Source organism: Pelophylax lessonae, assembly GCF_965119305.1.
Source record: "Pelophylax lessonae genome assembly, chromosome: 1".
Classification (NCBI taxonomy): Eukaryota; Metazoa; Chordata; class Amphibia; order Anura; family Ranidae; genus Pelophylax; species Pelophylax lessonae.
Window position 1 is genome coordinate 229,846,481 of NC_138768.1, and position 72,089 is coordinate 229,918,569.

Here is a 72,089-nt window from a genome sequence, read left to right on the forward strand (position 1 = left end):
GAAATTGTGTATTTTACCCTTTATTTGGTTGTGTAATGTACATCCAATAAGTATAGTTTTGTTACTGATGCTCATCAGATAGAACCTATAAGTTACCTTTTTGTAAAAATGATTATTGTAAAATACATTTTTAAAGAATGTGGAAATTCTGAAAATATAGAGTAGGTCTACTGTTTTTCTAGCCATGGGAATAATACAAAGAAAACTATGTTAGTTATGTGAAACTTCATGATGTGGTGATTTTTACTACATAGTTGCATAAGCCCAAACACATACAGGGACTCATTAAACGTGGGTGTTAAGTAAGAATTTACTTTTTAAAATAAATATTGAATTTAAATAACAATTGAAAAAAAAAATTAAGCTGAAATTGGTAACCGCTTATATTATCACCCACCTCACTTTTCTACATATACAAAAAATGTGACTTTATTTATGACCATATATTAACCACTTCAATAGGGGGCACTGTACACCCCCTTTCTGCCCAGGCCAATTTTCAGCTTTCAGTGCTGTAGCATTTTAAATGACAATTGCGCAGTCATGCAACACTGTACCCATATGACATTTTTATAATTTTTCCCCCACAAATAGAGCGTTCTTTTGGTGGTCTTTGATCACCACTGGGTTTTTTTTTTTGCTAAACAAATTAAAAAAAAAAAAAATTTGAAAAAAAAAAATCTTTCTTCCTTTTTCCTTTCTGTTATAAATTTTTTTGCATTGATGGGCACTGATGAGGCGGCACTGATGATGAAACACTAATATGCAGCACTGATAGGCGGCACTGATATGCAGCACTGATGAGGAGGCACTGATGGGCAATGATAGGTGGCACTGATAGGCAGCACTGATGAGGAGGCACTGACAGGCATTGCTGATGGGCACTGACAGGCATTACTTATGGGCACTTATTGGCATCCCTGGTAGGCACGGACTGGCACTCTAGGTGGGCACTTGTGGGAATCCTTGTGGGCACAACTGATGGGTTTGCACTGATAATCAATGTGCTAAAAATCAGCGCACAACCCTTCCTGTCAGGAGAGCCGCTTATCGGCTTTCCTCTACTCCCACTGTGTCAGCATGAATAGAGGAAAAGCCGATAACCAGCACTTCCTGGTTACAATGTAATCAGCTGTGATTGGACTCTTTACCGAGATCAGAGATGCGGAGTGTCAGAGTGACACACTGCATTACCATTCGATGTGCTGCGCGCCCCTGGGAGGGTGCGCAAGAGGCTTATCCTGCTGCACATCATTGGACCCTCAGTCAGGATAATATGGTTAAACTGCCATAAAAAGTGAGCATTTAACCACTTAAGCCCCGGAAGATTTTACCCCCATTCCGACCAGGGGGTATTTTGCGATTCGGCACTGCGTGACTTTAACGGACAATTGCGCGGTCGTGCGACGCTGTACCTAAACGAATTTGGCGTCCTTTTTTTCCCACAAACAGAGCTTTCTTTTGGTGGTATTTGATCACCTGTGCGATTTTTTGATCACGCGCTATAAACAAAAAAAGAGCGTCAATTTTGCAAAAATAGCAATATTTTTCACATTTTTTTATATGAAATTCCCCAAAAAAAAAATTTAAAAATCAAAATTTTTTTACTTTTTCGGCCAATTTGTTTTATGCTACCTATGTTTGGTAAAAAAAATCGCAAAAAGCGTATTTTGATTGGTTTGCGCAAAAGTTATCGCGTTTACTAACAAAGGGAAAGATTTCTGTCATTTTTGTTGTTTTTTTTTTTAACGTGTAATGGCGGCGATCTGCGATTTTTTTTGCGGTACTGCGACATTGGGGCGGACAGATCGGACCCTTGACTGACATTTTTGACACTTTTGGGGTTACCAGTGACATTTCTACAGTAATCAGTGCTATATATATGCACTGTTACTGTAAAAATACACTGGTAGTGAAGGGGTTAACTTTATTTGGGAGGGAGGGGCTGTGTGTATCCCTAGGGGCGTGCTTTCTACTGTGATTGGCTGGGGCTTGAGCTGTATGGACACTGATCAACGGATCTACATACTAGATCCGAGTGATCAGTATCCTAACAGCAAGGAGAATGACAGGTGGCTTGTTTACACAAGCTGCCTGACATTCTCCCTCTCCCCCGCCGATCGCCGAGTGACCGGCGGACATCGGGTCCGCCGGTCACACGCGCGGGGGGGTCCGTGACCACGCGGGAGCGCGCCTCCGGGGGCGTGCGCTCGCTCCCTAGACCCTCACAAGCTAGTGACGTAGCCCTACGTCACTTTGCCTGTGAGGGGCTGACTGCCGACGTAGATCGGCGTTAGGCAGTCGGCAAGTGGTTAAAGTATACGTATGGAAACCCTCACCCTGTAAACAACCCATTCAGTTTAAAATAGAAACGAAAGTCATAACATTTGTGTGTGTGTGTGTATATATATATATATACAGTATATATACATATATATTATAAATTCCCTTTTCCCCTTTTTTTTAATAAGTGATCACATTCTCTGTTTCCAGCTGCATAAGGAGCTGAGAGAGCTAGAGGAGGAGAAACAACAGTACACTAATCTTCCAAGTGAATGGTGTGCGGGGGGGGGGGTGTCAGCAGCAATGATCTAATCTGATCATTGTAGGAGAGCAGGCTGAGTTCTCCACACAGCTATAGAACTGACCATGCTGTGCTCTCATGCCTAACAAGGTCAGTTTTTAATGGGAAAGCAGAGGGACTGGCAGGAACAGCAGGGATTTCACACAAAGGAAGCAATACAAAGAGAACAGGATACTTTCTTATACATGTACACTGGACAGCAGGCACATATCAGGAATATGAAATGTTGGGTTTACATTCTCTTTAAAAAGAAAATCTGAATCTCCACTGTTAAAATGTTATCATAATACAGCTTTTTATCTCAAAGATAAGTTTGCCTTGTTATTTATTTGTTTCTCAGAGCAAAGTACTGGCCACACAGGCAACATTGCCCTATCCGTTTACACAGATATATAATTATATCTGTATGGTGGGGGTGGTCTTTAATTTCCACAAGTAACCTGCCCCATGAGACTTCAAAATAAAAAGTATGAAATAGTGGTTTTCAAAAAATATGTAAACCCAACATTTCATATTCCTGATGTGTGGCTGCTGTACCATGTACTTGTATAAAAAAGTATCCTGTTCTCTTTGTATTGCTTCCCTTGTGTGAAATCCCTGCTGTTGCTGTCAGTCCCTCTGCTTTCCTAATAAAAACTGACCACACTAAGCAGGAGAGCACAGCACGGTCATATCTATAGCTGTGCTGGGAATTCAGCCTGCTCTCCTCCAATGATCCGACTTGTCCTTACACACCCCTTTGCACAGCCATTCATTCACTGGAAAGCTCAGTGTGCTACTGCTTCTCCTCACCCCAGCTCCTATGCAGCTGAGAACAGAGGGAATGTAATCACTTATTAAAAAAAAAAAAAAAAAAAGGGGGGGGGGGACAAGTATTTATATTTTTTAAACCTATACACAAAATGTTTTGCCTTTAATTTCTATTTTAAACTGAATAGGGGTTGTTAAAGGTGAGAGTTTACAATCACTTTATTGCATATACTGTATGTCAGCAGCAAAATAAATTACAATCCAATACGTTATAAAGTACATTTCAGACCAGCTTTCCTGAACCTAAACACATGAATTGTATTTTTGTTTGTTTATGCTAGTAAGGTTGTAGTTGGCTCAGGGCAATACTTAAGCCCCGTACACACGAGTCGAAATTCGGCCTGGAATTTTCGTCCGGCGACCGATCTGCCGATTTTCGGCTTGTTAGTATGATGCTTCCGACAACCGACTCCAACTTTTCGGCCGAAAAAAAAATCTGGTGTGCAGGCTATAAAATTTTTGTCCGCCGTCAAAACACGGCCGATTTTTGCGCAGTCAGTATAGATTTTGACAGGGAAAAATCTTATGAGCAGGTCTGGGCATGCTCAGAGAAGAAAGAACACAAAGAAAGCAAACCAACACATGACATCACTTCTGAAGTAGAATTCTGTTGGTTGACAAAATTCGTGTGCAGTCTAGGCACATTCCAACCAACAAAACACAACTCTGGACAAAAGATGGACGATCGGTCGGCGGAAATTGGTTGCGTGTGTACGAGGCTTTAGATGAGGTGTGCGATATAGCTTTTAGTTGGATGTACTATCAGGGATGGTAATAGCTTTCTTCTTTTTGCCAAAAGCTGCCTAGAATGCTAGAAAATTATCTGTGTATGGTCGGCAAAAGTTTCAGCTCAGTGTTGGCTGGAAGCTCCTACAGAGCCTGTCTATCTCCTGCCTTGGCCTTAACTGAGCTTTTATAACAGACTGATTTAACTGTCAGATTACTAACGTGCAGTCGGGATTATATTATAGAAAAACAAAGGTTTCAATAACCTCCTTAGGGCTCTTTCACACGGGCGTTCCGTATGTCCGTTTTTCATCCCATCCGTTTGCGGATGAAAAACGGACATAATGTATCTCTATGTAAATACGCATGTCATCGGATGATCATCCTCTGACATCCGTTTTTTGTCAGTTCAGTTCAGTTCAGTTTTTTTGAACGGAGGAGAACCCTATTTTTTCTTCCTTTCAAAAAACGGAACGGAAGCAAAAACGGATGTCAGTGGTGTCATCCGCAGACATACGTATTTACATAGACATGCATTATGTCAGTTTTTCATCCGCAAACGGATGGGATGAAAAACGGACATACGGACCGGATGACACAAGTGTCATCCGTGTCCGTTACAAAAAAAAAAAAGGACCTGATCGGGCAAAAAAAAAGGAACGCCCGTGTGAAAGAGCCCTTAGCCATGCCCCCAACCTTTATTTATGCTAGGAATTCTATAAAAGATACAGTTAGCATTTTTTCCTCCCTATGCTGAGTCCAAGAAATGATCGGTGGTTGTGTGGTCGCACACCATAGTGGAACTGACCATGCGATTAAAAAAAGTGCTACAACAGCTCCCAGTTGGTCACGGTGTACAACGTGGATGAAACATGTCACCAGTACACTGACAAGCTTGTTTCAAAGCGCAAAGTTCTTGTATGATCACCTAGAAAAGCTATAATGCAATATTTTTACTTACTTTTAATAAAGATCTATTGTGAAAAAAAAAAAAAGCGAGGTTTATGGGACTATGCAGAGACCCTTTCTCTGTGGTGATGATCGGGGTAAACACAAAGAAGGCCAGACTTCAGGATGACAGAACAGAGGGTAAATAAATAAATAATAAAATAAATAAATAATAAATAAATAATAAATAAATAAATAATAATAATAAATAGGAATAAATAAGAATAAATGAAAATCTGTTTGTCAATCCTGCATCTCCAGGTTCAGCACTGTAGAATAGAAATAGTGTAAAAAAAAATAAATAAAGTACGGTAAATTAAAAAAAAAAAGCAAAAGAAAGAATTTTAAGGACCCCACCCCATTTGCGTGTGCTTATGCACATACCTAGGATGGTCATAGGTAAACAGTGATCAAGTAACACAGTCACTGTGCACACCAGAGTAAGAGGAATATATCTAGGGCTCCCATTCACGGTTCACCATAAACTGATGAGCTGTAAAGGTTTTTTTTTAAAGCATCCCCTCTGGATAATTTTGTGTATTGTAATTTTTGCGATTTTACAGACACATGCAATTTTGTGACTTGACATATGTATTGTATCTATTTAGTCAACACAGATGCGTCTTTTAAACTGTACAAAAATAATTATATTGCATTTGTGTGTTTTCAGACCTAAAATGTGCATTTTAATATGCAATGCATTATATTGCAACTTTGCATGTTTTCCAGAAGGAAGCCATAACACTAAGAAGAATACCTGCTCTGGGATAGAGGGTCGGCAAGCCCAGATCGCAGGTTCCCAATGCCATCCCCAAGCATCAGTGTGAATGGAGTCGGCAATAGAGGAAGCATGCAGCTGCAGTATAAAGCAGAGCCGATGCTTCCTGTATAGCGCTGGCTACTGTCACAGGCAGAGTAATACCAAACGCACTCCGCCTCCTGAGATGGCAGCCGCCAGGGATACCCTCCAGCAGAACAGTACCCACTAGCAGTACAAGTCAGCAGAACAGTACCCACCAGCAGTACCAGTCAGCAGTACAGTACCCACCAGCTGTACATACTAGCAGTACAGTACCCACTTACCCGCCAGCAGTACTTGCCAGCAGTACCCACTAGCACTACATGCCAGCAGTACCCACCAGCAGTACCGGCTCTGAAGGACAGCCAGCAGCAGCCACTAGCCATAGCTGGCCTGGGGGACAGCCAGCAGCAGCCAGCCATATTCGCCCTGGGGGACAGCCAGCAGCAGCCACCAGCCGTACCCGCCCTGGGGGACAGCCAGCAGCAGCCACCAGCCATACCCACTCTGGAAGACAGCCAGCAGCAGCTGCCAGCCATACCCACCCTGGAGGACAGCCAGCAACAGCCGCCAGCCATACCCGCCCTAGGGGACAGCCGCCAGCCATACCCGCCCTGGGGGACAGCCAAGAGCAGTCACCAGCCAAACCTACCCTGGGGACAGGCAGCAGCAGCTGCCAGCCAATACCACCCTGGGGGACAGTAAGCAGCAGCCGCCAGCTATACCCACCCTGGGGGACAGCCAGTAGCAGCCGCCAGCCATACCTGCCCTGAGGGACAGCCAGCAGCAGCTGCCAGCCATTCCCACCCTGGTGGACATCCAGGAGCAGCTGCCAGCCATACCTGCCTCTGGAGATAGCCAGCAGCAGCCACCTGCCATCCCTGCCCTGGAGGACAGCAACAACCGCCATCCATAGCTGCCTGAGGGACAACAGCAGTCACTAGCCATACCCGTCTGGGGGACAGCAGTAGCCTTCCAACCACACCTGTCTGGGGGACAGCAGCAGCTTCCAGCCATACCTGCCTTGGGGACAGCAGCAGCCAGCGATACCTGCAGGAATCTTAAGGAAGAAGTGAAGACTGAGGTCAGTTTTTGTTTAAAATCAAACATCAATGGGCTTATCTGTTTTCTACACTGGTCCACTAGCTACACTGGGCTGCTTTCAAACTGATCCAGAGTAGGGATGATCGAACGGTTCGGGTCCACCATCGGTTCGGCCCGAACATTGGGTGTTCGAGGTTCGGCCGAATTTAGAACTTTTTGCCCAAAAAGTTCGGAATTCGGCAACCAGAACCGCCCAAAATGCAATGCTTCAGGAAATGGGCTTTAAAAGCCCGTGATTGGACCAGAACCATTAGCAAAAGCCAATTGAGGGGGCAGGAGAATGCTAGGAATGTGATTGGAGTGACTAGGGGGTCCCTAGACCAATCATTAGTGAATACGCCCCCCAGTATATAAGATCGCCCCCGCCATATTCCCAGCATTGTTATACTGGACATGGAAGAGAGTGGAAGCAGTTCTGTTAATTTTACTTTAAAAGTGTCATTTAGCTATTTATTAGTGTGAGGAAAGGGATATCTAGTGTAGTTAGAGTGCTCCTTTACACTTAAGTTAGCTTCAAAAATTTAGTTTCTGTAGGGAAAGTGTTAAGTGTCAGGGGACCGTAGTGTAGTGTAGGGTTAACTGACAGTGACTGCTATGGCAGGGTGACAAAACCCTTCCATAGCAGGGTGACCGCTATAGAGAAATGATCATTTCTCTGCTTCGGGACAGGTATGTGGCTTCTCACCAGCAAGCATTTTTTAATGCTGCAGGGGCTGCCACTGCCAGTGCTTTTTTGAGGACATGTTTGATGTCAGACATGACATCTAAACATGTGTATAGGGGGTATATATAGACATATATGTCTGAATATATACCCCTAGACATATATAGGTGTGATAGTAGCAGAAATAAATGCTTGCGCTAATGAAATCATTTACAGTAATATATTTCTGCTACTATCACACCTATATATGTCTAGGGGTATATATTCAGACATATATGCCTATATATACACCCTATACACATGTTCAGATGTTTTGCCTGCCTCAAAAGAACCCCAAAAAATGCCAAAAAAACGCTAGTGTCAAAAAAAAAAAAAATGCCCAGGTGTGTTTTTGCTGGCATTTTTTGGGGGGTTTTGGAGGCAGGCAAAACATCAGAACTTGTGCACAGTACCACTATACACAAGTTCAGATGTTTTGCCTGCCTCAAAAGAACCCCAAAAAATGCATAAAAAAAAAAGGCTAGCGTCAAAAAAAAATGCCCAGGTGTGTTTTTGCTGGCATTTTTTGGGGGGTTTTGGAGGCAGGCAAAACATCAGAACTTGTGCACAGTACCACTATACACAAGTTCAGATGTTTTTCCTGACTGCAAAGAACCCAAAAAAATGCCTGCTATTAAACCGGCAAGGTGTTACAGCAGAGAAGCCATATTCCTGTGCTTAAAGTTTTCTAATACAAACAATCTTTTTTTTTTATGGTTCTGGACATGCTACAGAGCTGAAACTTCACAGGTACACCTTTTAGACCCACCAGACACAAAATCACACAAAAAAAAGTTCTTAAAAATTGTCATTTTTGATAAAAAAGCCAATTATTGAAAAATTAAAAAAAAAAAAAAAAAAAAAGAGATTTTTTGATTTTTACTTTGGATTTAGTATCTGGGGGGTCTAAAAAGTGTACATGTGAAGTTTCAGGTCTGTAGCATGTCCAGAACCATAAAAAAAAAAGATCGTTTGTATTAGAAAACTTTAAGCACAGGAATATGGCTTCTCTGCTGTAACACCTTGCCGGTTTAATAGCAGGCATTTTTTTGGGTTCTTTGCAGTCAGGAAAAACATCTGAACTTGTGTATAGTGGTACTGTGCACAAGTTCTGATGTTTTGCCTGCCTCCAAAATTCCCCAAAAAATGCCAGCAAAAACACACCTGGGCATTTTTTTTTTGACGCTAGCGTTTTTTTTGGCATTTTTTGGGGTTCTTTTGAGGCAGGCAAAACATCTGAACTTGTGTATAGTGGTACTGTGCACAAGTTCTGATGTTTTGCCTGCCTCCAAAACCCCCCAAAAAATGCCAGCAAAAACACACCTGGGCATTTTTTTTTTTTGACGCTAGCGTTTTTTTGGCATTTTTTGGGGTTCTTTTGAGGCAGGCAAAACATCTGAACATGTGTATAGGGTGTATATATAGGCATATATGTCTGAATATATACCCCTAGACATATATAGGTGTGATAGTAGCAGAAATATATTACTGTAAATGATTTCATTAGCGCAAGCATTTATTTCTGCTACTATCACACCTATATATGTCTAGGGGTATATATTCAGACATATATGTCTATATATCCCCCCTATACACATGTTCAGATGTTTTGCCTGCCTCAAAAGAACCCCAAAAAATGCCAAAAAAAACGCTAGCGTCAAAAAAAAAAATGCCCAGGTGTGTTTTTGCTGGCTTTTTTATGGGAATTTTGGAGGCAGGCAAAACATCAGAACTTGTGCACAGTACCACTATACACAAGTTCAGATGTTTTTCCTGACTGCAAAGAACCCAAAAAATGCCTGCTATTAAACCGGCAAGGTGTTACAGCAGAGAAGCCATATTCCTGTGCTTAAAGTTTTCTAATACAAACGATCTTTTTTTTTCTGGTTCTGGACATGCTACAGACCTGAAACTTCACATGTACACTTTTTAGACCCCCCAGATACTAAATCCAAAGTAAAAATCAAAACATCTCTTTTTTTTTTTTTTTTTAATTTTTCAATAATTGGCTTTTTTATCAAAAATGACAATTTTTAAGAACTTTTTTTTGTGTGATTTTGTGTCTGGGGGGTCTAAAAGGTGTACCTGTGAAGTTTCAGCTCTGTAGCATGTCCAGAACCAGAAAAAAAGATCATATAGGTGTTAAAGTTAAAGGAGGCTCCCGAACCACATCCCTGTTCTACTGAAAAATTATCTTTTTTTTTTTCATGGTTCTGGACATGCTACAGAGCTGAAACTTCACATGCACACCTTTTAGACCCCCCAGATACTAAATCCAAAAATCTCTCTCTTTTTTTTTTTTTTAATTTTTCAATAATTGGCTTTTTTATCAAAAATGACAATTTTTAAGAACTTTTTTTTGTGTGATTAATAGTTAATGGGGCATGACCCAGAACCCTAGGCACTTTTTAGGGGCATTTATTGGGTTTTAGGGCTTAAAAATTGTGTTTTTTGATTACAGAAGTTCGGGTCCCATTGATTTCAATAGGGTTCTGAAATCCGGGCCGAACTTTAGTGAAGTTCGGGTGTTCTGGTCGAACCGAACTTTTCAAAAGTTCGATCATCCCTAATCCAGAGGTGCAATGTAGTGCACCTGAGGGTTACCTACACTGAGGCATAGACTTCTGTTATTACCTGCAGGTTTGGTGTGCTTTCTAAAAGCGCACAAAAACTCCTGAAAACACTTTTAGAAAGTGCACCACACCAGGAGGATATAATAGAATTCTATGGATGGCAAAGTGCAAGTAACCTGCAGGAAAGCCACAGGTGCACCGTGCTGCACCCATGGTTCAGGTAAATCGCAGCGCATCCTTAGGCCCCTTCAGGGCCGGACTGGGAATAAAATTCAGCCCTGGAAAAAATGTCATACCAGCCCCATAGCAATATTATACCGGCCCACCAGCATAGCGCCATTATTTCCTTGTTCATAAAAGGGAAAACCATGCATTTTAAAGCAAATTTGAAGAGTGTATTATACATAGATAAGATAGATATGAAAGCATATAGTGCTTTATATATAAAAGAGCAAATTCTAGTTAAAAGTGGTAAAAGTGCGGACATGGTAAAGGAGATGTCAGAGGCTGTGCGGACATGGTACAGGACATGTCAGGGGCTGTGTGGACATGGTACAGGACATGTCAGGGGCTGTGTGGACATGGTACAGAACATGTCATAGGCTGTGCGGACATGGTACAGGAGATGTCAGAGGATGTGTGGACATGGTACAGGAGATGTCAGGGGCTGTGCGGACATGGTACAGGAGATGTCAGGGGCTGTGCGGACATGGTACAGGAGATGTCAGGGGCTGTGCGGACATGGTACAGGAGATGTCAGGGGCTGTGCGGACATGGTAAAGGAGATGTCAGGGGCTGTGCGGACATGGTAAAGGACATGTCAGGGGCTGTGCGGACATGGTACAGGACATGTCAGGGGCTGTGCGGACATGGTACAGGACATGTCAGGGGCTGTGTGGACATGGTACAGGACATGTCAGGGGCTGTGTGGACATGGTACAGGAGATGTCAGGGGCTGTGCGGACATGGTACAGGAGATGTCAGGGGCTGTGCGGACATGGTACAGGAGATGTCAGAGGATATGCGGACATGGTGCAGGAGATGTCAGGGGCTGTGCGGACATGGTACAGGAGATGTCAGAGGCTGTGCGGACATGGTACAGGAGATGTCAGGGGCTGTGCGGACATGGTACAGGACATGTCAGGGGCTGTGCAGACATGGTACAGGACATGTCAGGGGCTGTGCGGACATGGTACAGGACATGTCAAAGGGTGTGCGGACATGGTACAGGACATGTCATAGGCTGTGCGGACATGGTACAGGAGATGTCAGAGGATGTGCAGACATGGTACAGGAGATGTCAGGGGCTGTGCGGACATGGTACAGGAGATGTCAGAGGATGTGTGGACATGGTACAGGAGATGTCAGGGGCTGTGCGGACATGGTACAGGAGATGTCAGGGGCTGTGCGGACATGGTACAGGAGATGTCAGGGGCTGTGCGGACATGGTACAGGAGATGTCAGGGGCTGTGCGGACATGGTAAAGGAGGTGTCAGGGGCTGTGCGGACATGGTAAAGGACATGTCAGGGGCTGTGCGGACATGGTACAGGACATGTCAGGGGCTGTGCGTACATGGTACAGGACATGTCAGGGGCTGTGTGGACATGGTACAGGACATGTCAGGGGCTGTGTGGACATGGTACAGGAGATGTCAGGGGCTGTGCGGACATGGTACAGGAGATGTCAGGGGCTGTGCGGACATGGTACAGGAGATGTCAGAGGATATGCGGACATGGTGCAGGAGATGTCAGGGGCTGTGCGGACATGGTACAGGAGATGTCAGAGGATATGCGGACATGGTGCAGGAGATGTCAGGGGCTGTGCGGACATGGTACAGGAGATGTCAGAGGATATGCGGACATGGTGCAGGAGATGTCAGGGGCTGTGCGGACATGGTACAGGAGATGTCAGAGGCTGTGCGGACATGGTACAGGAGATGTCAGGGGCTGTGCGGACATGGTACAGGAGATGTCAGGGGCTGTGCGGATATGGTACAGGAGATGTCAGGGGCTGTGCGGACATGGTACAGGACATGTCAGGGGCTGTGCGGACATGGTACAGGACATGTCAGGGGCTGTGCGGACATGGTACAGGACATGTCAGGGGCTGTGCGGACATGGTACAGGACATGTCAGAGGGTGTGCGGACATGGTACAGGACATGTCATAGGCTGTGCGGACATGGTACAGGACATGTCAGGGGCTGTGCGGACATGGTACAGGACATGTCAGGGGCTGTGCGGACATGGTACAGGACATGTCAGGGGCTGTGCGGACATGGTACAGGACATGTCAGAGGGTGTGCGGACATGGTACAGGACATGTCATAGGCTGTGCGGAGATGGTACAGGAGATGTCAGAGGATGTGCGGACATGGTACAGGAGATGTCAGGGGCTGTGCGGACATGGTACAGGAGATGTCAGAGGATGTGTGGACATGGTACAGGAGATGTCAGGGGCTGTGTGGACATGGTACAGGAGATGTCAGGGGCTGTGCGGACATGGTACAGGAGATGTCAGGGGCTGTGCGGACATGGTACAGGAGATGTCAGGGGCTGTGCGGACATGGTAAAGGAGATGTCAGGGGCTGTGTGGACATGGTAAAGGACATGTCAGGGGCTGTGCGGACATGGTACAGGACATGTCAGGGGCTGTGCGGACATGGTACAGGACATGTCAGGGGCTGTGTGGACATGGTACAGGACATGTCAGGGGCTGTGTGGACATGGTACAGGAGATGTCAGGGGCTGTGCGGACATGGTACAGGAGATGTCAGGGGCTGTGCGGACATGGTACAGGAGATGTCAGAGGATATGCGGACATGGTGCAGGAGATGTCAGGGGCTGTGCGGACATGGTACAGGAGATGTCAGAGGCTGTGTGGACATGGTACAGGAGATGTCAGGGGCTGTGCGGACATGGTACAGGAGATGTCAGGGGCTGTGCGGACATGGTACAGGAGATGTCAGGGGCTGTGCAGACATGGTACAGGACATGTCAGGGGCTGTGCGGACATGGTACAGGACATGTCAGGGGCTGTGCGGACATGGTACAGGACATGTCAGGGGCTGTGCGGACATGGTACAGGACATGTCAGAGGGTGTGCGGACATGGTACAGGACATGTCATAGGCTGTGCGGACATGGTACAGGAGATGTCAGAGGATGTGCGGACATGGTACAGGAGATGTCAGGGGCTGTGCGGACATGGTACAGGAGATGTCAGAGGATGTGAGGACATGGTACAGGACATGGCAGGGGCTGTGTGGACATGGTACAGGACATGTCAGGGGCTGTGTGGACATGGTACAGGACATGTCAAGGGCTGTGTGGACATAGTACAGGACATGTCAGGGGCTGTGTGGACATGGTACAGGACATGTCAGGGGCTGTGCGGACATGGTACAGGACATGTCAGAGGTTGCAGAAATGATGAGGGGGGTGGGATGAGTGGCAGCAGGGGTGGTGGGATCGGTGGCAGCGGTGGTGGTGAGGGGGGTGGGATCAGTGGCATCAGGGGTGGTGGGGAGGGGGTTGGGATCGGTGGCAGCAGGGGTGGTGATGAGGGGGGTGGGATCGGTGGCAGTGGTGGTGAGGGGGGTGGGAATCGGTGGCAGTGGTGGTGGTGGTGAGGGGGGTGGGAATCGGTGGCAGTTGTGGTGAGGGGGGTGGGAATCGGTGGCAGTGGTGGTGAGGGGGGTGGGAATCGGTGGCAGTGGTGGTGAGGGGGGTGGGAATCGGTGGCAGTGGTGGTGAGGGGGGTGGGAATCGGTGGCAGTGGTGGTGGTGGTGAGGGGGGTGGGAATCGGTGGCAGTGGTGGTGAGGGGGGTGGGAATCGGTGGCAGTGGTGGTGAGGGGGGTGGGAATCGGTGGCAGTGGTGGTGAGGGGGGTGGGAATCGGTGGCAGTGGTGGTGAGGGGGGTGGGAATCGGTGGCAGTGGTGGTGAGGGGGATGGGAATCGGTGGCAGTGGTGGTGGTGGTGAGGGGGGTGGGAATCGGTGGTAGTGGTGAGGGGGATGGGAATCGGTGGCAGTGGTGGTGAGGGGGGTGGGAATCGGTGGCAGTGGTGGTGAGGGGGGTGGGAATCGGTGGCAGTGGTGGTGAGGGGGGTGGGAATCGGTGGCAGTGGTGGTGGTGGTGAGGGGGGTGGGAATCGGTGGTAGTGGTGAGGGGGATGGGAATCGGTGGCAGTGGTGGTGAGGGGGGTGGGAATCGGTGGCAGTGGTGGTGAGGGGGGTGGGAATCGGTGGCAGTGGTGGTGAGGGGGATGGGAATCGGTGGCAGTGGTGGTGGTGGTGAGGGGGGTGGGAATCGGTGGCAGTGGTGAGGGGGATGGGAATCGGTGGCAGTGGTGGTGAGGGGGGTGGGAATCGGTGGCAGTGGTGAGGGGGATGGGAATCGGTGGCAGTGGTGGTGAGGGGGGTGGGAATCGGTGGCAGTGGTGGTGGTGGTGAGGGGGGTGGGAATCGGTGGCAGTGATGGTGGTGGTGAGGGGGGTGGGAATCGGTGGCAGTGGTGGTGGTGGTGAGGGGGGTGGGAATCGGTGGTAGTGGTGAGGGGGATGGGAATCGGTGGCAGTGGTGGTGAGGGGGGTGGGAAATCGGTGGCAGTGGTGGTGAGGGGGGTGGGAATCGGTGGCAGTGGTGGCGAGGGGGATGGGAATCGGTGGCAGTGGTGGTGGTGGTGAGGGGGGTGGGAATCGTGGCAGTGGTGAGGGGGATGGGAATCGGTGGCAGTGGTGGTGAGGGGGGTGGGAATCGGTGGCAGTGGTGAGGGGGATGGGAATCGGTGGCAGTGGTGGTGAGGGGGGTGGGAATCGTTGGCAGTGGTGGTGGTGGTGAGGGGGGTGGGAATCAGTGGCAGTGATGGTGGTGGTGAGGGGGGTGGGAATCGGTGGCAGTGGTGTTGAGGGGGGTGGGAATCGGTGGCAGTGGTGGTGGTGTTGAGGGGGGTGGGAATCGGTGGCAGTGGTGAGGGGAGATTGGTGGCAGTGGTGATGGGGGGTGCCATCCTCCCCACCGCCACTGCTTCCCCCCCCATCCTATTAGGGATAAGATCTGTGGGGGTGGTGAGATCAGGAGGGGGCAGTGGCGGTCTGGTGGAGGTCGGAGGATGGGATCAATAATTGCACTGCAGTCTGCTGATTTTTATTACTAACTTGTCAGAAGACAGTCGGACTCGATTCCCCGGGCGGGTGCGATCATGCTGCTGGGCTGGCATCCGTGTAGTGGGTCCCTCGGCGCCGTCACCATGACCATCCGTCTTGCTGACAGTCACATGATCCACCGCCGGCCGGTGTAACGTTAAAAAACCATACCCCGTGGAGAAACCATACCCTCGTCACTTCCGGTCTGAAACAGCTGAGCAGCGCAGCAGTGCGCATGCTCAGAGCCCCGGATACGTGATTGAACATGACAGAATTTGAGAAGTGCGCATGCTCGGTGGGCATGAAATTATCACGGCACTGTGTGTAATGTAATACTTGCGGCGGGTACATTAAAACACTTCAGCTGCAACATCAATCATCTCCTCCGCTATCGCTGTAACTTCCCTCATCTCCGGTAATAAAAATAAAAGCGGCGGTGGGTGTATGAGATGTAAATGTGACGGCGATGGCGGCTCCGTGATCCGCTTTTATATTTATTACCGGAGATGAGGGAAGTGACAGGGGAAGGAGCGGAGATGATTTATGTTGCGGAGGAGCTGTTTTAATGTAAGCGCCGCAAGTTGAACTACCGTGAGAAATCCATACCCTCCGTAGTTGCACCGGAAGTGACGAGGGTATGGTTTTCTCACGGGTATGATTTTTTCACGGAACACCGGCGCCTCGCAGCCGGCCGCTCCCGCCAGATCTGACGTCATGCCGCTCATAGCGGCTGACGTACTACAGACTTCACCAGGGCTGCAGCGGCCATCACAGCGCGGCCGCGTCTTAAAGCGGCCACAATAGCGGCCGCGTCTTAAAGCGGCCACAATAGCGGCCGCGTCTTAAAGCGGCCACAATAGCGGCCGCATCTTAAAGCGGCCACAATAGCGGCCGCGTCTTAAAGCGGCCACAATAGCGGCCGCGTCTTAAAGCTGCCACAATCTCAATGCGGCCCCAGGGCCGGCGGCCCACCGGGAAATTTCCTGGTATCCCGGTAGGCCAGTCCGGCCCTGGGCCCCTTAGATAAGTCAGATCGGGTCCACCTGTCCAATTTTTGGGTAGACCCAGCCGAACCCTCCATTTACCTCCATTTCCATTTTCCCTATTTTGGTGTTTTAGTTAAATATTAACTGAAGCTCCCGCCCTGTTTATGCAAGATTTAAGACACTGCGCTACTTCCATATTATTGGCTAATTAGATCACTGGTGCCGGAGGGGCTGGTTTCAATAGTTCTCTAATATCTCTTAGAATTTTTTTGCACAACAGTCTCTAGGATTTACTCGATTTACTGATTCGAAAAAACGAAAAAAAGAAATCCAGCAAGTGGCAATTCTGTGGATGTAAACACCTTAATGATAAGTAAGGTCAGAGGAAAATGGCTAGACTGTTCCGAGCTGACAGAAAGGCTACAGTAACTCAAATAACCATACTTTACAACTGTTGTGAGCAGAAAAGCATCACAGAATGCACAACACATCGAACCTTGACGTGGATGAGCTACAACAGCAGAAGACTACGTCAGGTTCCACTACTGTGTGCCAAGAATAGAAATCTAAGTTTGCATTGGGCACAAGCTTTTTAATTCTGGACATTGGAACCATGGAAAAATGCAAATGGGCCTGAAATAATCTTGATTTTTGCTGAGAAACACAGATCATAGGCCAGCCACTGGATCTGAATCCAGCTGAATATTTTTGGGATGTGGGAGCATTGGAGATTTGAAGCATGACTGTGAAGCTGACAAATCTACAGAAATTAGGTGAGGCAATAATATCAGCATAGACCAAAATGTCAATGGAATGTTTATGGAACACATGTCACAAATAACTGAGGCTGTTTTGAGGGCAAAAGGAGGCCCCACCTAGTTTAAGTGTGGCATTCCTAATACATTTCTTTGTGAGTATATGTTTCGCCATGCAATTGTATGTACTCATCAATTCAAAGGTTAAGTACAGTATATGTTTGTCTCTATTATTCACCCTTGTTTGTATCACACTTTCAGGACTTTGTACACACCATATGACAAGCCTGATATCTATTAATCATTAACAATTATAACAGTTTAGATGTTTTCACTTTCTTATCTGAAGTGGAAAATGCATTCACACTTGCATGCACATTTTCATGGGTGTTGACACATTTTTTGGCACAGCCATATGTGTTTAGCTTGTCTAGTCATTTTCAATGGTTTCTCAATGCTCATCTACTTAGCAAAGAAAATGGAGCTGCCTCATTTCTACCGAGAGACTGTCTATTGTTGGGTCGCAAGATCGATAGTCTCTCCATAAGAATGAATGTAGTTTTGCCTTTTATTTACAGTGGCTTCACAATGTTTTATGCTTATACAATGCCTTTAGTAAGAGAAAGCAAGAACTGATGGAAGTGATGGTGGTGATGGAAGTTGAAAGTTGAGGGGAAATAGGGAACTGGAGCTAACGAGGGACAGGGGCTGATGGTTAGGGAGTCAAAAAGTTTTAGTGATAGGCATAAATGGGAACTATTGTTGAAAGGCATGGGAGCTGATGATGAAACTAGGGGGATGAGAACAAATCAGAGCCTTCTCTTGGTCAGATTTGGAACAGCTAGGTTATACCAGATGATGGTGTGGAGAGAGGCTAAATGAGTTCAGAGATTCTAATGGAAGCTTGGAGAGGGAAATGTACATTCGGAAATGTTGAGGATAGGGGGCTTTAATGGATACGACAAAAGTTTGTGATATTGAACAACAACAAGGGAAATACAGTATGATGTGAGTTGTAGTGCCCATACATATAAACATCAGCATGTAATAGGAAAAGAGAATGCTGGGAGATGGGAAGAGGAAAGCAGAACATATAAGATGGAAAATGGAGGAGCAAAGTGGCCCTTGTGATGGACAGTGCATAACCAAAAGTCAGCAAGACCACTTTGTAAATAAGCAGTAAGGATTATTGATCCATCCAATAATAGCAAACACAAAAGCAAACTTGAAAATACAGTATATGTAAACAGTATATGCAAACAAAGTGACAGAAAATCTAACCAGCACAATAACGATATTACATTGTAGAACATATACAAGTAAAAGGGAAGCAAGGAGGAACAGGGCATAACCAGGAATGGGACTAGGAACAAGGAGATCATCAGCAAGCAGATATGTGACTAACAGGCAAAACGCTGAAGCATTGATGAAAATCAGGGGGTGGGTTATATGCCTTCCCAGCCAGCATCAGGGAAAGCCTAAGTACTGGGATTTCCGGGCAGGAGACACCAGTTGATGGTCACCGGAACTGCACCCTTCAGCTCTGAGGATCACAGGGCCACCAGCAGGTGATCCAGGTCCTGATAGAGTGACGTTCAACTTCCTCCTGGTGGACTTAGCTATTCAGACGTTTGGGTCCATGCAGCAAGATCATAGCTCTCAAACGTCTCTGATTTCGAAGGACTGTCCCTGATTTGGAACAATGTTTTCTCTGGCCCTCTTTCCTCATTTGTCCCTCACTTTGGTCTGATCTACATAGTTGTATAAAATGGGAATATTTATCTTTCAAAAAGTGTTTCCCAGTACTAAACCTTTCGTCCAAGTACCAAATTGCTGCGTTTGTATATTTCAAAAGCCAATATAACAGAATAGTAGTGGTAAAAAAAAAAAAAAGCACTTGTGGGTTTAACTAATCTTTTTTTTTTTTGTATGTGATTCTCTTTTAAAGGAGGGGTGGCACAAGGTGTGTCCTATGCCTACATACTTTTGCTAATAGGTGTCCCTCATTCCCATCTCAAAATGTTGTGAGGTATGCAAGATCCAATGTCTAATACATGCAATGTTAAAAACACATTGCCTCATTACACCCTTTCATAGACAGACTATCAGGTGTAAAAGAATATATTCCATATCAGGAGCCCTCATAATTTTAAGCGAAGGCCAATTTACAGGCCATTAAACCGTTTGTGGGCCAGATTGTGAGCAGAAGGAGTTAAAACAAGGCCCTTCACTTGAGTTCAGTGGGAATAATAAATGGCCCAGTGTCATTGGTCAGTAGGAGTAATACATCCCCAGTGTCAGTGGGAGTAGTAAAAGCCCCTGTGTTAGTGGGATTTGTGATAATTACATTCTCAGATCCCACTGATCAAGACAAGAATGTTGCGTATTACACACTATCTTGCTTAGATCTAATGTGTTTTATTAGTCTCCAGAACCATGTAATATAGGCATGTTTGGTGGTCTAATTGATTGGTATCTTTTTACATGTTAGTTAGGTCATTTTTATGAAGGTAACTCCATTACCACCAGAGTTCTGGAATATGAACTCAAGTTAAGAGCTTGAGATGTATGAAAGATCAGTTTTAGTACAAAAGCCAGACTGGCAGATGTGTACTGCTTTACAACATGCTATTTGCAACATTACTTTAATGGAAGTCTTTTTAAGCTTAACCACTTAAGGACCGGAAGGTTTTACCCCCTTAATGATCAGGCCATTTTCTGCGATACGGCACTGCGTAACTGACAATTGCGCAGATGTGCGAGGCTGTACCCAAATAAAATTGATGTTTTTCCTACAAATAGTGCTTTCTTTTGGTGGTATTTAATCACTTCTGCGGTTTTTATTTTTTGCACTATAAACAAAAAAAGAGCAACATTTCTGCAAAAAAAAAAAAAAAATGTTTTACTTTCTGCTAGAAAACATTACCAATAAAACAAAAGGTAAAAAATCTAATTTTAGACCAATATGTATTCTGCTACATATTTTGGTGAAAAAAAATCCCAATAAGTGTATATTGATTGGTTTGCGCAAAAGTTACAGCATCTACAAACTAGGGTAAAGATTTATGTCATTTTTATTTATATATTTATTTTTTTACTAGTAATGGCGGCGATCAGCGATTTTTAGCGGGACTGCAATATTGCGGTGGACAGATCAGACACCTAGCTGACACTTTTGGGGGGGACCAGTGACATTAATATAGTAATCAGTGCTAAAAATATGTACTGTTACTGTACTAATGACACTGGCAGGGAAGGGGTTAACACCAGAGGTGATCAAAGGCTTAAATGTGTACCTAGGGGATGCTTTCTAACTGTGTGGAGGATGGGCTCGCTGGATGAACACAGAGACCTGTGTTCCTAAATAGGAGGAACACAGGATCCCTTTGTTCATCACTGACAGAACAGACGTCTGCCGTGTTTACATTGGTAGACTGCCGTTCTGTCTCCATTGGGAGTGATCGCGGGTGCCTGGCGAACATCGCGGCCCCCAGACCCACTGATTGGCTCCCCCTCTAGCCCACACTAACTGCTACACAAAGCAACGTACCTGTATGTCGTTTTGCGTAACAGAGCCGACCTGCTGCAGTAAAGCTACGGCGGCTGGTCAGCAAGTGGTTAAACTGTTTTTTTGGGATTTTATGATACATTTTTGTTAAATGTGTCTTAAGATACCTGTGTTTTATCAAATATGTTGCCTTGCATGAATGCCTAGAACAGAACTTAAATTAAACAGTATTGTAAATTTTCAAATGTTCTTGTTGTTTTGCTTAGGTATTAGTGTAGTCCCTGTGTTGTTCGCCTCACCTTGCCTTGGAAAAATAGTTCACTTGTTGTGACTACAATTTGCGGGGTGTCATGTTCGATCTATTCCCTTATGTCCAAGCATTCTTTTACCTAGCTTGTCCCTAGTCGCAAATGAGGACCAGAATACTTCCTGTTCCAGGTCACACAGTGTCGATTGCATGTGTTGCTATCTGCTCTGTGTTGCATCCCAAATGTGGGAGTGCTAATGTAATAAAAAAATATTGCAGCTACATCAGTGAGCTCTTTGTGTTTGCGAATTCTCTGCTTGTGAAAATTTAAATTATTTTGCAGCTCTCACCTGCACCAGCAGTAGACTAAGAGGTCCAGAGATTGCTGGATACGTAGTTTCTTCACAGGAAGTATTAGTTCTTAAACTACAGACAGAAGGCATGTATAACCCTGTGCAGTGCCATGCTATATGCCTCATCTTTGAAAACAAACAGAAACGTCTAACACAAGAATATGAAGATTTACTGTACTATAGACTGTGTATACAGGGCAAAAAAAGACACCATTAAACTATATGATCAGGGCACATCTTATGCAAGCAGGTCTGGACTGGAACAAAAAATAGCCCTGGGCATTTTAGACTGAGTAGCCCGGAGGGGTGGTCAGGAGCTCGCAGGGGCCATTGGTGACGTGATTTCAAAAATAAGAATTCTTCAAAACAACTGTATGCAAACTCACTGCTAAGTATCTTCCCATGGGCAATAATTTTAAAAGGCTAAACATAAAACCTATGTGGTTCACGGCCAAAGTTAAAAATGCTATAAGAAAAGTGCTTTATAACAATGAAGAAACATTATGCTTGTTTGTTACAAAGAATATAACAGAATATGTAAAAAGGAAATCAAGGACACAAAAATTCAAAATGAAAGACAGATTGCAAAAGATAGTATTACATGCCCCAAAAAATTCTTCAAATACATTAATAGTAAAAAGGTTAGGTCTAAACATGTAGGTCCTTTACAAAATAATCTCGAGTGGGTGACTGGGGACAAAGACAAGGCAAATTTATTAAATAATTTTTCAGCTCTGTGTATACAAAGGGGCATGGGGGAGCTCATGACCATAATGAAGATGATATTGAAACAGCCCCAAATGATCCACAATGGTTTAAAAGTGATATGGTCCAGAAATATTTAGACATATTAAAGGTGGATAAAGCGCCTGGACCAGATGGCATCCACCTACGCATCCTAAAATAATTGAGCGCTGTCATTTCAAAGCCTTTGTTTCGAATTTTTAGAGACTCGGTAAGGACTGGAATAGTGCCACTGAATTGGCAGAGGGCCAGTGTGGTACCTATATTTAAAAAGGGATCAAAGTCTTTGCCAAGTAACTATAGACCTGTTAGTTTAACTTCTATAGTCAGGGAGATACAGAAGAGTTTAATAAAAGACCTCTGTAGAAGTCCGCTGTGACGAAACGCGTAAGAGCGTGAGCACACGGTGACCATAGCAACTGAACGTCCCGAGCGCCTGACGTCAGACCGGCACCCGGAGGTCCGACGGCTGGATCCGAGCCACGGACGCGAACAGCAAGTGCAGGACAGTACGACGGTCAGGTAGCCTGGACAGTGATACGTTTTTTATGGGTTTTATTCAACTTTTATTTTGTGAGTGCATATTATTTGGGCTTGTTTTATCAATAAACACTTGTGTATACGGATTTACACTATGGGCCTCTATTATTCATTTGCATGATATGCGGTGTACATGAGGATTGATCCAGGCACCAGGTTATTAGGCAGTCCAGAGGAGTCCTATGTTCGGAGGCTTTTTTCCATTACTTTGGCGCATAGTTTCCCACCTGGAGGTACGTGGGCATTTCTAGGGGGGCACGCCGGTGAGGTGGTGGTGCATGCCATGTCAAGGACCCCGTGTGGAACACTGAATGGACTGCTTTGAATGATGCTATTCACTTGGACTCTTTACTCACTATAATATAATCATTTATATCATACATGTTGAAAATTGGTATATACATGGTGTAGCGCTGTTAGTGTATGCATGTGATTTGGTATATGGGATTAGATGCACACACCTTTTTATATTAAAAGACCTTATAGATGAGTTCTTCCTGGAAAAAAAATATTTTAACCACTTTACCACCGGAGGATTTTCCTGCTTAACGTCCAGGCCACATTTTGCAACTTGGCACTGCGTGACTTTAACTGACAATTGCGCGGTCATGCAACCCTGTACCCAAACAAAATTTACGTCCTTTTTTCCCACAAACAGAGCTTTCTTTTAGTGGTATTTGATCACCTGTGCGCTTTTCATTTTTTGCGATGTTAATAAAAAAAGAGTGAAAATTTTGCGAAAAAAATTGACATTTTCTACTTTGACAGTTAGAAAATATCCAATATATTCAATTGTTGTCATATATTTAGGCCAAAATGTATTTAGATACATGTCTTTGACAAAAAAATTCCCAATGAGCGTTTTTTTAACCGCTTTAAGACCGGAAGATTTTACCCCATTCCTGACCAGGCTATATTTTGCGATTCGGCACTGCGTTATTTTAACGGACAATTGCGTGGTCGTGCGACAATGTACCCAAACTAAATGTATGTCCTTTTTTTTCCCCACAAATAGAGCTTTCTTTTTGTGGTATTTGATCACCTGTACGATTTAAAATTTTCGAAAAAAAAGAGCGACAATTTTGAAAAAAAAAAAAAAAACAATATTTTTTACATTCTGATATATATAACATTCCCAAACAATTTTTAAAAATCAAAATTTTTTAACATTTTAGGCCAATTTGTTTTCTGCTACATATTTTTGGTAAAAAAAATCACAATAAGCGTATTTTGATTGGTTTTCGCAAAAGTTATTTGCTAACTACGGGAAAGATTTGTCATTTTTATTGTTTATTTTTTTTTTTACTAGTAATGGGGGCGAGCTGCGATTTTTTTTTGCGGGACTGCGACATTGCGGTGGACAGATCGGACCCCTAACTGACATTTTTGACACTTTTGGGGGTACCAGTGACCTTACTACAGTAATCAGTGCTATAAATATGCACTGTTACTGTAATAATGACACTGGCAGGGAAGGGGTTAACTTTATTGGTGATCAAGGTGTTAAATGTATGCCTCATGCTTACTGACGTGTGTGGGGGGAGGGGGTTGTGTGACAGAGACACAGATCGCAGGTTCAGCTATGCTGAATCCTGTAATCTGTCCCTGGCTGTCACATAGGAGATCCGCCCGCTTTGTTTACACAAGCGGGCGGATTTCCTCACTCGATCCCCGGCGATCGGGGAAGAGTGGCGGTGATCACCGCCTCTCCTCCCCTGTCCCGACTCCCGCTGTGTCTGAATACAGTGGGAGCGAGCCTCCGGCGACGCACGCATGCTGCCGAGAGAGGGTAGAGTCTGGTGACGTAGGTCTACGTCGCCAGACGTTAACGAGCCACTTTGCCGCAGTAGCAGCACAGTGACCAGTGGTAAAGTGGTTAAGCAACAGACAGCATGGATTCATGAAAGACAGAAGTTGTCAAACAAACCTGATTTCTTTTTATGAGGAGGTAAGTAAAACTTTGGACAGAGGGGTGGCTGTGGACGTAGTATACTTGGATTTTGCAAAAGCGTTTGACACAGTTCCCCACACACGGCTAATGTGTAATGTAAAGTCTACAGGCTTGGAAAGATCAGTTTGTAAATGGATAGAAAATTGGCTAAAAGACCGAATTCAGAGAGTAGTAATTAATGATTCTTACTCTGAATGGTCTAAGGTTTTCAGTGGTGTACCCCTAGGTTCAGTGTTGGGACCCTTGCTTTTTAATATAAATGATATAGGGTCTGGGATTAAAAGTACCATTTCAGTCTTTGCAGATGACACCAAGCTTTGCAGTGAAATAACTTCCTTACAGGATGTCTCCACAACTTACAAGCTGACCTAAATGCACTGTTTCTTTAGGCAACAATGAGGTTTAATGTTGATAAATGTAAAGTTATGCACTTAGGGGCTAAGAATATGCATGCATTATACATACTAGGGGGAATATAACTGGGGAAATCCATAGCGGAGAAGGATCTGGGTGTTCTTGGGATTTGTTTTTTTTTTTGTATTTATTTTGGAATTGGAATATGAGAAGGGATGAGTGGGATAATCCAACTAGCAACTATGCACAACTTGAGGACATCTATCTGCGGTGTGTGCGGCAAGGCCGCTGCTTCACTTTGCCACTGATGTGAAGGTTTTAAATGATGAGACACTCTTCAGGGTTTATCTTGGCACCCCCTTTCTGACCCACTCTGTGTGCTGGCCTTTGTCCACTGACTCTCCCTGGAGTGGTCCCCTTCCTGGGCAGACCCCTAGCAAGCTCCCTGGTACTCACTGATACTGCTTTCCGCAGAAGTCTCTGCCACCGCTCCACCGTCAGCTTCCACAGGACCTTGCAGCTCAGCCCCACATGTCTGGTCCACTAGGCCGACTGCCTGTGACCACTTCCTTTCTGACAGGAGGAGAGACAGCCGTCACCCTCCTCCTGGGACTCTGCTTCCCGCCAAAGATGCCCTCATCATGTCATCACATGTGTCTCAGGCAGGGCCGGCCTTTGGGGTGTGCGAGCTGTGCGGCCGCACAGGGCGCCATGGGCAACAGGGGCGCCGTGCGGCCATCACAGCTTGCAGATGATCAGGCCGCACAGTGGGAGGTAAGCGGCGACTGTGGCCTGGACAGGGTGCCTTGGTCTCCTACTGCTGCAGCGCTGAGCTGTGTATCTCACACAACTCAGCCGCAGAGACGCCGCCGCTGACTGATCCCTCCTCCTCTCTGCAGGGACGCCAGAGGAGAGAGATCGTCAGCTCCTCCTCCTCCTGCCCCTTCTCCTCCTCCTCCCGGGTCTGCCCCGCCCACACTCCCCGGGAAAAATGTGTGGGGGGGGGGTGCGTGGGAGGCGCGCGGGGGGCGCCACAGGATTAGCTCGCACGGGGCGCCTGAACACCTAAGGCCGGCCCTGGTCTCAGGCTTTTATGAACAATCCCAGGATGTCCTGCGGTTGTGCCTTCCCACTGGGACTGTCACAAAAGCCTGTGTGTCACTGGCTGGGTTTCCTCCACTGTCCAACAGGCTCCCCTATTGGATACAGTGGGGACACTCCCTCAGACCAAGTTAATCACACTTGGACACATGTAACAGGCAAGACTAGAAATCCTGCTCCCTGATATGCAGAAGAGCACACAAATGCCTTTACCTAGCACCTGACTAGGAGGATGCTACATGTATATGGGATTGTATCATTGTGTTTTCTTTTTTGTTTTTTATTGGTTGAGCTAGATGGACTTGTGTCTTTTTTTCAACCTGCTTAACTATGTAACTATGATTTGGGGTTCCAGGATGTGTGGATTCGGTTATGGTACTTTTTTTAGTTTAAAGTGGCAGGTTGGGACCAAAGCTCCACAAAGCAGTAATTAAGAAAAAACTCCTTTATGACTGGCTCTGTAATTTTTTATAGCTAGCTCTGTAAGTAACAATTTGTTTATAATACTGCAATGTCAGTTATAAAGCATCACTCACAGAACCAGTTATAAACTAATATTGCTTTATAATTGGCTTTATGAGTATTAATTTTAGTAGTGCTTACAAAGCATGTTAAATATTTCATCCACAGTCAACTTTTCTGGGTAGAACAGTCTCCCCTTCAGCCTGGGAGGGAGAGGAGTGTCCAGAGGTGTACCTAGGGTCTCCAGCGCCCTTGGCGAGGAGCTGTATCGGCGCCGCCCCCCCCCCCCCCCCCCATGAAAAAGTAAAAAATTTAATTAAAAAAAAGTGTATAAAAGGGAATTGAAAGTTTCTGAGGTGTCCCTTAGTTGGCCCAGTGTAGAGCTCTCTAGTGGGCAAACATTGTGTCAGGTGTGAACAACAAGAAAGAGAGGGGTGAGAGAGATAGGGGGAGGGGGTTTGACAGAGAAAGAGAGAGGGGGGGAGTTGACAGAGAGAGAGAGGGGGGGTTGACAGAGAGAAAGGAGGGGGGAGTTTGACAGAGAGGGGAGGGGGGTGACAGAGAGAGATGGGGGGTGACAGAGAGAGGAAGGGGGTTGCAGAGAGAGATGGGGGGTGACAGAGAGATGGGAGGGTTGCAGAGAGAGAGAGATGGGGGTTGACAGAGAAAGAGGGGGTGACAGAGAGAGAGGGGGGGTGACAGAGAGAGAGGGGAGGTGACAGAGAAAGAGGGGGATGACAGAGAGATAGGGGGGTGACAGAGAGAGGGGGGTGACAGAGAGAGAGGGGGTGACAGAGAGAGAGGGGGGGTGACAGAGAGGGAGGGGGTGACAGAGAGAGAGGGGGGTGACAGAGAGAGAGGGGGGTGACAGAGAGAGAAGGGGGGTGACAGAGAGATGGGAGGGTTGCAGAGAGAGAGAGGGGGATTGCAGAGAGAGAGAGATGGGGGTAACAGAGAAAGAGGGGGTGACAGAGAGAGGGGGGTGACAGAGAGAGAGGGGAGGTGACAGAGAGAGAGGGGGTGACAGAGAAAGAGAGAGGGGGTGACAGAGAGAGAGGGGGGTGACAGAGAGAGAGGGGGTGACAGAGAGAGAGAGGGGGTGACAGAGAGAGAGGGGGGTGACAGAGAAAGAGGGGGGTGACAGAGAGAGAGGGGGTGACAGAGAAAGAGAAAGAGGGTGACAGAGAGAAAGAGGAGGTGATAGAGAAAGAGGGGGATGACAGAGAGATGGGGGGGTGACAGAGAGAGGGGGGTGTGACAGAGAGGGAGGGAGTGACAGAGAGAGAGGGGGTGACAGAGAGAGAAAGGGGGGTGACAGAGAGAGAGGGGGGTGACAGAGAAAGAGGGGGGTGACAGAAGGAGGGGCCTGAACTCCCAGAGGGCTTGATGTAGGGCACTGAGGGGGAATCAGTGCAGTGGTGCAGAGAAAGAGGAATGAGGGAGCTACCTGCCTTGCTGACCTGAAGCGAGGATGGATGTCATGTGCAGGAGCTGCTCGTTTATTGAGAGTAAGAGAAGAAAAAATCGGTAGAGCCAGAGGAATGCTGAGGCTGCAGCAGTGTGAGTAAGAGCGAAGGAGGGCTGGGGATGCTGTGAGAGGCAGTCTCAGTCTCCTGGTCTGCCCGATCAGCCGCTCTCAATGTTTCAGACCTGGATGGAGCCGCATGCTACCTGGGGGCACTGGGGAGCGCAGGCTGAGCGGAGGGCGCAGAAATCACTAACACTGCCAAATGATTTGTGCGCCCCTGGCAGGCACCGGTCTCCCCAACCCCTTGGTACGCCCCTGGGAGTGTCCAGAGACAGTGGAGTAGCATGGTTTGTCAGCGCCCGGGGCAAGGCAGGTAATTTGCGCCCCCTAATCTGTGGATTTACCTATTCTCAGCTCCCTCCGGTCTGGTCAAATGATCCTCTGTGTTAGTCAGTAGTGGCTGCAGGGGAGAGAAGTGGGCGCTTGACAATGACCGATAAAGCCTGGAGAGGTAACATCAATCATAGGTTCCTATGTCCCATCTGTTGTTGGCGCTCCCTCCTCTCCCCTGTATACACCACTGGCTCACACAGGAGATAATATGACCATACCAGAGCAGCCTGAAAATAGGCGTAAACATCTTTTCTACACAGGTTAGCCACCATAGGTGTTAGGAGGGGGGATGGGAGAATTTTTAGGGCTGCTTCGGTTTAAACTGGAAATTCTATTTGAATCCCCCCCATTGGTGGGTATTGGCAGAGTTAGTTAAATGTTTTGTGCTGCATTACTGGCCACTGGCAGTGTTTTTTTTTACCCCTTTATAAGGAGGTTAATTAACACTGACACTGGTGTCACTAATGCAGCACAAAGGGGATACATAACTGTCCCTAGCCACGAATGCACCAGTGGAAGAACATTCACCCCTTCTTGCTTCACTTTACTGAATTATGTTGTTAATGAATTAACCCCTTCCAGGTGTTAACCAGTCCAGTTCACAGAAAGGAGACGGGGGGGTGAGAGAAAAAGAGGGAGGTGGGTGAGAGAGAGCAGGAGAAAGAGAGAGAAGGGGGCTAAGAAAGAGAGAGGGGGGCTGAGAAAGAGAGACGGGGGCTGAGAGAGAGGGGGCTGAGCAGGGAGTGAGAGGGAGGGTGGCTGAGAGAAAGGGAGGGGCTGAGAGAGGGAGGGGCATGAGAGAGAGAGAGGGGGGCTGAGAGAGAGAGAGAGAGTGAATGGGACAGGGAGAGAAGGGGACTGAGAGAGAGAAGGGAGTGAGAGATGGGAGGTGAGAGATAGAGAGGAAGGCTGAGAGAGGGGGCTGAGAGAGAGGGGGGCTGGCAGAGAGAGGTGGGGCTGACAGAGAGGGAGACAGACAGAGAGAGGGGAAGCTGACAGAGAGGGTGGCTGAGAGAGGGGGGGGTGAGAGGGGAGATGAGAGAGAGACCCCCAAGTCCTGTCCCTATCTTCAGTCCAGTCTCCTTGATCTTGGGGTGCTTTGCTCCTTTCAGAGGCTCCCTGGCAGCCTGTGCCTCCCGCCTATCTTCGTCCTCACTGCTGAGGTTGGAGTGGAGAGGAGGTTGAAGGAGACGGAGTCCAGGCTTTGGAAGGTCCCGAGATGCTGCACCTCTTCGGGGGTCAAGGTGGCTGTGAAGCTGCTCTCCCTCCTGGGCACAGTGTTCACCTTTCAAGTGGCCTGTGTCTGTGTGCCGCCCACTTGCTGGGTGGAGATAGATGCCCACACCCAGAGGACACCACCACGCTTTGCTACCGCTGCCACAGAACCTGACATGACATCAAGGGCAGCACACTTAGGACGGCACCCCTCTATGTTTTGTGCCCGGGGTCAAAGCCTGGCTCCCCCACCAATTGCCCAGAGACAGCAGGTGCACATTGTTTAAAAAAGCCTGGCCATGAGGCGGCTGATTAGAAGACTGCTGTCAACAGACAAAAGGAGCATAATTACCATTATCAAAGGAGCACTCTCTGGCCCTGGAGCATCAGATCCAAACCCCTTCACCAGCGGAAAAAGAAGTGGGCGGGAAGAGAGGTGGGTGTACACCAGCCGCACTGCTTTTCCTATAAGCGGCTGCAGCATCTTGCTGTCTTTCATGTGCAGGAGGCAGGTCTGAGCTCCGCCTCCCGCACATGAAAGTTAGGAAGGTCCTGCAGCTGCATGTATGGAAGGTGGTGGTATGGAAGGTCTCAGCCTCTCTGTCCCTCCTTTTCTCCTGGTGACCAGGTGACTGGCGGCTGTGAGACACATGCGCGAACCGGGTCCTTTGGTCCAGCGGCGGCCTAGGTTGCCATGGAGCAGCTTGGTGGGTGGGGGAATGGTGAGACTCTTTCACTCCTCTCGCATATGCAGCACATCCACTCGCAACCAGCCCGGCAATCCGCACATCCACCTGTGGCCAGCCATGCATGTTACAGTCAACTCTTTCTAAAACATGTGGCACAGAAGCCCCGGCCCACAAGGCAAATGCCTGGTGTGCCCTATGGCCAGTCCGGGCCTTTATGCAAGTGAAAAACACAAGGTGCAGGTAGGAAGATTTACAATGCCTTTAAATATGATGTTTTTTCCTGACTTGTGACTTTTGAGGAAAATTAGGTAGTGTCCAGTATGACCTCTCTATCCCCTTCACACAGTTCAGGGTTCATCAGAGCTCATTATAGTCACAGGAGTAATTAATGCCCCAGTGTCAATGGTCACTTGGAGTAAGAAATTCCCTGGTGTCTTTGGCCAGTAGAGGTAATAAATGCTTTGGCATTAGTGGTCAGTAGGTGTAATAAAAGCTCCTGGATCAGTAGAAGTAATAAATGCCTTGATGTCAGTGGTCAATGGAAGTCATAACTACCCAGCCATTAGTAGTAGGTTGGGGTAATGAATTCCCCAGCATTAGTGGGAGCAATCGTTTCTTGTTATTGGTGTCAATAGGAAGAATGCCGTGCCCCATCAATAATGTTTACCTGGAGGAATGGTGCCCAATCATTTGTGTTTAGTAGCATTTATTGTGTAGGCTCTATGTTCCATACCACTCTTGGTGGTGACTTCATGACTGGGACTATACAGATCCCATCAGACAGTAGAACAATCTATCCAATAGTGGCTTTGAAAGATTGCTAGGTCATCTGGCAACTGCTGCTACCCTGCAGTCAGTGGCTCCCTCCCTGTGGCTTGCAAGGAGAAAGGTCTGTATGCAAAGTCTTTACAGCAACCAGTGTACTGCAGTTTGGGGACTGCTGTTGTTGAAAAAAAGAGTACCATTCCCAAGTGAATCTACCCAAGACTCCACACCAGACCCTTCTGGGGAGGATGGTGGAGGGCACACCAGGACATGTGAGCCGCCTAATCACATTTATTTTCACTGCAGCTAAGATATCTATTTCACAGTCCTGGAGGTCCCCCACAATTCCCTTTGACCTTTTAAAGGTCAAACTGATGTGGATCATGATCAATCAGCCAATGGCAGCTATTCTCCCGGATAAGCTGGCCTACTTTGGGAAAACATGGGATCTCTGGAAAAAATACCTTTTGGGTCACACCTGATGGGGACGGAGGTCTACCCTTATGACGAGGGTGCACGTCTCGTACTTAGTCTTTTCCATCGCTCCTTTAGCTTTGTCATTTCTCTCTCTCCACTAAACTTTCTCCCTTTCTCCATTCTTTTTCCTTTTTTCTTTTCTTTTATTTTTTTTTTATTTTATCCTTTTTCTTTCATTTGCTAGTACAACTTTTAAGCTATTGCTGATCGAGCGTAGCTTCTTCATTTGAGCGTAGCTTCTTCATATCTTCAGGTAAACTGCTGAAGGTTTTGAAGAGGTGCCCGGTTTCCATCAGGTTGCTGTTAATTACCTGATAATACATGCATGGACATGGTATTGTCTTTCTTTCATTTTTCTTCTGAGTTATTTTTTTATTTGATGACTGTGTTCAAGCTATTCATACCCTGTTTAGTTTTCATGTAACTTACGGCTCAGCTACCTGACCACATAATAGGTTACTCATGGGTAAATGCTGTAGATTGATAATGTTCCATCTTCTGAAACCAGTAATGTGTGCTGATGCTGAGAAGGACCAAGGAAAGGTTTTTGTACTGTTTTTTACTCTTGTATGCTCTCTTTGATAACATTGTAATAAAAATGATTGGAATGAAAAAAAAAGGAACCGTTCACTATTGGACATTTATTGTGATCTTAACATCTATTTGAGATTAATTTGTGATCACGGATATTACTTGATGTCTACTTGTTTTCTACGCAGAAGTGTCAGGTTGAATGTCAGGCTGTAAGCTACCCATAGAGGATTTCCTGTCTTGCCTAAGCTCAGTGCTGATAACAAACACTTATCAAATTGTCATACAACAAATGTAGTGTCAATATTACATGAAAAAAAAGAATGGTTTTATTAATTTAGGTTTTACCCTTTTTTGGTAGCCAGCTGGACAAAATGTTATAAACCTCGACTTCAGCCATGCGACATTTCACCTTCCATGATGCCTCTTTACAGCCTGATCTTTTTGCATTGATAAATCTTACTATATACAGTATATTGAATAAACAAACAACAGTACACAGGAAAGTCTGCACTATTATAACAATTTTTTTTTTAATGCAAGCAGCGTAAGACGTTTTTTACTTGGTGTCAGTCTCTTGTAATCAGGGCCAGGACAAGGGGTGGGAAGGAGGGACAGTTGTCCTGGGCGCAATGGTTTATTGCAGGGATGGGGGGCGCCTTGACCCTAACCCTAAGGGAAGGGGGGGGCACAGTTTGGCATCCTTGCCCTGGGCACTGGATGACCTTGTCCTGGCACTGCTTGCAATCCCTGTAGGAAGATAAAGCAAAATGATAGAAAGATGAGCTCATCAGTAGGGTGCTTCTCTTTTTTACTGTCCAGCCACAGGTTGAGGTGGGTCTGAGACAACCTGGGCTCAGAAGAAGTGAATAATGCTGAGAATAGAGGAAATCTAGTTGCAGAAAAAAGTGCTGGGAAAATCTCTGGGGAAATATATAGCAAAAGCTGATTTTATTTTATTTTTTAATGGATTATTTACAGTATTTTTGGCTTGAATTCTGCTTTAAAGTTGAACCAAAACTTTTCTTTTTGCTATTTGTGTCCCAAATCGAGAAATTTCACATCCTGATTGCTGACTACACATGGAGCAAAATCTGCCCAATGTAGAATTAGACAACATTAAAAATCTGACAATAGTTTGGGGTCCTAGTGACCACTAAAGAGGGTATACAGAACAATTACAGTAAAACCTAACAGAGGTGCTAACTGGAGTTCCATTTTAACGGGTCTGTTTATAATTTTTTTTTTTTTCACAAGATTTACCCAATTTTCATCCAGGACTTCTAATGTAAATATAATTAAAAATGAGAAAACATGCATAATTAGACTATAACATGCTTCTGAGCCCAGGTTGTCTCAGACCCACCTCAACCTGTGGCTGGACAATAAAAAAGAGAAGCAGCCTACTGATGAGCTCATCTCTCTATAATTTTGCTTTATCTTCCTACAGGAAAAAAATTACACAAATTGAATTTTAACAAACTATTGTTATGTGCATGTTAGTTGGCTTTGTATTTGCTTATATTCACAAGGACATATTTTAACAATTTCGCCTTCTTTTAATATTTGGTAAACACATACGCAGAGAGAACATTTAGTTCTGTGTAGAGGTGCAGCTCTTACTTTCACAGCCTCCAGGTGTATACTATAACAGAAGAACACAAAACATTTTTTACATAATAATTCCACACTGCATTATCTTCAGGGTTGAGATCCCAACACCAGGTAGTTCTTGCTGCAGGTTTTCAAGCAAAAAAGAATAGGAAAGTAAAGTTAGTAATACACCTTATGACCCGTTACCCTTATTTTTACACTTACAGTGCCTTGCGAAAGTATTCGGCCCCCTTGAACTTTGCGACCTTTTGCCACATTTCAGGCTTCAAACATAAAGATATAAAACTGTAATTTTTTGTGAAGAATTAACAAGTGGGACACAATCATGAAGTGGAATGAAATTTATTGGATATTTCAAACTTTGTTAACAAATAAAAAACTGAAAAATTGGGCGTGCAAAATTATTCAGCCCCTTTACTTTCAGTGCAGCAAACTCTCTCCAGAAGTTCAGTGAGGATGTCTGATTGATCCATTGTTGACCTAAATGACTAATGATGATAAATAGAATCCACCTGTGTGTAATCAAGTCTCCGTATAAATGCACCTGCACTGTGAGAGTCATAGAGGTCCGTTTAAAGCGCAGAGAGCATCATGAAGAACAAGGAACACACCGGGCAGGTCCGAGATACTGTTGTGGAGAAGTTTAAAGCCGGATTTGGATACAAAAAGATTTCCCAAGCTTTAAACATCCTAAGGAGCACTGTGCAAGCGATAATATTGAAATGGAAGGAGTATCAGACCACTGCAAATCTACGAAGACCTGGCCGTCCCTCTAAACTTTCAGCTCATACAAGGAGAAGACTGATCAGAGATGCAGCCAAGAGGCCCATGATCACTCTGGATGAACTGCAGAGATCTACAGCTGAGGTGGGAGACTCTGTCCATAGGACAACAATCAGTCGTATACTACACAAATCTGGCATTTATGGAAGAGTGGCAATAAGAAAGCCATTTCTTTAGGATATTCATAAAAAGTGTTGTTTAAAGTTTGCCACAAGCCACCTGGGGGAGACACCAAACATGTGGAAGAAGGGGCTCTGGTCAGATGAAACCAAAATCGAACTTTTTGGCAACAATGCAAAATGTTATGTTTGGCGTAAAAGCAACACAGCTCATCACCCTGAACACACCATCCCCACTGTCAAACATGGTGGTGGCAGCATCATGGTTTGGGCCTGCTTTTCTTCAGCAGGGACAGGGAAGATGGTTAAAATTGATGGAAAGATGGATGGAGCCAAATACAGGACCATTCTGGAAGAAAACCTGATGGAGTCTGCAAAAGACCTGAGACTGGGACGGAGATTTGTCTTCCAACAAGACAGTGATCCAAAACATAAAGCAAAATCTACAATGGAATGGTTCACAAATAAACATATCCAGGTGTTAGAATGGCCAAGACGAAGTCCAGACCTGAATCCAATCGAGAATCTGTGGAAAGAACTGAAAACTGCTGTTCACAAACGCTCTCCCTCCAACCTCACTGAGCTCGAGCTGTTTTGCAAGGAGGAATGGGCAAAAATTTCAGTCTCTCGATGTGCAAAACTGATAGAGACATACCCCAAGCGACTTCCAGCTGTAATCGCAGCAAAAGGTGGCGCTACAAAGTATTAACTTAAGGGGCTGAATAATTTTGCACGCCCAATTTTTCAGTTTTTTATTTGTTAAAAAAGTTTGAAATATTCAATAAATTTCGTTCCACTTCATGATTGTGTCCCACTTGTTGTTGATTCTTCACAAAAAATTACAGTTTTTTATCTTTATGTTTGAAGCCTGAAATGTGGTAAAAGGTTGCAAAGTTCAAGGGGGCCGAATACTTTTCGCAAGGCACTGTATCTAACATTTAACCTTCCCTAAAACACAACTACTAAATAAATTCTTAACATTCAGATTTTCTATGACACCCACCTTTTACATTTACCCCTTAGGCTCACACTAACCTTAACCTAACCCTAAAAATGAACACTTAACCTTAATTCAAAACTAGAGCCCAACACTTAAATCCTCAAAATTCAACCCTAACTTTTTTCCCTAACCCAAACCACTAACCTTAACCTCCAAACTTTTTTTTGGTATGGATAGAGCAGGGAAGGGTTAGAACCTTTGTCAGGTTCTTCTTATTGCTGCCTAGGTTGGTGAGATCCACAGTCTCTATGTGTCCTCATCCATTGTCATGAGAGCTGAATGTTTCAGAAAATCCCACATTTTCAATTGACACTGGAACAAAAATATGTTAAATTAAATCTTCTAGTGGGGATGTTGGTTCCAGCAACAACTAAGACAACTAAGGTTTCCCCAAAGTGGTCAATATTGACCCAAGAGTCAATGAGACTCCTTAAATGGTAAATATAGCTGGGGGTTAAAAGAGAGTTAGTAAATTTATGGTGTTCAGTAGGTCTTCAATAAATGATGGAGCTTTCTCTAGAGTTCCAAGCCAATTTTTAGTCCTAAAGGTAAGGTGGCTAACAATGAATTAGTGTTACTGTTAGGAGAATACCTGTAGTGAGTGAAGACCAATGCCAATAACGTCAGGCTAAGCACAGTTCTCAGCCACGGTCGGTACAGGAGAACAGTTCCGTAGTCGGGGTCACAAGCTGAGGTCGATGAAGGAGAATAGTTTCATTGTTGGGGTCACAAGCCAAGGTCAATACAGGAGAATAGGTTTGTAGTCATGATCACAAACCAAGGTCAATTCTAAGTAGCAATTGAGGAAGCTCAAGGCAGCATAAGAACCACAATAACCTGGCAACAGGAAGAGACATGGCTTATATCAGGAAGTTCATGGGAGGAGCAAAGAGTTCAAGGTTCAACAGAAATCAAGACACAAAGCAGGGTTGTCCAATAGATCTGGGTGCTGTCCGGCATCACAGGTAGCTCAGCGAGAAGAGTCATTGCCAGACACAGAAGAGGTCTCAGGTTTAACTCCAGGCCCTGACATTTACCCAGAACTGGGATCAAGAGTGGCCTTGAGTTCTTTCTGTTAACTGTGTGTTTTTACTGGTCTCATTTAGCAATGTGCCTTGCGATGTGTGTCTATGATCTACCACCCTTCCAATTGCAAGAAGGGTATATGTATGTGTAGTATTCCTGTTCACTTCCCATACTAAAGTCTGGTACACACTATTACTTTTTTTTCATTCAACCCAGCGGGCTGAGCGAAAAAAAAAAAAACAAAGAACACAGGAGAAGCCACTGTACCAACAATCCGAAATTAGTACAGCATTCTTACTAGCTGAGTTATTGTAGTCTGACAGGGGAGCTGCCCCACCACCAGAACACACCAGTCAAAGCTCTCAGCCATTGGCTGAGAGTGCTGATCTGATACCAATCGGCTGACCTTTTTCGGTCATGCCCCTTCGACAGAAGCCAGCCGAATGGCCGGCTTCTGTCGAACCAGCTGCCATACACACGGCCCAATGCAGGCGGGTTTCGATTGAAGGAGCCAGTCCTGTCTCGCTCCCAGCTCCCTCTGCTTGATCTACTGTGTATGACCCTGGCTTTGCTACAATTACGATTTTGCATTCCCTACTTGCTGTATATACTTAGTTTAGACAGTTGTTCATCATGTGTCACTATTTGCTTGGTTATCTGGTTTCTTTTACACAGTTTGGTATGTTGGAGGTGCGTTTACATCTGTGTTATTCACTTATCTTTTAAATAAATTATGTTTTTTCACACTGTACTTGTGTCTGATATTCTCTGTGACAGTCCACTCATTTCTGGTCACACCTGATCCTCCTGACATAACACCAAGGCTAGTCCTGACCAGAAGTCCCTGGCCACAGGGAAGCCATCTTGGCTCCGCTGTTGTTTGTGGCAAGTTGCATCCTGAGGAGGTTGTATACTTTTCTTTGCTAGTGACAGAGGAAAAGGAATACTTCTGCCAGATATTGAAGGAGTGGGCCAGAGATCAGCTGTTAGAATGTATACATCTTGCTCATTCCCTAGTTGATCAGGGCAGGATGTTGTGTGGTGATGTTCAGCCATTGATTCAGGTTTGTGTAGAACTGCCTTTGTTTAGTATTCCTAAAGGCAGTGATGACTTTTCTCCCCCCTTCGGTATGGCTCAGGTAGAATCACTGGTATTGTTATTCGAGGATAACTTGGCTTATTTCTCGGAGCACTATTCAGAATGTTCCCAACAGGTGCTAGAGGAAGTATTAACAGTATTAACAAGGTTATTTAAATTTGATTCAATAGCTTTATTTACCATGGAAACAAGAGCTATTACCTGAAACGACTTGATGCCATTAAACCTTAGGTATACCCTTCAATTTTCATATAATAAATTGTTTATGTGTCAATGAACAATTTGAAACTTCAAGAAGGGGTTGATGAGCTGAAGAGATTGGGGGTTTCCATTATTTTGTAGAGATTTTCTTTTACTCCCATTTGTGTCTATAGGACAATCAGTGAAGGTAGTTATCACCAATGGGAATCAGGGGGCAAAAAAAAAAAAAAAACATAAAAACAGGAAGTGGTTGGTACTTTTTGTCTAGGTGTTTACTCTGGGGCAATGAAGAAAAATATTAATTTAACCGGATTCCACTAGTTAAATTATTTGGATTTTCCCCTTCCTGCCATCTGTTGCTGAATCTGACAATTCTTCTGGTTGTGATAAATAAAAAATATTTTTCAATGTATTTACCTTTATACTGCATTACCTAGTTACATAGTAGGTAAGGCTGAAAAAAGACACCAGTCCATCCAGTTCAACCTGTGTGGGTGTGTGTGAATGTGTTTAGTAAAATGTATATCCCTGTATGTTGTGTTAATTAAGATGCCCATCTAATACTTTTTTGAAACTATCTATGCTCCCTGTTGATACTACTGCTTGTGCAAGAGAAGTCCAAATCCTTACTGCTCTAACAGTAAAGAACCCTTTACATCAATTTTGGGTAAACGACTTCTCTTCCAATTTCAGTGAATTTCTTTTTAAACTCCCTTTCACTGAAAAGTTTTTCCCCTATGCTATGGTCATCAGTAAGATATTTGTGGATCACTATCCCCTCTCAAAGCTCTCCTCTCCAGAGAGAATAAATTCAATGCTTGTAGTCTTTCCCCATAGCTAAGGGTCCTCTCTAACTTTCCTTACCTAAAAGTCTTCTTAATCTTTCCTTACCTAAAAGTGTTAACTTAGCTCAGAGGCGTAACTAGAACCTTTAGGGCCCCGCTGCAAGAAACCATGAAGGGCCCCTCGGACCCCTGGCCGGGGCCCTTCCCTTCAAGCCTGGGGCTCTTCCCACTGATCCTGGGGCCCTTTACTCTCATTGTGGGGCCCTTTATTATGGTCCCACAGTGGGACCCTTTCACAAGTTCTGCAGTGGGCCCGTTCCTGCCATCTTGGGGCCTCCCCACGGTGGTTCAAGAGCTGTAAGCCACAATCATCAAATAAAAAAATAAGAAATGCTTAAAATATATCACTCTGTGGGCAATAAATCTATATCATATATGAGTTTCACTTTCTAAATTGCATTACTGAAATAAATAAACTTTTTGATGATATTCAAATTTTTTGAGATGCACCTATATATACAGTAAGTACAAATAGAACTGTGCGTGTCATTAAAAATAAGGCCACTCTTAAACAGTTTCCCATCTTTCGAAAACAGAGTTCTTGGAAATAAAGTGCCCAGTGCAAAATGTGTTTAAACAAATTCCACTCACTCCTCTATGTCTTCCACCATGAATCGTTCACCATATCGTGCACCCTAAGGGATAATCACTCACCAGATGATACTGACCACTTATCTCTGAGTAGGTGCAAACTTGTGTCTTAGCTCTCTCTTGACTCCTCTCTTCTCCAATGTGCAGGCTTTCTTTTTTAAGAGCAACAAAAATAAGGTAGAGGAGTTCTGCAAAGCATAAAACCTTTTTTCTGCAAAGCATAAAACTTTTACAATCTTTAACCACTTTACCACCGGAGGATTTTGCTGTCTTACGTCCAGGCCACTTTTTGCGATTCGGCGCTGTGCGACTTTAACTGACAATTGCGCCGTCGTGCGATGCCATACCCAAACGAAATTTATGTCCTTTTTTTCCCACAAACAGAGCTTTCTTTTGGTGGTATTTGATCACTTGTGCGATTTTTACTTTTTGCGCTATAAACAAAAAACAGAGTAAATTTTGAAAAAACAACAATATTTTTCACATTTTTTTATATGAAATTCCCCCAAAAAAAATGTAAAAATCAAAATTTTTTTAAATTTTTGGCCAATTTGTTTTCTGCTACCTATGTTTGGTAAAAAATTCACAATAAGCGTATTTTGATTGGTTTGCGCAAAAGTTATTGCGTTTACTAACAAAGGGAAAGATTTCTGTCATTTTTGGTGTTTTTTTTTTTAACGCGTAATGGCGGCGATCTGCGATTTTTTTTGCGGGACTGCGACATTGCGGCGGACAGATCGGACCCTTGACTGACATTTTCGACACTTTTGGGGGTACCAGTGACATTACTGCAGTAATCAGTGCTATATATATGCACTGTTACTGTAAAAATGACACTGGCAGGGAAGGGGTTAATTTTATTGGAGAGGGAGGGGTTAATGTATGCCTGGTGCTTACTAACGTGTGGGGGGGGGAGGTGACTGAGTGACACAAGGACAGATCCAGCAATCTGACCCTGCCTGTCACTTAGGAGATCCGCCCGCTTGTGTTTACAAAAGCAGGCGGATCTCCACACTAGATCCCCGACGATCGGGGAAGAGCGGCGGCGATCGCCGCTGCTCCTCCCCTGGCCCGACTCCCACTGTGACTGAAAACAGCGGGAGCGAGCCTCCGGCGGTGCGCGCGCGCCGCCGAGAGAGGGGAGTGTCTGATGACGTAGTACTACGTCGTCAGACGATAACGAGCCACTCTGCCGCAGTAATATTACTGCAGGCAGACGTAAAGTGGTTAATAAAAAATAAAAAAAAACTCACATTTCCTTGTGCTATAGCACTGTTTAACAAGCACCTCTTTGGAAACTGCTACCTCTGTGAATCAGGAGCAGGTTTACCAATATTTCCAGTTGGATATGAGGACATCCCGGGCTACTCCCATGCAACATGTTTCCTAAAAAAAAAAAAAAAACAAGTTCCTTTCCTCAGGAGGTGTGTCTGTGCTGTCATGATAAAAGCCTCTGTTTTCCTATCACAATCAACCCCTCATTCTCCCAACATAAATTGATACCTGCGGTGGATAAAAATGTATCCCATTTTTTAATGAATGCACTTTCTATTACTTTTTGGAACAAAATAGAAGAAACCTTTAACCCTACTTTATGTACACAGTACTCCAAGGATACTAAACACATAAAACATTACAAATATTACAATTTTTAGCAGTTCCACCCAAAACTAATAGTCACATAGTGATAGAATGTTTTCAAAACAATTTTTGCAACTATATTTAAAAATATTATAAAACATGTTGTAGGTGATTGATCACATAGTGTTAAATATTTCACTATAAAATATTCAATCTTAAACTCAATTAAAAGATAACTCTCCTACCATTTTTTTCTTTTGGGCTTTCCTACCTCTTCTACATCCTCCCTTGGGTCTGCGGATCTTCCCCAATTTACCCATTGTTGCTGTCTTCTAGATGGGGGTCCCCTAGGTTGTGGTGGGAAGGTATGGAGGGTTGCTGGATTGTATGGACTGTAAAACTTGTTCCCAGGTGGTTGGTCTCAGTTCTCCCTCCTGAAAATTGTGCTTCTCTTTTTGTTCCTCTATTCCCTCTTTAGTCTACTAATGGGTGAAATCCATTAAACATGGGCACTTTGGAATTTTCTGACTTTTTTTGTTTAAAGGCGTCACGAATCTATTTTGTCGTTGTTCGTTAGTTTTTTTTTTATATGCCCCTACATTTTCCCTGTTTCCTTTAACTCTTTTCTGTATATTGTTCTTTCTATTGACATCCCCATGTTTTCAAAATTTTTCTCTTGCTGTTTTACCAGGGGTTTCATGTTTTTTAGGGCAGTATCTGTGTTATTAGTAAGCTCTTCCTTGGTAGTTTGCCATTTGTACAAATATACGAACATAGGGCGCTTCTGTTAGGGAGATCAGACCTCTGTGATGGACGAATGATGGCCTCCATGGTTATATATAAAGGACACCGGGGCAGCTCTTCTAGAGAGTAGAAGCAACTCCAACTGATAGGCATAAGAAAAAAGAGAAGGCACCTCTAAGTGCAGCATAGACAATCAATTATTTGACACACAAAGATAAGGAACTTACAAGGTGATCGTAAAAAACGGGCACACAACAGCATCACTTGGGGTCCGTTCCTGACCCTGTGGCTCTGTTTCCCTCAGTCGTCCAGCAGCGGGGTGGGTGGAAGTGTGGAGCCCATACAGGACAGGTGCTTCCGTCCATGGCCGCGGTGGAACACATGCCTCGCTCGTGGACCTCACAGATCGTAGTGACCACAGGGGGCCTGACAAATACAATCTCATGGAAAAAGTTTAAACAAAAAAAAAACTGTAGCATTGTCATTGAGAAAACTCATTATTGTTCATTTTATGCTGTCAGCATTAAATTGCATCACTAGTTTGCAGTGACTGGCAGATTTTTTGGCGGGAACAACATCTTTGGGATGGCCTTTTTTTGTGTTAGGTATATGTTATTTTTCTTCCTTTTCTCTGTGCAGAGTATATTTTGTTAAAAAGCTTCCCGGGTACATCCCCCTGGGTCGCCTTCTGAGGTAATGTAATGCTGTCTACTTGGGTGTTCCACTTTGCGGCTGGTACAGGTCTGTGCTCGGTGCGTCATGGGGGGACAGCGGGAATTCCCTGGAGCGGTGGGGATGTTCGGGCGCAAAGCCCGAGTAGTGTGGGTGACCGTCCGTGCCGGCCTCCGGCCGGTGACGATTGTGGCGCGCCGATCGTGATTACGTCACGCAGAGCGCGCCTGTCCATCAGTTAGCGCCCGCGCGGGAAGTGGTTGCTACCACTTCCGGTGGAGCCTGGCCTATTCGAAGAGGGGGACGCGAACGGCCGAGCCACGGTTCTGTCAGCTTCCATCCTTGCAGCGGCGGCGGTGGCGTCCTGGCTCGGCCGGTCATTGAAGCGGTAAGCAATCGGAGGCCCTCATGAAGCTGTTCGGGGGTTCTTTATGCTAACTAGTATGGTGTTCTTCTCCAGTCTGCCTACTATACCTATACTAATCTGCCTATACCTGCTCTTTCTCTCCCTCCTCCGGTGGCTGTGAGTATGGCGTCTCTTTTCCAGCCGGTCTACTGTACCTATATCTGTCTGCCTATACCTGCTGCTTCCCTCCCTCCTCCGGTGGTTTTGTAGTATGTCCCATTGTGCAGCATTTGCGCTGAGACACAATTGGTTATCTTTTTAATTTTTCCAGCGGCATAGGATAGCCTAGGGTGGTGGAATGGAGGGGAGGGGGGACTCTTGCTCTGTCCCCCCACAGAAGTTCTAGGCCTATTATGGTATATTTCTTTTGTTTTTCATAGCCTAACTGAGCTACCCTATTCAGGGGAAAACTCAATCTATTATTGGTCAGCCCTCTCCCCCGAGTTATAGATTCTGATCACCCCCAAATCAAGGGGCGGGGCTCGACACCCCATCTTTTGGGATAATTCTTCTTGGCCCTTCTGTGTGGGGCCGGAAGTACCCAGCCTGAACCTCTTTGAGCACAGGTGCGGAGTTGTGCTTCTGGCCGTTTGTGGAACCTCCTGGTCGTCAGCAACTATCCTCAGTCTCTCTTTTAATGTGGTGAGCACAAATTGTATTTCTGATGTAGGAGCTACATGTTTAATAGTATCCACTTATGTATTGAAATAATATGATATTGTGTACATTTGTTTGCTGTAACCTAATGATATGTTTTTTCCTTCTGTAATAGTCCACTCGGGACTGCTTATGGTCTTTGAAAAAGCCCACTCAAGGGCGAAACACATCAGACCTGTCCCAGGGTTCATGTGAGACTTATTCGGACATGTTGTATTGAATGCACCTTGAGAAATTTGTCCTTTTCTCTTTTAACTGTTTGTTCGTTTTATATTGATGACCAATAAAATAAAATAAATGATATTTTTTCAATATGTGAATTATTTGTCCTATGCTCACCCATCAGGAGCCCTCCTCAACATATCCATTATTTTACCCTTAGGCACCAGTACCCTATCACCCTTTGGGTGTATGGATCAGGTTCCTTTCATCTTTTATCTGTTAACTAGGATTGGAGGCCTCCTGTATGATTAAATCACACCAACTAAGGCTATCTTTGTCTGATATAACATCTTTGGGAAGGTTTACTATAAATATGTAGTATCGTGTTAATGTGACTTTCATCAAGGGACACAGGATGAAGTATTTAGATATATTGGGTTATGCTGTGGTCTTTAGGAGAGATTGGATACTGATAGACAAAGCTGTAAGGACAGTGCAGTATAACTCCTCCAACTCCCAGCCTGCCTAGGAGAATGGACCTCTTCTCTACTCAGAGAGAAGTAAAAACGATCTTGTGTTTTTTCATCAAGATCTTTTTTCATCCAGTAAGTTTCTTTAGTCGCTGCAACGCCAGAAGGTGCTAGTTTTGTAGCTTTACAGATTAGATGATGCTTGGTTGTGGAGGAAAAAAAATACACATTTCTTAATCTTACAGTGTAGGGTCTTTAAATCTTAGATCATGTGTCATATGCCAATGATAGCTGCAAACAAAAAACAAACAACACAAGGGCGCAGCTAGCGCATTATCCTCCATAAAAGGCTTTATTAAATGAAATGATAAAATACTCAACGAGTTCTTGGTAAAAGCATATCTCAATGATAAGTTGCCGTTAGCGTCAGAAATGGAAGGTGAACCGTCTTTGATGGCTGGAAATGGCTTACGTGTTTCGAGGCTAAGCATCTTCCTCAGAGCCTACAGACCATGTCTGTGCCCATGCTTAATATATTAACAATGACCACTCAATGCAATTAAACCTAGGACCTCCCCCACATAACATTTGGTTTAGACTTAAAATGCACATGTACTTAAATGTAGACATATATATAGAAAAAAAAACACAATTGGTAACAGATGTTAAAACTAAGTCCCATGGCTGGGCTTCTCTCACCAGTGAATGTGTCTCTCACACGGATGTCTTTGCACAGCTTCCATCTCTGTCCTGATAGTGTGCCATTAAAGAGTTTTCAAGGAGAGGGGTTAATTGTGCTTCTATCTTAACTTATGTGTGGGCACAGTCTCCCCTAGGAGCATATACGTGTCCCAGATTCAATAGCTCCTATGATCCACTACGTGGACACCTGGAACGCACGCCGCCGAACCCACCAATGATATGTAGACAGCCTCCATATTACCCACCCCTTTACTAGCAAGCCTCTGTTTCTTGTAAGTGTCCTTAGATGATGGTAGATGTTTCTGCTTTCTCTGATATAGGCTTTCCTCTTTCCATTATGCACTCTTTTCTTTCATGTTTTTGACAGTTTTCCTTGCTCCTGCCACTTCATAGCCACTGTGGCTCCTGGTTTACCAACTTCCAGATGGTTTCACTGTACCTGGACCCCACCTAGAAGAAGTGGGTCAGCCTCTAATGTTTCTCCGGGTATGGGAAACTGTGAGTGGCACTCAACCTGGCACATGGAGCATCATGTTCAGTTAACTGCAAGATGTTATACAGGTCCAGGGCCATGGTACTGCCGACTAGAGTTTCCCTGCCCCTGAAGATCCCCTCCACAAGAGGGTATGCCCATACTGACAGATTATACTAGGGTAGGGGCTCACCTCCTGTACCCTGCTCTGTTAGTGAAGGAGACTTGTTAATTTAGTGGTTTACTCCCCATTCTGCATTCTTCCCTGATGCCCAATCTGTTGCTTAAAGTTCCCTGAGATGGGTTAGATGGCGTAGCTAGGTAGACATGGGAGTGACAGTTTTTTTTTTTTTAAATTCACACCATTTTTTAGGGCAGGAACGCTGAGCATGGTTTGTTAGAACTCCTGGGGCTGTCCTTAGGGCAGACGGGAAATCAGCGTTAGAAAATGTTTTCTATATGCGCCAGTTCTTCAAAGTAATTCGGAATGAGTTCCCTCAACAGCTGCAGGCTCTGCAGCACTGCTCCAGATCCTGTTTATCTGCTATAACACACGGCACAGCAAAAGGCAAACAGGAGGTTCAGCACTGTACTGCAAGACCTTGGGCACTGGCTTCGTCATCCATGGACATTACACGGCCAGACAAGACATTCTCAGAAGATCCAAGGCACAGTGGGTCAGGGAGTCTCCATAGTGCACATTTTATGGGTGTAAATTATTCCGACTTTGGGTACAAGGTGACTCAAGCTGCACTCTGAATCTCTCTTAAGTTGATGGTTTGCCTGCTGCTCATGTGGACATGTTGCTATTGTTTTGTTGTGTTACCCACTGCACATTGGGACTGCTTGGGGGGGGTCTGTGTTTTGCACTGGACAAATAAATAAATAGGATTTTTAATTACCTGTAAAATACTTTTCTTGGCTTGCTAGTAAAGAGAAGGCTCTCCTGCAGCTTTTTTTATTTTTTTGCCTGTGTCCAATCCACTGAAGGTGGCATTTAACCCAGGGTATAAGATTTAACCACCTCCCGCCAACCTGCAATGCACTGGGGACCGTTGGCTGGTGTAGGCAAAGCGATGTACCTGTACATCCCTGCCTACTTCCGGCCGGCACCCACGGTGGTTGTACACAGGGGGAGCCTGTCAGCAAGTCCCCGCCACTGATTCACGGCCAGGACCTGCTGATCGGCTGTGTATAATCACAGCCCGGCGCTCTGAGAAACTTAGAGATCTATTAGTAAAAAAAGCACACTTTACACACATGACACTATACTACACATTATAGTTAGGCACAAATGTAACCCCTTGATCACCCTAGATGTTAACCCCTTCCCAGCCAGGGTCATTAGTACGGTGGCAAAGTATAATATTATCACTGATCACTGTATTAGTGTCACTGGTTAAATCAGTGGCAGTTAATCAGGCCCCCCCCCCCCCACCCAGTGTCAGTTAGTGTCAGATTTGCCACTGCTGCACTATGGCAGTCCCATTATAAGTCGATGATCACCGTCATTAGCAGTATAAAAAAAAATCCAATATATACATGCCATTGTTTGTAGACGTAATAACTTTCACGCAAACCAATCAATATACACTTATTGGGATTTTTTTTTATTATCAAAGACCTGTAGCAGAACACATTTTGGCCAAAAGTTATTAGGAATTTGATTTTTTTGTTGTTCTATTGAAAGTGTTTTTTATTCACCTGGCAGGGGAGACACCATGATCACGAAGGTGGTTCTCCCGAGTTTTCTACTATGTTGTACATTATATATAAGACAATTTTGTGTGTATTCTGTTCATTCCATGATATATGACCTTTTAGATCAATATTGCTGTTGAAATCTTGCCATGCCATATTCTGTACTCCATCTGTTGGTCAATGCATGTCATTGCTTACATGTTTTTTACTTATTAAAATCTATTTTTATGCATTAGCGAGTCATGCATCCACTTCAATTAAAGTCCCATCTGGGCCATTTCTCTCCTTCCTGCTTGATTTAGGGATGGAAGTGGATGTAATTAACAGCATTAGACCATTTCCCAGTTTCTTATTGAAAGTGTTTTATAGCAGAAAGTAAAAGATATTGTTTTGTTTTTTTTTCACAATTTTCGATCCGTTTTCTTTTATATCGCAAAAAAAATAAAAAACCTGGTAGTGATCAAATACCACCAAAAGAAATCTTTATTTGCGTGAAAAAAATGATATACAGTACATTTTGTTTGGGTAGAGCACTGCATGGCTGTACAATTACCAGTTAAAGTAGCTCAGAACTAAATAGCAGAAAATAGCCTGGTCATGAACGGGGTAAAATCTTCCGGAGTTGATGTGGTTAAAGAGCCTGTATCCTGCACTGTACTCTAAGAAAAGGATTTTACAAGTAAGCCAAAATCCTATTTTTGTCAGCATGCAATAAGCAACCATTCAAACCAAACCTAATTAGAAAATGTTTTATTTATGGAAAACCTCTATGGTATGGCTAAGAGTACTGGGATTGTAATTTACATTTTAACCAGCAGATAGTGCCACAGAATAGGAGTACTAAGATCAGGTACTTGTTTTGAGTATTGTCAATTCAGGTAGTTATAGTCAATCTTCAACTTTCAAGCCCAGAAAAAAAAAAATATATAGTTTTTTCCAAGTACTTATTACCAATTATTTAATTTGCTAAAGTTGTCTTGGACTTGTAGTATGTGTCTCTGCGCATGCTGAGTGTTATTCAGTCATTTTTATTCTTTTATTAAAAAGTAATTGGCAAGTTGCTGGTAATACTACACTATTGGATCTTCTTTGCACACAGTATTCCTCTTTGAGCCTTTTTAATTCGGAAACTGCAGAATATGAAGACGTGACCTCGGTGCTGCTGACCTGTTGCCTACCTTGATTATTTTAAGGGTTGCTTCGCATCAGATGAGGGGACACCCGATTGGGCACGTGGACTACACTCTTTGGTGTTGGTCCATAGTGGAAGATTTCTGATACTGTGAAAGATTTACCTTTATTTGTAGCACATGAACTGTGGTGGTTTTTTTTCTGGACATTTGCAATCTAATTAAATGATCTAACCTAATTGGATGATATATAGGATTGTTCTCATGTGTTTTTTACGTACAACCTAATTGGATGATGTATTGGATTGTTTTCACAATTTTTACTTTTTTCTGCACATGATTTATGCTAATTATGTAAATGTATGAGCTTTTTTGTTCATAAGCACATTTGAGTCTACATTTGATAATTATATTAGGGAGGAGCGGTGGGCGGAGGTGCGGCTGCCCTGGGCACAGTGGTTTACTAGGGGAGCATTCCTTCTGTTGCAAGGGTGACAGGAATAGTGACAGTGGCAGTGATTTTGACAAGCAAGTGACTGCTGAGTGTAGGATCCCCTAAGCTTGCACATCATGAGCTGGGGAGGGGGCGCAGTTTGTAATTTTTGCCCTGGGCGCTAGATCACTTGTCCCAGCACTGGATATTCATGTGGTGATTGCAGTGTGGAGTGATAGCTGCACTGGATGGTATATATGTGTTACCTAGATTTCTTACCTACATATTGCAAAGGGGGCTCCAGGGTTCATGTCGGTGGAAAAAGCAAACTTTTTGATTTCTCAGAATCACAATTAATCTTGTTCTGGGTCCAGGAGCCCTGAGGTTTTGTAGAGCTTTGGGTGGGGCTAAGCCTCCACTCCTGGGTTTGTGTCTTACCTGGTAGCCAGATTATCGTTACTCATCTCAGCTGTGTATGGGTGGGTGCAGTGGCAATAACACACACTTAGTCCAGATGCAATTGAAAGAACTTGTATTGAAGTGAAAGCACAACAGTTTACAACAAAACTGGTGGAAAGAATCCCAACTGGGAACACTCACAAAAGAAAGCAGCATGTAGTGGAGCAGGTCTCAGCCGAGCTGTCAGCATCTATCTTGAGGGTAATATTTGGCTTGGCCAGTCTGGTTTCCGAGAAGAGTGGCAGATCCCTATGCTTTCCCCACTCTGAACCTTTCCCTGCTGCTAATACTGTCCCTGACAAATGGGTGACCTGTCCCTACACTATCCACACGCTAAATGCATGCCAAACCCAGGAGCCAGGGTTTTAAGTAGACTCTGCCTGACCCAAGATGGCCACCAAAGTCACATGTGCTGTCAGCATCCAACAGGATTGCTTCCCCAGTAACCCATAGATGAACCATACTCCTCCTGACTTCATCTCCCTCTGCTGAGTTAAGTGCCACCTGCGGTGCAGAAAGTAGACTGCACCCGCCTACATGTGAAAAAGCCTATACAGTGCTTAAAGCGAAGTTCCACTCATTTTTGTGTTTATTAAAAGTCAGCAGCTACTTATAATAAAACACACACTCACCTGTCCCACGGTCCAGTGATGCGGCTGCCCGAAGCTTCGCTTTCCTCCCTCTTCTCTCCATGGCACTGGCATCGCAAGTGTGGGCACGCAGCTGTGACAGCACCTCGGGCAATCTTTTGGGACCTGTGACGTAACATGTCCCAGAAGATTGCAAGGAGGGAGGGGAAGTGAAGAACCTCTGCTCGAGCCTAGGCGGCTCGAACGGAAGTGGGAGCAGGTACCTGTCAAAACTAGCCCCCCCCCCCCATCAAAAAATGACAAGTCAAATGTGGCATATTTGGGGGAGAGGAGTGCTTAAAGCGGAACTTCCCCTTTTGGGTGGGGCTCCGCTTTAACTGATGCTCAGGTGCTCTCTTTTTGCTGTGAGAACCTACTGCTTGGAGAAAAGGCTGACTGCTGACAGAACAATAAAAATGTACAATAGCTGCCTGTTTGTTTTGGAGAACCTGATAGTGGGATTAGCTGTCTCAATTAACTCTGACTACAAGGATATACCAAGAGGAGATAACAAGATCTGAGCCATGTGCTTCTTGTTCAGGTTTATTGGGCAGTGCATTACACTTTTTGGTCCCACAAACAGGCAGAAGGGTTCTGTGTGCATTGCTAATAGAAATATCATCATTAACAAAAGTGAATTGGAAGTCTGGTTAGACTGTATTTTTTTTTTAGCAAGCACCTGTTTGGGGCTGGTCCTGGGATACAAATGGCAGGGATATATTCACGTGATATATTAGATTACTGCAGGGCCGCTGATAGGAGGGGAGGGGGGGCACCAGTCCTCCTGTAGGGGGCCTGAGCACACAGGGGGGCCCCAACAGCATGGGGAATCAGTGCCGTTGGACAGAAGGGCAATTACAGAAGGAAGCCCTGTGCGTCTCTCTGCAGCAGCTGAAAGACATTTTCTCCTCCTCCTGCCGGCTTTCAGCTGCTGCAGGGAGAGACACAGACACAGAGCATCATTCCTGTAATTACTTCTCCAGCACCGATCCCCCTTCCTGTTCTGCCTGCTTCTAAATCCCCCCCTGTGCCCACCTTTCACTGGGCCAATCCCCCTTCCGCAGCGCTGCTGGCTTCCCTGTTCTGTAAAAAAAATGACAAATTGTAAAGAAAAATAATCTTTAAACATTGTAATAAATCATTTTAAGAAATAATAAAAAACAATAATTGTATTATTTTTAAAAAATATATGATTTTTTTTATGTAAAAAATAATTAAAAAGGGCTAATTCACACAGGTTCTCTGTTATGTTTGTGTCCGCTAAAAATGATTTTAGTGTATTTTTAGTGAAAATAATGAGTAAATAATGAATACAATTCTGGGGGCCCTACCAGGTAAGCCATACGGGGCCCTGTGATTTCTAACAGCAGCCAGGAATGACTGCATGTTCTTCCCCAATGTGAACATTTTTAAGGTGAGAAGGAGCCTGGCAATGTGTAGCAGTTTATGGGTCAGCTTAGTTGATTAAACCTACCACTGTTGAACACTAGATGGCAGCATAACATCAGTTGTGTAAAACTGTATGGGATAATCATCACAGTAATAAATAAATAAAGGCTAGTAATGGCTAATGTACAAAGAGGGCAGCCCATAGTTGACAATGTTTTTGTTTTTTGAAGAGCACAAACAGAAGTTGTGTCAATTAGATACCGCATACAAAATCCACTCATTACATTTTCCACAGTATGTAGACTTTGCTGGAAAATTGACAGTCATGTCTGAGCCAGGTAATTCCAGTGAGTAAACAGATTCTTAGTGCTGAATATATTTACTTATTCTGTTTGCCTAAATACCAATAAAAGAATGTATCTGTTCAGTCTGAATGCAGAGATACATACAGTTCTATAACAGAATTTCTCCTATTTGTCATGTGCACTGTTATAACTGAAAGTGAAAGAAAATATTCATGCTCTGTCACCCCCACAGGGAGATATGTAGTGGCTGGCCTGGAAACCCTCTACTTGTTTTTCTCTCCCCCTCCCCTTGTCCTTCCCTCTCCCTTAAACTTTATCTCTTTCGGTTGGGAGGTCAGAATTAGAGAATGCTGGAAATTTTTGCTGGGATACAGTGCATCCAGAAAGTATTTACCACGCTTCACATTTTCCACATTTTGTTATGTTACATCCTCATTCCAAAATGGATTAAATTCACTATTTTCCTCAAAATTTCACAATTAATACCCCATGATGACAATGTGAACAAAGTTTGTTTGAAATCTTTGCAAATTTATTAAGAACAACAATTAAATAAATCACATGTACATAAGTATTTACAGCCTTTGCTCAATACTTTGTTGAAGCACCTTTGGCACCAAGTACAGCCTCAAGTATTTTTGAGTATGATGCTATAAGCTTGGCACACTTATTTTTGGGCAGTTTCTCTCATTATTTGCAGGACCTCTCGAGCGCCATCAGGTTGGATGGGGAGTGTCAGTGCACAGCCATTTTCAGATCTCTCCAGAGATGTTCAATCGGATTCAAATCTGAGCTCTGGCTGTGCCACTTAAGAGTTGTCCAGTGATCACTCCTTTGTTATCTTGGCTGTGTGCTTAGGGTCGTTGTCCTATTGAAAGATAAACCTTCTCCCCAGTCTGAGGTCCAGAGTGCTCGGGAGCAGGTTTTTATCAAGGATGTCTCTGTACAGTGCTGCATTCATTTTTCACTCCATCCTGACTAGTCTCCCAGTTCCTGCCACTTAAAAACATCCCCACAGCATGATGCTGCCACCACCATGCTTCACTGTTGAGATAGTATTGGCCAAGTGATGAGCAGTGCCTTGTTTCCTCCAGGCATGATGCTTGCCATTCAGGCCAAAGAGTTCAATCTTTGTTTCATTAGACCAGAGAATTTTGTTTCTCATGTTCTGAGAGTCCTTTAGGTGCCTTTTGGCAAACTTCAGGTGGGCTGTCATGTGCCTTCTACTAAAGAGTGCCTTCCATCTGGCCACTCTACCATACAGGCCTGATTAGTGGAGTGCTTCAGAGATGGTTGTTCTCATCTCTCCACAGAGAAACACTAGAGCTCTGTCAGAGTGACCATTGGGTTCTTGGTCACCTCCCTGACTAAGGCTCTTCTCCCCTGATCAGGGCCGGCCTTTGGGGTGTGCGAGCTGTGTGGCCGCACAGGGCACCATGGGGAACAGGGGTGCTGTGCAGCCGTCACAGCTCGCAAATGATGAGGCCGCACAGCGGGAGGTAAGCTGCGACCGCGGCCTGGACAGGTTAACACAGGCTGTGGCCGCCACTTACCTCTGTACCTGCCTCCATTCCGAGTCTGGACTGTCTGCAGGGCTGAGCTGTGTATCTCACACACAGCTCAGCCTCAGGGATGCGAGAGGAGAGAGAGAGAGAGAGAGATCGTCCTCCTCCTCCCTCCCTCCCCTCTCCTCCTGGGTCTGCCCCGCCCACACTCTCCGGGGATGTGTGGGCGGGAATTTTAAAACAGAAGAAAAGCTGCAGACAGCGTGAGCCAGCCTTCATCCTGGGGTAAGTAAGCTCTCTCCTGCCCCAGTATGTAATAAATGTAGGGGGGTCTCTGATGTAAGGAGGGGCTCTGATGTATGGGGGACTCTGTGGGGGTCTCTGATGTAAGGGGGGCTCTGAGAGTCTCTAAAGTAAGGGGGGCTCTGTGGGAGGGGTCTCTGATGTAAGGAAGGGCTCTGTGAGGGGGGTTTCTGATGTAAGGGGGGTCTGTGGGGGGCTCTGATGTAAGGGGGGGTCTGTGGGGGGCTCTGGGGGGGTCTCTGATGTAAGGGGGGTCTGTGGGGGGCTCTGATGTAAGGGGGGTCTGGGGGGTCTCTGTTGTAAGGGGGGTCTGTGGGGGGGCTCTGATGTAAGGGGGGTCTGGGGGGATCTCTGACGTAAGGGGGTCTGTGGGGGGCTCTGATGTAAGGGGGGTCTGTGGGGGGCTCTGATGTAAGGGGGGTCTGGGGGGTCTCTGATGTAAGGGGGGTCTGTGGGGGTCTCTGATGTAAGGAGGGTCTTTGGGGGTCTCTGATGTAGGGGGGTCTGGGGGGTCTCTGATGTAAGGGGGGTCTGTGGGGGCCTCTGATGTAAGGGGGGTCTGTGGGGGGTCTCTGGTGTAAGGGGGAGTCTGTGGGGGGTCTCTGATTTAAGGGGGTCTGTGGGGGGTCTCTGATGTAAAGGGGGCTCTGTGGGGGGGTCTCTGATGTAAGGCGGGTCTGTGGGGGGGTCTCTGATTTAAGGGGGTCTGTGGGGGGTCTCTGATGTAAAGGGGGCTCTGTGGGGGGTCTCTGATGTAAGGGGGGGCTTTGAGGGTCTCTGATGTAAGGGGGACTCTGTGGGGGTCTCTGATGTAAGGAGAGTCTGTGGGGGAGGGTCTATGATGTAAAGGGGGCTCTGTGGGGGGTCTCTGATGTAAGGAGGGGCTCTGAGGGGCTCTGATGTATGGGGGACTCTGTGGGGTCTCTGATGTAAGGGGGGCTCTGTGGGAGGGGTCTCTGATGTAAGGAAGGGCGCTGTGAGGAGGGTTTCTGATGTAAGGGGGGTCTGTGGGGGTTTCTGATGTTAAGGGGGTCTGTGGGGGGTCTCTGATGTAAAGGAGGCTCTGTGGGGGGTCTCTGATGTAAGGTGGGCTCTGTGGGGGTCTCTGATGTAAGGGGGGGCTCTGAGGGTCTCTGATTGTAAGGGGGACTCTGTGGGGGTCTCTGATGTAAGGGGAGCTCTGTGGGGGGGGTCTCTGATGTAAGGGGGGTCTGTGGGGGGGTCTCTGATATAAAGGGGGCTCTGTTGGGGGTCTCTGATGTAAGGGGGGGCTCTGAGGGTCTCTGATGTAAGGGGGACTCTGTGGGGGTTTCTGATGTAAGGGGAGCTCTGTGGGGGGTTCTCTGATGTAAGGGGGGGCTCTGAGGGTCTCTGATGTAAGGGCGACTCTGTGGGGGGTCTCTGATGTAAGGGGGACTCTGTGGGGGGTCTCTGATGTAAGGGGGGCTCTGTGAGGGTCTCTGATGTAAGAGGGTCTCTGATGTAAGGGGGGCTCTGTGAGGGTCTCTGATGTAAGGGGGCTCTGTGGGGGGTCTCTGATGTAAGTGGGGTCTGTGAGGGGTCTCTGATGTAAGAGGGGGCTCTGTGGGGGGTCTCTGATGTAAGAGGGGCCTCTGTGGGGGGTCTCTGTGAGGGTCTTTGATGCAAGGGGGGCTCTGTGGGGGGTCTCTGAAGTAAGGAGGTTTCTGTGGGGGGTCTCTGATGTAAGTGAGGGCTCTGTGGGGGGTCTCTGATGTAAGGGGGGCTCTGTGGGGAGTCTCTAATGTAAGGGAGGCTCTGTGAGGGTCTCTGATGTAAGGGGGGCTCTGTGGGGGGTCTCTGATGTAAGGGGGGTCTCTGATGTAAGGGGGGGCTCTGTGGGGGGTTTCTAATGTTAGGGGGGCTAAGTTATTAGTGAACATAAAAAAGTTCCAAGAAAAGTCCAATGAAGTGCCAAAAAGGTGCAAGAAAATATGCACAAAAGTGCAAATATTTATGGTGACAAATCTTCAACGGAAGGTGTGCGTCAAAAAAGCACCCTATGTGCTGATTCCACCAATCACCCCAAACTAACTCACCAGACCTAAATAAAAGCCGATGTATTTTATGGAATCACGCTATGTTGATTCATTTTTTGCACATTGTAGAGGTTATGAATATTTAATTTATAGTAGTGGTATATGATATGTATACTGTAGTAGCCATACAGATTTAATTATTCATTTTGCACTGTGCACTTTTTCCAACAGAAACAGATTTGGGTGATATATTTATATATCATTTTAGGGTAAATACTATTGTTGCGCTGATTTTTTTCCCTGTTTTTATCTTGCCGCTGCACCCACTTGCAGTCAATTAGCAGCAATTATAATCTTAAATAGTTTTTCAATAGATACAGCTATGTTTGGGGGGGGGGGCGAGAGGTGAGGATGGGGGGGCGCCACAGGATTAGCTTGCACAGGGCACCTGAACACCTAAGGCAGCCCTGCCCCCGATTGCTCAGTTTGGCTAGGCGGCCCGCTCTAGGGCGATTCCTGACGGTTCCATTCTTCTTCTATTTACAGATGATGGAGGCCACTGTACTCATTGGAACCTTCAATGCTGCAGAAATTCTTCTGTGCCCTTCCCCAGATCTGTGCATTGATACAATCCTGTCTTGTAGGTTCTACGTAGAATTCCTTGGACTTCATGGCTTGGTTTGTGCTCTGACATGCACTGTTGACTGTGGGACCTTATATAGACAGGCGTGTGCCTTTCCAAATCATGTCCAATCAACTGAATTTACCACAGGTGGACTCCAATCAAGTTGTAGAAACATCTCAGGGATGATCAGTGGAAACAGGATATACCTGAGCTCACTTTTGAGTGTCATGGCAAAGGCTGTGAATATTTATGTACATGTGATTTTTTTCATTCTTTAATTATAAAAAAAATTGCAAAGATTTCAAACAAACTTCTTTCACGTTGTCATTATGGGGTATTATTTGTATGATTTTATGGAAAATAATGAATTTAATCAATTTTGGAATAAGAATGTAACATAACAAAATGTGGAAAAAGTGAAGCGCTGTGAATACTTTCGGGATGCACTGTATATTGGCCACAGAAAGGAGACATATTAAGTAAAACCATCATATTTTTATTTAGAAAACAATTTGAATGCTATAAGAAAAGATTTTAGTAGTACCCCAACAGGGGAAATAAGTACATAAAATATACATACATTAGAAAATGAACATATACAGATTCAATGAACATGATTTATAAAGTGGTCAGACCGTGCAGACAACATCATATCATACCACTGTATGGATCATGTTAATTTAATCTGTATATGTTCATTTTCTATTGTATGTATATTTTATGTACTTATTTCCCCTGTTGGGGTACTACTAAAATCTTTTCTTATAACATTTGAAGTGTTCTCTAAATAAAAATATGATGATTTTACTTAATATGTCTCCTTTCTGTTGCCATTGTAGGATACTGGGGGTTTCTCCAGTTATTTCTATTAGCATAGGCATGTGCAGGGGGTGTGCCAGCGGTGCCTGGGCACACCCTTAACACTACGTGTGGTGCCAATTCCCCCTACTGCCCGAGCTTCACCTATGTTGCCTTCCCCACCCCGAAGTGCTGCTGGCTTCCCTCCTCTCCCCCCCAGCTGAGGATGTTTCAGAATGGAGAGTGAGGAAAGGGTGTAGTAAATATGTCATTTACTGGTGCCTTACTTTTCTAAATGAACGCACTCACTTATTGTGTTTATCCATAACTGAAGCATAGTAAACTTTGTTTACTATGCTTCAGTTTGTGAATGAACAGGAAGCCACTCAGCACAGAGCACTCCCCATTAATACACTGTCCTGTGCAGCTGAGGCTGCAGAGAAAGGCATGTGTGTTTGAGCTTTGGGGTGCACACCCTAATGCAATAGGCTGCGCACGCCTATGTCTATTAGTTTTGCATGTACTGTTTGGATGAGGCTCAAGTCAATTCTCTCTCTTTTCAACCCTGCCCTACGCTATCCAAAATGAAGAAAAAAAGTTCTACTTTAGCTCAGTTCCACTCAGTTGCTGGGCGTCAAGCACAGCATTATGGAATATTACACTGAACTTGCTTTGTAGAATTATTTATTCTATAAAAGTGTCACTTTACGAGTAACCAATGTGTCATGCAATGCCAGATTACATGGGCAAAAAACTACACTAAGAGACATTAAGTTGCATGGTATAGGAACATGTTGCAGGCATCATTTATAATTCCATGTGACAAGTTCAGTGCTGTGTTATAAGAACAATAATTTGATATCGGAAACAAGCCAAATTATAATAACAATGCCATTTTAAAATCCAACTCTACGTAATGTTTTTTCTTTTAAATAAAGGTGCAAAGGATGTAATAAACTAAAAAATTGCAGCTTCTGCACAAACCTAAAGCTACCCCCTGCAGTACTTCTTTCAGCCACAAGATGTCCTGAGTCTTTGGCGTTGAATGACACATAAGACCAAACATACTTTGAATGCCAGGTGTCATGAACTTGCAACCTGAAGGGTTGTCACCACAGCGCCCCGCACTTACAGTGTAACCCTACATTCACACCTATGCGCTTTGTGGTGCATTTTGTAGAAACGCACTACAGTCCATTTAACATGGTTTACTATAGTACACCTTCCCTTCTAGGCATTTTTCAGCCAGTGTGTTTTTGGAAAGGGTTGGGGACTTTTTTTAATGCAGCAGATTTGCGTTTTTTTTTCCCATTAAAAAAACTGTACATACAGTAGCTGGTTGGTAAGGAGCGGGCCAGGAAGCCGGCCGCCGCAACCTTAACAACCAATAAGTCATGAGCTGTCAGCAGGGTTCCCTGGTGACAGCTGAATGTCAAGTTTGGCATCTTAGAAAGTATTAACGCCCAACACCAGCCATAATATTTTATTTTGGTGTGGTTAGAAGTTTTATTGTTTTTTTGTATCTTTAGGGAATTCTTGCACTTTCTGTCAGGACAGGGAATGGGGGGAATGAGTAGGGGTACATTGCATCCCTACTCATTCACCAAAAAAGTGTCACTTAGAAAAAAAAAAAACACAAACACAGTTTTTGACAATTCCTTTATTAAAAACACAAAAATATTGTCCCCTGATGTGGGGCTGGCAAAAAAATGTGGAAAAAAAACGGCATATGTCTGGTATCGATTTGGAGGCACTGATTATCAGTGTCCTGATTATCAGTGTAGTCCCAACAGTGCCTACCAGTGCTGCCAATCAGTGCCTCCTCATCAGTGCTGCCTAACAGTGCCGCCTATCAGTGCCACCTATCAGTGCCGCCTATTAGTGACACCTATCAGTGCCGCCTATCAGAGCCCATCAGTGCTACCTATCAGTGCCACCTCATCAATACCCATCAGTGCCACCTATCAATGCCGCCTATTAGTGACACCTATCAGTGCCGCCTATCAGAGCCCATCAGTGCTACCTATCAGTGCCACCTCATCAATACCCATCAGTGCCACCTATCAATGCCGCCTATTAGTGACACCTATCAGTGCCGCCTATCAGAGCCCATCAGTGCTACCTATCAGTGCCACCTCATCAATACCCATCAGTGCCACCTATCAGTGCCCATTAGTGCAGCCGCATCAGCGCACATCAGTGAAGGAGAAAAAATATCTGTTTGCAAAATTTTGTATCAAACTGAAATACATTTTTTTTTTTTCGAAATGTTCAGTCTTTTTTTGTTTATTTAGCAAAAAATAAAAAACCCAGTGGTGATTATATACAACCCAAAGAAAGCTCTATTTGTGTGAAAAAAAAGGATTAAAATGTCATATGGGTACAGTGTTGCATGACTGCGCAATTATCATTCAAAGTGTGGTAATGCTGAAAATTGACCTGGGCAGGAAGGGGGTAAAAGTGCCCTGTAGGCAAGTGGTTAAAGTGAAATTGTTGTTTTTTTTTTCTTTGCCTTGCCCTTTGCTTCAGACCTCTCTATTATCTATTGTTTTAGCAATTCTAAGTAAAGATGCTTGTGACTTTGCTTATGTTGCCTTGAAAAATTTTTGTTGAAAGTATAATTACACTATAAAATCTTATATATTATCCGTGCAAAAAAAAAAAAAATGTTGTGGAAATGCATTGGTAGGGCAGCGAATGAAATAATGCACAACATGTGATATCATCAGCTGGCAACCTTTTATCTGTGATCAGGGAGCCCCCCACTATTTGTGAATAATCATCATAAGATAAGCCTGAGGCTGGCCATACACTATACAATTTTCTTGTTCAACTTTCCTTTAGATTTACCAAAACCATGTAATATAGGGTCAAACCTAAACACTTTCAATTTGTATGCAATCAGGCAGGCCCTTGCACTACATAGTTAAAGGTAAATCTAAAGGAAATTGAATAAGAAAATTGTATAGTGTATGGCCAGCCTTAGGCTAAGAAGATCAACCAAGAAAGCTTATATTTAGTGCCCCCCCCCCCAACCTCTAGAGGCCTGGTGGTGACCCCCAGAGACAGGGAGGGCCGACATTCCAACTCAGGGTGTAGGTTACTAGGCATGATGGGTGGTGTACAAGGTATAAAAATGGGCGCCAGTCACTTTTATGCTTGAACATAGAGAAGTTTATTTCTCACAACAGGAAAAAATGTGGGAGAGAGGGGTAGGGCACAGGACACCCTTAGTCAAAAACAGCAGCAGACTTGCAGATAGGCAGACTCTTTAGACCAAAATTTAGAAAAAGGTTGACAGCAGTACAAAAAAAGAGCCTTTGGGCTGGAACCAGCAATCTGTACTTTGTAGCATTAGCTGTCTCCTATGTCAGCCTTTTTCAACCAGGGTGCCCAGGCACCCTGGGGTGTCTTGAGGTTTCTTGAGGGGTGCCTTGGCAAAATGCCTAAAAATTGATCAAAAATTGTATAGAAGCCAGCAGGTGGATGAAGCCTGCCTTTAAGTTGTACAAAGCCACGGGTTATAATTGTGCACCATTACAACTTTCTGCACACTGGCATCCTAACAACCAATGATATCATCAGTTGATAAGAAGGATGTCTGTTGCCTGCATATCATCCTTGTTTGACCCTCCTGTGCCCCTCACCCTCAGCACTGGGGGTCACATTAGCTGACTGATGGAGAGAAATTGAGAGAGAAGAGAAACATTTGAATACTAGTCAGTACCAGTCAGTACCAGTGTTTAAAAGTGTATTTGCTTTGCAGGCATAAATCCCCTCTAACATTGGGTGTCCTACGTGTAGATGTTGCTGCATTGTGTAAATCTATTAGAATACTTTTTTACATTTTAGAATGGGATGCCTCAAGACTGTCCATAATTTTAAAGGGTGCCTGTGTCTATGATTTCAAAGGGTGCCTTGACTGAAAAAAGAAACACTGTCCTATAGCAACTGAAAAAAAGAACTCACAAAAGTTGAAGGAATTCTCTGGATGATTCCGTCTTGACGCTTTCCCAGGCTCTTTGCGGTTCCTTGATCTATGCAAGAGTAACCTCTGGTACTTTATCTCAGGTCTCCATCCTTTCCTTCATGCTTCCAGGTAGTGAGCAGGCTCTCCCTTGCAGAATCTTGAGCACATGGCTAGGCCTCAGGCTTCAGGCCTACCCAGCAGCAGCTGTTCCTCACACATTCACCCCAGACTGCAGTCTGGGTAGGAGGACCCAGATCACTTGACTTTCTCCAAATAAATACCTTCTCCCAGCCTTCTCAGCAGCCAAAGAAACTCCTACTGATTGGCTGAGAAAAGTATGCATATTCATAAACTAAAATCTCTGTAGCTCATCATACTAATGCCAAAGGTAACAATACCACCTATTGACAAAAGGGAGAAACCACAGCTAAACAAGGCTTTGGAGGAAACCCATTTGATCACAAAGACTACAAATTAGTCAGGTTAACTACAACCCAGCAAAGCTAAATTTACATGTAGCCCTGTTTAACACACAGGGGGCTACACATATTTATTTACGTCTGTTATATTTATGTCTTCCAAGTGAAAAACATCAGTAAATATAGCTTTTGCAAGCGCAAGAATAAAAAATAGGCCCAGAAATACAGATATCATGTATTATCGTAGTGGTTTATTTATAAATGTTTTCAATATTCTTGCCACTTTCACCCATGATTCACACATTTTCCTCAGCTAACCAAATTAGAAAACGTGTGAACCCTGGGTAAAGGTTGTGTGGATCTTAGGGCCGGACCACCACAGGTGTAAAAATAAACCCCCCAAAAACCTTGGAAGGCTATCTCACCATTGATGCAAGGAAACATCCTCAAACCTATTCAATACACCTCCCTTAATTGTCTATTCCTTGAAAACTCCCTCCTCTTTTAAGTCTTACAAAAACAGTGTTACACCGCGTCTCTTAAATGCTGCTAAGAGCTTAATACCCAGATTCTGGAAGCAATCATTGAATGGAAGAGGAAAGAAAATAGGATTATGGAAGCTGAGAGGTGGGTTTATACTGCCAGCAACAAGCAGGATAAATTCTGGACATCTGGTCTGGCTGGATGTATTATATGGGATAGCAGGGGTAAGGCAATGACCAGCAAGCATGCATTGACTAGAAAACATAACCACCAACACCACAAATTTTGGATTAAAATTGCCCAAGGCCTGGATTATTGGTTTAAGCAAGAGGGGAGCTCCTTGCACTGTCTCTTCTCTGGCGACTGGCAGAAAACCCTGGAAAAGCAGCTCCTTAAGTAGGCCTAAAAGTCCTTCCAGAAGGTTCTGAAAGGTCATCTGACCCCAATTGACCAATCCCTTCCTGACCTACTAACCTTAACCTTCCAGAACCTTCTTTGTCACGTGACCCTAACTGTCCAATTAGATTAAGCCCCATTAAAAACACTATAATAATGTTAAAAATTGCAGACGCCACGATCATATGAGGTAAAGGGGGGCCTAAAAAGGTTTCCCCTTTTTTTCCCCACATTTCTTTGAAATAATGATACGTAGGTAATTTTGTTTGCTCTGTCAATTGCCCCTCTTTATCTGAGATCAGAGAAATATTTGGTCCTTCTTAACCTCATACAGCTTCCCACCACAAGGTACTCCATGTTCAATCTCCTTGACCTGATAGATTACCTCTTTCAGGCCCACCTTCCCTAAATGTAAGAGCTGTGAGAACTGAGGCCGGCCATAGACTGTTCGAATCTCAGCTGGTTCCTGCTGAACTGTGCATGGGCAGACTGAATGTACCAAGTTGATGATCAATCAATCAACTTGGGTACAACCAGCCTGACAGATTTTACCTCACGCGCTGCTTCCTGTTGATGAGTGACGCACTTTCATCTGGCACTTATTGATACATATATCCTCATGGTTGACCGCTTGCTTTATGTGCAATGTAATTTGTTGTCATGTCACCTGTGGCCAGGTGACAACTGCACCCTGTTGGAGGCAGGGGCGCAGCGCAAGGTAGTGAACCCGATAGCAGACTGCTGCGGATGGACCGGAACGTGAGCCCAAGATTCCCCAGGGCGCGGAGTCTAAGACCCAGCAGGTGTTCACCAGAGCCTCTAGTGGTGAGGATGGACTTGGCTGCAGCTGGGCCCAGGTCGCGGCCCCTGGGGTCCCCCAGGTCACGCTCCGTAGGGAGAGAAGGGAAGCCGCCACTCAGGACACACGGAATGGTGTTGGGTAAGCCGAGGTCGGGGTAACAGGCAGACAAGGGTAACCAAGGGACAGGCCAAAGGTCAGGGTAACAGGCAACCAGGAATAGTCAGAGACAAGCCAAAGATGGTACACAGAAAAGTAGATCAAGCACACGGCAAACAGGAAACAGGAAACAAACACTGTTGAAAAGCAAAGCAGACCTGCAGTGCACTGGTTAATATAGACTTTCTGTGATTACCTGAGGCGGGGCAGGAACAGGAAGTAGAGGTGATAAAAAGGAACCAGAAGTGCAGTCTGACCTCTAATACAGACATGAAGGGACAGGTAAGCTTGCCAACACTATTGCAAGTCCATGACATTTGTAAGTTCTAACTAAATACTTTTTGTTTTTGCTCTTCCTCTTGCTGCATCAGTTATGCAACTTGGTAGTCCATTTACTATGTATGCTATGAGTGAGGACCTGATTATCCTGTAACACCATTTATACTGCTTGTTGTATTTCCTCCAGGATTATTGTCATGGACATGTCTTATGCCTTAATATTCTTTATTTTGAAATGATTGACACAATGCCGTTGTTGTAAAACTTACTTTTATTACTTTTTTTTATAGATTTAAAAAAAAAATAGACACCTATGGGGAACTTGATGAAAATGTCTGAGACAAGTTACATCTCAAATGGTGGCATTGCCCATAGCAACTAATTAGCTTCTATCTTTCATTTTTTCCACACAGCTTTGAAAATTACACTTTAAAAGCTGAATGACTGCGCTCCAGTTTAGACAACATTTGTCTCAGACACTTTATTGTAAGACCCCCCCCCCCAGCATCCACCGGCATTCTGGAAGATCTTGTAGGTTTCTAGGTTTTATATTACTGTCCTAAGCTCTGGCTGACATTAACAGTATGTATATTGTTTTATTCTCCCTGGAGAAGAGATGCCTGTGAGGGGACATGATAGCAATTCATAAATATCTCAATGGTGATCTCAGCATAGAAAAAAAGCTAGTCAGTCAAAAGGATTGCATGAGGACTCGAGGACATACAAAGCGATTAGAGGAGAAGCGTTTTAACCTCAGGCAACGTGGGGGGTTCTTTACTGTTAGGGCTACAAGATTGTGGAATTCTCTACCACAAGAGGTGGTTTCTGCGGGAAGTATGTTGGCTTTCAAAAGACGTACATCTCAAGGATCAGAACATTCAGGGGTATGAGAGATGATTACGGCCACACACACCTACACAGTTTGAACTGGATGGACTATTGTCTTTATACAATCTCACCTACTATGTAACTATGCAACTATATACAGTAATATACCAAGCAGAATTTTGTTTTTTAAAGTGGAACTATACTAATGTCCAGCACTGCAATGTCCACAAGCACTCTTGCCAGCTGTTGACATCTTCGGCCAGTCTTCCTCCAATTTCTGATCCTTGGCCATTTGGATTGGTCAGGCCAGGAGATGCAGGAGTTCTTTCATCTTGGTAGATGCCAATATTGTAAGCTGAAAATACAGAAATATAACACTTGCATGCAAGCGCTGTATTGTTATATTTTCATGCTTACAAGTGATTAATACTTTATGCACAGCTGCGGCAGACATTTTTTCACCGTTTTCACCTTCATTTAGATATCCACCATAGCCGGAGTATTTATTTTTATCTATTTTTTAATATTGTACACTGAACTGTACACGCAAAGCTCAGTATACATTGCAAACAAGCAAGTATCTGCGCCAAATTCAGGCACGCATTTGCTCCATTTTCAGTAATATTATGAACTAGCGTGACAAAGTCAGGCAGTTCTAACACTGCCACTTTTACAACCTGTCTATAGGGCAGCAAGAAAATTCTTACATAGTTACATAGTTAAAGGGATTGTAAAGTCCCAAAGTTTTTCACTCTAATGCATTTAATGCATTAACCAGTTAAGGACTAGAAAAAAAGAAGGTTTTACCCCCTTAATGACCAGGCCATTTTTTGCAATACGGCACTGCGTTACTTTAACTGAAAATTGCACAGTCGTGAGAAGCTGTACCCAAATAAAATTGATGTCCTTTTTTTCCCCACAAATAGAGCTTTCTTTTGGTGGTATTTGATCACCTCTGCAGTTTTTTAATTCTGAAAGAAAAAACAGTATTTTTTACTTTCTATTAAAAAACATTCCCAATAAAAAAAAAATTAAAAAATCTAATTTTTTATATCAACTTAGGCCAATATGTATTCTGCCAAATATTTTTGGTAAAAAAAAAATCCTGATAAGTGTATATTGATTGGTTTGCGCAAAAGTTATCATGTCTCCAAACTAGGGATAGATTTATGTCATTTTTATTTATTTATTTTTTTACTGGTAATGGCGGCGATCAGCGATTTTTAGCGGGACTGCGACATTGTGGTGGACAGATCACTGTTCACAGAACTGATGCCTTTGAGGGGACCAGTGACATTACTACAGTAACCAGTGCTAAAAATATGCACTGTTACTGTACTAATGACAGTGAAGAGGTTGACACCAGGAGCGATCAAAGGGTTAAGTGTGCTCCTAGGGAGTGCTTTCTAACTGTTTGGGGTTTGTACTCACTGGATGAACACAGAAACCTGTGTTCCTAAATAGGAGGCACACAGGATCCCTGTGTTCATCACTGACAGAACAGTGGTCTGTTTTCTTTACATCAGCAGACTGCCATTCTGTCTCCATGGGGAGCGATCGCGGGTGCCCGGCAGACCTGCCGGACCCGCTGATTGGCTCCATCTCTAGCCAATCGGCACATTGCAGGCCTCCGACGGCGCGTGCGTGCCCCCACTATCTGTTACACGAAGCGACTTACAGGTACATCGTTTTGCGTAACAGAAGAGGAGGAGCACCGCCGGGGCACCCCAAAAGAGGGGGATCAGACCTGATGGGGAACAATTCTCTCTGTTTCTCCTCTGACGCTACCTATAGGCAAGGCACATCGGTCAGGTCACCGGCATGTCCTGGAACTGGACTCCACTACTTTCCCCTGTCTGGTGCTTGCAGTGCTGAGCCTTTCTCAGTGCCAAGCAACACAGTCCCCCCACCTCCACCGCCCACTCACCACTCAGCTTGCCCACTGTACATCCCCTGCCCGCTGTACATCCCCTGCATGCTGCACATTCCCCACTCATTGCACATCCCTTGTTATCTGTATATCCTGTAAGAGGTGGGAGAAGGAGGTAGGCTAGTTCTACCCCACCTTTTCCCCATGTCCCCCTGTGCCCGCCAACAACCCCCGCCTGCAGCCAATCTGTGTCTGAGAAGGAGCTATGGATGGGAGGTTACAAAGCAGCCAATGCTTCTGTCATGATGTCTCCCTGAGCCTCTGAAGACAATGCAGCCTCAGGTGAGTGAACTCTCCCCTCTCTCTCTCTTCCTTAAAAAATGTCATAGTCTTCCTGCCTTCCATGTATCAAAGTGATCCTTCCATCCAGCCATCCATGTACCATAGCAATCCTTCCTGCCTTCCATGTGCCATAGTGGTCCTTCCTTCCATGTACCATAGTGACCCTTCTTGCCTCCTGTGTGCCATAGTAGTCCTTCCTTACTGACTTCCATGTGCCATAGTGATCCCTCCTTCTTGCCTTCTACAGTATGCACCATAGTGGTCCTTTCCTTCCTGCCTTCCATGTGCCATAGTGATTCTTCCTGCCTTCCATGTACCATAGTGATCCTTTTTACCTTCCGTGTGCCATAGCGGTCCTTCCTTCCTGCCTTCCATGTGCCATAGTGATCCTTCTTGTCTTCCATATTCCATGAGTGATCCTTCCGGCCTTCCATGTGCCATAGTTAATCTTCCTTCCATGTGCCATAGGGATCCTTCCTTCCTGCCTTCCATGTGCCATAATGATCCCACTTGCCTTCAAGGTGCCAGTGTTCCTTCCTGCCTTCCAGGTGACATAGTGATCCTTCCTGCCTTCCAGGTGTCATAATGACCCTTCCTTTCTTCCATGTGCCATAATGATCCTTCCTGCCTTCCATGTGCCATAGTGATCCTTTCTTCATGCCTTCCATGTGCCATAGTGATCCTTTCTTTCTTCCATGTACCACAGTGATCCTTCCTGCCCTCCATGTACCATAGTGATCCCTCCTGCCTTTCTTCCATGTACCACAGTGATCTTCCTGCCTTCCATGTACCATAGTGATCCCTCCTTTCTTTTTTCCATATCCCATAGTGATCCTACCCTCTCTCTCTCCCTAAGGGTTGGTTCATACTGCAGCACTTATTCTCTGGCTCCATCCCAGATTCCTCAGATCCTTCATAATCCTCTATATTAAGCTCTCTGTCTATTTTCAGTGTATACAAAACCTAATGTTTTGGAATTCATTTTTCAACCCACTTTGTGCTGTGGGGCTCTATGCGCACCCAGGTCACAGTCTCCCTAGAGTGTCTCTCATTCTCAAGTTCAGTGCAAAATTCCTCGGCCATGCACCTGTCAGTGTTACCGTCAGTGGCCAGAAGGAGAGCATGGAGAAGGGAATGTCCAGTGTGTCCTTTCTCTGTGCAGACACACAGATTTAAATATCTGCCTGAGACAGGAACATAAATCGGGAGCAAGCATCAACACTTTCAATGCTGCGCTCCAACAAAATCCTAAAGGGTGACTACGACACTTTATTGAGTATATCTCTTTTTGTGCTAAAAATCCTGCCTGTATACAAATATTTATCTATTTAATGCAAGTCCACTTTAAATCTTGTTTTTGTTTTCATTCCTACCCGGTGTTGTAGCTAAGCAACAGTGTTTTCCATCTAACCGAGCCTCAAGGTCTAATAACGTGTGTGTGGGCTAACAGAATACATTATAAATTGATTATTCAGTGTAATGAGGGGCTCCAGCCAAAGGTTTATTTTTTTGGCATAATCATGACTCAGGCCATTGGCTTCCATTGTCATTTTTCCTTTACCTTCTGTACCCTTCTGTATCTTACGTTCACAGCATTTTGCTCATGGTTTAGAACTGCTTTGTAGATCTGCAGCACAGAGTTACCAATTTAAGCGAACATTATGGTGACTTTCATTTACATAGACCAATGTTTCTGTGTTAGATTAACTTTACTCAGCCTGACCATATGTGAAAATGCCCTGACGAGCTGCCGACTGATCTTTTCATGTGGTATTCATCTGAGCTGTACGTAGTAAGGCTGTTGTGGCTGTGTGCATATAGCAAACTGTGAATTTAACACCAGAAGGAAAGATCAAGCTACATCTGATGCAAGACAGGAAGCAGTGAGTTTCCTTCTCAGGCTTGCAATCACAATGTTCAGCAACTTTCCAGAAACAAGTGAGAGTTAGAGAAACCAGAAAGAGACTTTCAGCCAGCTGGTTTACATATACTGTTCGTCTGTTCCAGCCTAAACCTTTTTACCTAATGAAAAAGCGTGTAAAGGCAATTTTATCAAAAACAAACAAAACAAAAGGAATACCTGTTTCAGATATTAGAAATAACTGTAACCAGGGGCTGACTGGCAACTTTAGGCCCACGGGGCAAGTACAAACCAGAGGCCCATGGTGCAGTGACTCGGCCCCCCTCCCACTCTCCCTCTTCCTGCCCTCCTCCTGACCCCCATTCCAGGCTGAATCTCCGCTCCAGGTACTCTCTCTCTACTCACCAGCCTAATCCAGGATCCCGACCTGGCCAGCGAAGGCTGATTGGGGGGAGCTGGGAAAGTTTGGTTGAGGCTGGCCGGGGAAGGAGAGTCTCTGCTCAGACACAGTTTACACCATCCATGCGGGGGGGGAGGCCTGTGCTCTGTCCTTGTCTTCACCCCACACTCAGTAGGTCAGCAGTGGGGACTTTAACTTCCCTTTACCAGGAATCCTTTAGGCATGTCTGTGGCAGAAGCAGTGCAGCCTTTTTATGGGGCATCAGAGCAGCCCGGGGGGCAATTTCCCCCTTGCCCCCTGGCCCAGTCCTCCCCTGACTGTAACCTTAACTACCTTTGGTAGTTTCCCCATTTCCCAACATAAAAGTTTCACTCTGATCTGTCAATCACTCCTGATAATGTTAAAGTTCATGTCTGACATTTTGGCCATCTCAATCCCTTGCACCTACCACCTATTCACAACCTTAAAAAAACTGTAAAAAAATCTGCTTCTATATACCATACTTGACCTTCAAAAATATAGTACATTCAACTGATACCAAATCTTAGTATTTTCTTAAAGCACAGTTCCACCCAAAAGTGGAAGTTCCGCTTTAAGGACTCCTCACCCCCTTACATGCCACATTTGGCACGTCATTTTTTTTTTGGGGGGGGGAGTGGGTACCCAGTTCCCACTTCTGCTCGGGCCCCTTAGGTGCAGGGCTGCTGTTAGAATTCATGGGGCCCCAAACTGCCTACATTACAGGGCCCGTCCCCCCCCCTAACCCCCCAGAAAATATCACATTATATTTTCACTAAAAATACACTAAAAACATTATTATATGACATGGTTACCGGTCCCCCTCTTCCGCTCTCTATCCTTGTGTGCATGCAGCACCTGCTGGCAGGAGAGGAGGGAAGCTGGCCAAGCAGTGGGTAAAGGGGGTGCACAGGGGGGGCCCAGAAAAAAGAAGAATGGGAGCGCAGATCCTAGAACTGATCCCCCTGCAGCACAGCTGAAAGGAAGGGAGCCGAGGAGAAGCTGGCAGCGCCGCAGGGGAAGGCAGAAGAGGATCAGTGTCTGCAGTAAAGTAGTAGAGATGGCTCTCTTGCTCAGCAAGTGCCTGGGCCCCCCTTTTGAACTGATGGGGCCTGGGCCCAGTACAGGAGGGCTGGCTGTACTGCCTTATCAGCGGCCCTGCTTAGGTGACTCGAGCGGAAGTTCTCCTCTCCCCCTCCCTCCCTACATTTTTCCGGGACCTGTCACAGGTCCCAGAAGATTGCCCGGCCATTGAGTAGGCGTAGAGTGACTCACTTATGCGCAGTGCACACCCGGCTGTGAAGCCTCAAGCTGTTACAGCCTGTTGCCCACACTTGTAATGACAGTGCCAGAGAAAAGAGATGGAGAGAACCGAGGGTTTGGGCAGCTGCATCGTTGGATCATGGGTCCCTACCTCACATTCATACATATACTAGGGCCAACTTAAACAGGAGCTTAAAAACCTACCGGCATGTCTTTGGAGTGTGGGAGGAAACCCACACAGGCACAGGAAGAACATGCAAACTCAAGGCAGGTGGTGCCATGGTTGAGATTCAAACCAACGACCCTAGTGCTGCTAGGTGGAAGTGCTAACCACTTAGCCACTGTGATTAGTAATCTTTGAGATAAAATGCAGGTAATTTTAGTAGCAAATTATCCACCTATCTCCATAATAAACAGTTATATTCAATTATTGGCTAAAATATTAGCTAACAAGATTAGTACTTTCATACCACAACATATATATATATATATATATATATATATATATATATATATATATCCAAATCAGGTTAGATTTTTTCTTGGCCACCAAGCATCCAATCAAAGCCGATGTATCGAATATTGATATAATGTCCTGTGCTAAATAGAAGGAATTGGTTATTACGTTGATCTCCAAACAGGTGCTGTACACAACCTTTTAATTTTTGGGTCACCAGTAAATCTATTTATAAAAAATAATTATTCCAGTTTATGACGGAGAGAGTAGCACCAATATTTTTTTTTGTTAAACTTTCACTTTTTTATATACCTTCACTTATTTATGGACACTTCACATATATGAAAAAAAAATATTTTTCTAAACACTTTGTGTTTGTGCATATTTTATTCACTTTTAGCACTGAATATTCTATTTTATTCTAAATTGCATTAATATTCAAATGCATTTTTGCTGCTATCACTATTCGTTCAATACATGTTATTTGATATTTTTGGATAATACTATCACAGAAGATTATGCTATTATAGTGGACACTTCACATATATGAAAAAAAAAATATTTTTTGAACACTTTGTGTTTGTGTATATTTTATTCACTTTTAGCACTGAATATTCTATTTGATTCTAAATTGCATAAATATTAAAATGCATTTTTGCTGCTATCACTATTTGTTCAATACATGTTCTTTGATATTTTTGGATAATACTATCACAGAAGATTATGCTATTATAGTGCACTTGGGGGAAAATTTTTATCAAAAAAAATGTGAGTGAGCACCAAGCGCTGTACCCATTCTTTTACTAAATCGTTTCACAAACCTTAGGTGTACTTGACCTAATTTCTGTCATGCAATCAAATTGGGATGAAAAAAACAAGAGATGAAGCATACTTTTATCCCTCGACCTACAAAAAGCATTTGTATATGTTTTTTTGGGACTACCTTTGCTTTGACTTTTGAAAAAATTGGATTTGGACCCATATTTATTACGATTTTAAAATTCCTTTAAAATAATCCCTTAGCTATTTTATCCTCTAAAGGCTACCATTTCCAAATGATTTCTATCCATAGAGGCGCTCATTAAGGTTGTCCTCTATCTCCAATCCTTTCTCCAGTAGGCATTTCACCATTGGCAATAGACATACACAGGAATTCTAACATAAAAAGGTATTTTCACAGGAGTCTAGGTCATGTTCACTTTAGGCTAAAGAGAAGCTTATGGTAAAGTATGTGCTACTGTACAGTCCAGTATTATATCAAGTTTCTGCCTTGTTACAAATGGAAAGGATTATGGATCATGGGAGTTAAATTGTGTCAAATCCAATTTCAAAGGAAATAATTTCCATATCACATTTCTAGCATATTATGGCAATACTGTATGTGTTGCGCAGTCAGAGAATGGTACATCTAAGTTAGTACTAATAAAAGTCATTATTTATTTATAGCAGAGACATATAAGTTGGATTTAAAGCGCAATTCCATTTTTATTTTTATTTTTTGCTTTTTCATAGCCCCCTCCCACAGAAAAAAAGCCTATCATTGTGTAAAAGGAAAAAATATAATCTGTGCTATAATCTATCACTTTACAGCATTAAAATAGTTATCAATTTATTTTTGAGGTATATTGCAACATCCAGTGCACTTTACAGCATTTGCACAATAACATAAAAGGTTAATGCATAGGGCAGCGCCTCAACCCAACACCTCACTTAAACTTATCATTGTGTAGCTGACCTTTTTTTTTCGGGGGGGGGGGGGGGGTCTGGGCAACAGGGACCTTCCCATGGTGTTTCCATATGCAGAGTTGTATAAAGTACTCGAAACCCATACTTGAGTAAAAGTTCAAGTGCTCGATCAAAAAGTGACTTGAGTAGAAGTGGAAGTGCTCGATCAAAAAGTGACTTGAGTAGAAGTACTAAAGTATTCAACATTTTTTGTACTTAAGTATTGCAAGTAGTTATTTTAAAAATTTTGCTACTCAAGTACTGAAAGTAAAAGTACCAGTAGTTTTGAAAAAAAATTGCTACTCAAGTACTGAAAGTAAAAGTACAAGTACTGGGTTATGTAGTTATTAAAGAAAGAAGTCAAAGCAGCTTTTATTTATACATACAGTAGCTTTTATTTTCGTATGCGCTGATAATACACATGTTTTGAGCTTCATGAAACCTGCCATCTACTGTAGATGTGCAGTGCT